At 35.0% G+C, this 72,089-nt stretch overlaps 4 protein-coding genes across 4 annotated transcripts; 3 read left to right on the top strand and 1 right to left on the bottom strand.

Moving 5' to 3' along the window:
* The first annotated feature begins 9,956 nt into the window (after positions 1-9,956).
* Positions 9,957-25,031, top strand: LOC130800636 (actin-related protein 7-like). Its single transcript, XM_057664197.1, has 7 exons — positions 9,957-10,315; positions 15,564-15,779; positions 17,462-17,603; positions 19,014-19,258; positions 22,686-22,869; positions 23,613-23,680; positions 24,550-25,031. The coding sequence occupies exons 1-7, from the start codon at positions 10,241-10,243 to the stop codon at positions 24,700-24,702; spliced, it is 1,083 nt and encodes a 360-aa protein (XP_057520180.1). The 5' UTR covers positions 9,957-10,240; the 3' UTR covers positions 24,703-25,031.
* A 138-nt stretch (positions 25,032-25,169) lies between these two features.
* LOC130800637 (protein MIZU-KUSSEI 1-like) lies at positions 25,170-26,411 on the top strand. Its single transcript, XM_057664198.1, has one exon. It carries the CDS (start codon positions 25,695-25,697, stop codon positions 26,409-26,411), a length of 717 nt encoding a protein of 238 aa, XP_057520181.1. The 5' UTR covers positions 25,170-25,694.
* An 8,903-nt stretch (positions 26,412-35,314) lies between these two features.
* LOC130801016 (uncharacterized) lies at positions 35,315-39,249 on the top strand. The gene is made up of 3 exons (XM_057664769.1): positions 35,315-35,462; positions 35,571-35,778; positions 39,180-39,249. Exons 1-3 carry the CDS (start codon positions 35,315-35,317, stop codon positions 39,247-39,249), a joined length of 426 nt encoding a protein of 141 aa, XP_057520752.1.
* Positions 39,250-39,640: 391 nt separating this feature from the next.
* Positions 39,641-44,567, bottom strand: LOC130800635 (porphobilinogen deaminase, chloroplastic-like). The gene is made up of 5 exons (XM_057664196.1): positions 44,231-44,567; positions 42,961-43,366; positions 41,312-41,518; positions 40,364-40,541; positions 39,641-40,012 (listed from the first exon to the last, which is right to left on the bottom strand). The coding sequence occupies exons 1-5, from the start codon at positions 44,401-44,403 to the stop codon at positions 39,897-39,899; spliced, it is 1,080 nt and encodes a 359-aa protein (XP_057520179.1). The 5' UTR covers positions 44,404-44,567; the 3' UTR covers positions 39,641-39,896.
* Positions 44,568-72,089: the final 27,522 nt, after the last annotated feature.

Raw genomic sequence — 72,089 nt, 5'->3', positions numbered from 1 at the left:
CTCCCAAGATCCACCAAAATCCATAACACATGCTCTTAACAAATCCTCAAGAGTCTGAATCGTTCTCTCTGTTTGACCATCTGTGGCTGGATGAAATGCAGTACTGAACTTTAGTATCGTGCCCACTGCTTCTTGTAGCATCTTCCAAAATTTGGACAGAAATCTCGAATCTCTATCCGATACAATTTCCTTAGGCAAACCATGCAATCTCACTACCTCTTAAAAATACGCGTCTGCCATTTGTTGCATTGTCCAAGTATTCTTCATAGCTATAAACCTTGCTGTTTTTGTTAATCGATCCACTATCACCCAAATGGCATTCTTCACTGTTTTTGACTTTGGCAATCCTACTACAAAGTCTATTGAAATCAACTCCCATTTCCGTACAGGTACTTCTAACGGTTGCAATTTTCCCCCCGGCTTCATATGTTGAATTTTCACCTTCTGACATGTTAGACACTTCGCCACAAAGTCTGCAACTTCACGCTTCATGTTGGACCACCAAAAGTTCTTCTTAAGATCCTTGTACATCTTATCACCACCAGGATGTATTGAGTATGGGGAATTATGGGCTTCAGTAATAATCTTAGTCTTAAGCTCCTCGTCATGCGGTATGCACCATCTTCCTTTATACTTCATTACGCCATTTTCATCACTTTCGAACTCAGGTGCTTGACCCTCCTTCAACTTCTTCAATTTAGTTAACCAGTTATCCGTAACTTGCTTCACTCTAATTTCCTCAAAAATATCGGATTCAATCGTCATTTCGTTCAATTGAGTACCCACATATCCATACTCTACCACTTCTAAGTTTATCCTACGAATCTCTTCACACAACTCATCTGCTAAAATTAATGCATTTATTGTATGACTGGACTTCCTACTCAGAGCATCAGCTACTTTGTTTGCCTTTCCTTCACAATACTTCAAATCCAGATCATAATCCTTAATGAGTTCTAACCATCGTCTTTGTCTCATATTCAACTCCTTTTGAGTATACAAGAACCTCAAACTCTTGTGATCAGTATAAATCTTGCACTTTACTCCGAATAAATAATGTCTCCAAATTTTCAATGCAAAAAACTACAGCTCCCAATTCTAAGTCATGTGTGGGGTAATTCTTCTCATTCGGCTTAAGTTGTCGTGAAGCATATGCTACGAATTTCCCATCTTGCATCAACACACAACCTAGTCCATTCTTAGATGCATCTGTATAAACCTCATATTCTCCACTCTCATTCGGTAAGGTCAGCATAGGAGCAGAGGTAAGCCTTGATTTCAACTCTTGAAATGTCGTTTCACACTTCTCATCCCATTGAAACTTAGTGGTCTTTTTCATCAAATTAGTGATAGGTTGAGCGATTCTCGAGAAAATTTTCACAAATCTCCTATAGTATCCGGCTAGCCCTAAGAAACTTCTCACTTCTGTCACATTAGTGGGTGTAGGCCAGTCTATTACTTCTTGAACTTTCGAGGGATCTACCATTACTCCATCCTTTGTAATTACATGCCCAAAAAATGCTACCTTTTCCAACCAGAATTCACATTTTAAAAACTTGGCATACAACTTATTCTCTCTTAAAATCTCTAAAACTTTCCTCAAATAAGCCTCATGCTCTTCTCGATTCATAGAGTACACTAAGATATCGTCAATAAAAACAACTACAAACTTATCAAAATAAGGCTGAAAAGTCCTATTCATAAGGTCCATAAAGACAGCAGGCGCATTAGTGAGTCCAAAGATCATGACTGTGAACTCATAATGGCCATACCTCGTTCGAAAAGCTATTTTGGCTGTATCCTCTTCTGCAATTCGTAATTGATGATAACCTGATCTCAAATCAATCTTTGAAAATACTCCTGCACCCCTAAGTTGATCGAATAGATCCTCAATTCTAGGAAGTGGATACTTATTCTTCACCGTCACACTATTTAAATCCCTATAATCAATACATAGTCTCAATGTTCCATCTTTCTTCTTAACAAATAGTACTAGGGCTCCCCAAGGTGATACACTTGGTTTTATATATCCTTTATCCAACAAATCCTCAAATTGTACCTTCAACTCTTGTAACTCGGCAGGTGCCATCCTATAAGGTGCCTTTGAAATGGGTCCTGTTCCCGAAACTAAATCAATCTTGAAGTCTAACTCTCTCACAGGTGGCATCTCTGGAATCTCATCTGGGAACACATCAACAAACTTCTTAACTACAGGTATCTCTCCTATCTCGTCCTCTTTTATGCTCGTGTCCTTTACATGGCACAAATGTACGGGGTAGCCTTTCCTAAGATGGGTCTGGAGATTTAAGGCGGAGATAAGCTTGGTCTTTGATGGTTCGGAAGTAGTTTCTTGGTAGGTTAGTTAATTTCCCTTAGGGCCTCTAAAGGTAATTCTCTGTTAATCACAAAGGATTTTAGCCTGATACTTCTTTAACCAATCCATCCCCAAAAACGAAATCGAGGCAACAAACAAAAAAACGAAAGACAACGAAAATATAATTGAAAGAAATAACACACTACTACTAAGTACTTAAAAGTACTTCAAAACAATAAACCCATTTGTCCCCACTCTCATAATTTATTTTTATTTGTAACTTACTTAGATTATTTAAAATAATTTTACCTTATACCATTTAACCTATTTTTAATTTAAGCCTTTTTAAACTTTAAATCCTAAACGACCCTAAGATTTGACCAAAACAAACCTAAGCTACTAATACCACTATGTAACACCCTCAGAATAGGTCGGACTTTTGAAAATACCTTTAATGAAAAACATGAGCCAAAACCTACTCATGGGAGTGTTACCGCCACATCTAATTCTAATAAAATAAATGTAAGGCTTAACGACTAAGAAATAATTTAATAACTTTAAATCCAACAAAGGGTCTTACAACATAAGAAAAGACTGAAACGCAATCTATGTCCATATAAAATCCAAACAACTTAAGGTAAAATTTAAACTGAAATACGACTCTAACAAAAGCTATGTTTCTAGGTGATCCTCACTCCATGATTCCCACGCAATCAATAATCTGCAACATAAGAATGCAAGAAAAACAAAGGAAAAACTCTCAAAATCAAAAAACTGAGTAATTCCAACTCCATCCCGTAAAACGATTAAGTTTGAAAATAGTTTAAGAAAATAAAATATAATTAAATTGAAAATAATATTATAAAATAATTAATAGTTGAGTTTAAAAGAAAAAAAATTTGAGAAAACAATATATATAATATCACATAAACCAATTTATTGATTTGATATTTAATAATGACTAACACATCATCAAATTTTTTAATTTGAGGGAACAAGAACGCCAGTAGGCCGAGGCTTTACCCCTATACCTACTTCTACTTGGATCACAACAAATAGAAGGAAGACTAAACATCGTTTCAAGTATCATAAATAATAATACCTGTCGACAGCTATACTAACCAAACAGGACAACATGTTCATCACCCTTATACTTGGATCAAAACAAATATAAGAGCTTCATTTCCCTCGTGTTACACTTTACGTGATTTAATAGATTTTAATAATTAGTTGCAAGCACACAAACATATAATCAAACATACATTATACATTTTATTTTATGATCATAAATTTTTCCCAATAAATATATATCTCAGAAATATCCAACTGAAATCTCATTTTTTAAATCACCATTCTAACTTCAGTTGGTGGCAATAAGAATTAATATCATAAATATTTCTCGTTCAAATAAATCATATCAAATTTCGATATTAAAATAATAATATAAATTTTATCAAAATAATAATTATAAATACAAGTTTGACAAAAAAAATAGTAATTATAAATTGAGAATATATATAACATAACATCATATAAAATAATGTCATATAAAATCATGCATTTTATTTAAACACATTAATTATCACTTTGCACATAATACTAACGGGATAGTCCTAATTTGATGGACATTGAGAATTACCTTGTCACGCAATCCTATACAATGTACGCTCTTAATAATCTCTATCTACGAATTCGTTGTCTACACGATAAAATAAGATATATCAATTTAATACCCCGATCAACCCATTGAAATAAATAAATTAAAAGACTCTTTTTTTTATATATATAATTTATTCAAAAAGGTAGTTTAAAAATTTTGTTATAAATATTAAGAGTGTTATAAATGATTTTTTAAAAAAAAGAACAAAAGTTAACATAATAAAATTAAAAGAAAAAGAAAATAGATAATATTTTATAATAAGTATAATAAGGTAATAGGAATAAAAAAAAGAGAAATAAAGTAGGTATAGAAACCCACTGTACCACGCAGAAAGAAAGAAGAGGGAGAGAAGAAGAGAGAGGGGGAGAAAGGGAGAAGGAAGAAGGTGAAGGTGCGGCCGGCTGTGGCTCTGGTGGCCGCTGTCGCACGCCGGTGGTATCCCGGTTACCGCTGTATTGCCGGAAAACTAAGGTTAGAAAAAATAAAAATTTTCAAATACAAAATTTGTAATTTGGATTGAAATTGGTAGAACAATAATATAATAAGATAAAATTACTTACCTTTAATATCAAAATCTTGCCTTTTCTTTGCTTAAATTTTAAGCACTTGGAGGATGGAGGAAGTGTTTGTAGGAGAAAAAGGAAGTGTGAGTAATAATGTGAATGAATTAAGGGTAATTGGTTTAATTTATAATAGGTAAGTGAGGTTATTTATAAGATTTAGAGGGAGAAGTGGGACGTTATTTGTTAATGGGGATTTTTTTTTATTATTATTTTTAAAATTTTTGAAATTTATTTATTTATTTATTTATTAGTTTTTTTTTTCTATAAAAAAAAAGGATGTTACATAATTTGTAACACCTAACACCCCGGCCCCTCGGACCGCTGGTGACTACTCATGGAGACTGTAGACTGGCCCCACAAACCAACACAAGTCTTTCCAGCGAACTTTGGCCTCACTCGTGCGAACCCGGGAACACTTCCCAAGAGGTCACCCATCCTAAGATTGCTCCCCACCAAGCACGCTTAACTGTGGAGTTCTTAGCAAATGGGCTCCCTAGAAAAGAAAATGCACCTTGTTGATATGAGTAGTCTATCAATCCTTTTTCAAGCTAAATTTAGAGTATTTCACTCACCCTTACTTAATAATACAACGTCCTCGTTGGACGGTAACTTCAGGATCTTTTTGCCCGCTAGGTGCACTGAACACACTATCAGCCACGGTCGCAGAGTTGCTCTGATACCATTTGTAACACCTAACACCCCGGTTACTCGGACCGCTGGTGACTACTCATGGAGACTGTAGACTGGCCCCACAAACCAACACAAGTCTTTCCAGCGCACTTTGGCCTCACTCGTGCGCACCCGAGAACACTTTCTAGGAGGTCACTCATCCTAAGATTGCTCCCCACCAAGCACGCTTAACTATGGAGTTCTTAGCAAATGGGCTCCCTAGAAAAGAAGATGCACCTTGTTGATATGAGTAGTCTATCAATCCTTTTTCAAGCTAAATTTGGAGTATTTCACTCACCCCTACTTAAAAATACAACGTCCTCGTTGGACGGTAACTTCAGGATCTTTTTCCCGGCTAGGTGCACTAAATACTATCATCCACGGTCGTAGAGTTGCTCTGATACCTTTTGTAACACCTAACACCCCGGCCCCTCGGACCACTGGTGACTACTCATAGAGACTGTAGACTGGCCCCACAAACCAACACAAGTCTTTCCAGCGAACTTTAGCCTCACTCGTGCGCACCCGGGAACACTTTCCAAGAGGTCACCCATCCTAAAATTGCTCCCCACCAAGCACGCTTAACTGTAGAGTTCTTAGAAAATGGGCTCTCTAGAAAAGAAGATGCACCTTGTTGATGTGAGTAGTATATCAATCATTTTTAAAGCTAAATTTGGAGTATTTCACTCACCCCTACTTAAAAATACAACGTCCTCGTTGGACGGTAACTTTAGGATCTTTTTCCCTGCTAGGTGCACTGAAAACTATTAGCCACGGTCGCAGAGTTGCTCTGATACCATTTGTAACACCTAACACCCCGACCCCTCGGACCGCTGGTGACTACTCATGGAGACTGTAGACTGGCCCCACAAACCAACACAAGTCTTTCCAGCGCACTTTGGCCTCACTCGTGCGCACCCGGGAACACTTCCTAGGAGGTCACCCATCCTAAGATTGCTCCCCACCAAGCATGCTTAACTGTGGAGTTCTTAGCAAATGAGCTCCCTAAAAAAGAAGATGCACCTTGTTGATATGAGTAGTCTATCAATCCTTTTTCAAGCTAAATCTGGGGTATTTCACTGATACCCTGAGAGTATTTCGGACTAAGACCCAAAGCCGAAAAAAAGAGCTCCTTCCACAAATGGTCCAAAGTCACCGCAGAGTTCCTCAGACCCAAAATTGGTTTGAAGCCTCCTAACTCTACAAATTTTGCTGCATGTTCTATTATCAAAAATTCGTCTAGGTTGCCTTAGAGAACATTGTTGTTGAATTGGAAATTCGGATTTTCATTATGACTCATCTTGATAGGCTAAGGATCGACACGATATAAGAAAACAAAGTCATTTGCTTCATATTATCCTTCAACCCCTTAACTATCAAAAATTCACCTCCTATGCTGGAACTGGAAGTTTACCTAGCCTAAACCCTTAATGGTTGTACATTTTCTAAGTCTAAATATATTCCTAAACGTCGTTAAGGTTTTCTCTATTCCTAAAGCTATACAAACTATGATGAAGCCTAGTATACAACCCCACCCATTAGGGTATCACTCGGACACCGTTATGTTGTAGGCGGGATGTAGCCTACGGGAACGTGCTTTATGTTGTCCTTTTTTTTGGGGTTTACTATAGAATATTCATTAGGTAAAACTCAGTGCCATTCTTGCTGGTTGATGTGAGTGCCATTCGGAAACATGCTTTATGGGTGCCATTTTTTTTGGGGTTTACTATAGAATATTGTGGTCCTTCATAGACGGGATTCTGACCCAAATCTACTTCCTTGCTGGTTGATGTGGATGTCATTCTCTTTACTGCTCTAGGTAACGGCCTGTACCAGGTGGAAACTGCCATTACTCCTTTTAGAATAGATGGTTCAATCTCACATTGACCAGTGAAAAACGCTACCATTTATTCTTAAGGAGTAGGGTGAAAGGTCTCCGGATAGAAAATCGACGAGTCCATGCAAGACTAATTTACGTCATTTTCAATGGTGAAATAATAAGTTGCCAAGAAATCAGTGTTTATGTCATTTTCATCATATTTATATGTGAAAAAAGAAGTATTTTCGGCCATTATTTTTGTACAAGGCCAGGAAGAAGAACATACCTTTGAAAAAAGTTTGAAGTCTTGCAAATTAAAAGGAGGCTTGAGCAAAGATTCTTGAGGTTTTCTTAAAAATGCGTTGGAAATCATATGAGTGAATAAAGCAAATGAGCACCAGTTCCCACACTTATTGGCAAAAACAAATGAATATTAACTTTTGGCACACCTCCCAAGTCACAACACCTTGACACCACAATTACATTAACTTGAGCCTCTTCAATTCCTAATAACCATCTAGCAAATTCAGTACCCTATGATCATTCTCAATTGGAGGGGGTTAGACTTCAAACTTTAAAGATTGAGCTCATTAGCCCAAGTGCTTTTAACCTGGGGCTTATTAGCCCTAATATATTAGTCGGACTCTCTGATATTCGGCACTCAATGCCTCAACATATTCGGCATATGCCTATTATAATTCGCCTCACCTCTTGGATGGACTCCTAAGGGGGTTAGAGTCCAAACTTCAAGATGGGGCTCATGTGCCTATTATAATTCAACAACCCTTTGGATGGACTCCTAAGGGGGTTAGACTCAAACTTTAAGATGGGGCTCATTAGCCCATGTGTTTTCAAATTTGGGCTTATTAGCCCTAATATATTAGTCAGACTCTATAGGTGGATGCTAGAGAAGCTCTATAATATTCGACACCCAATGCCTCTACATATTCGATATGTGCCTATTATAATTCAGCCGCTTCTTGGATGGACTCCTAAGGGGGTCAGACTTCAAACTTCAAGAATGGGGTTATTAGTCCAAGTGCTTTCAACTTAAGGCTTATTAGGCCTAATATATTAGTTGGACTCTTTGGGTGGATTCTTTATACTTTTTAATATCTTTTTTTTGGAATGATCGATCCACATGGTCTTTTATACCATATTCTATCTTTTCATCTCATTTTCTAATATATTTTCTCTTTTCATTTTATGCACACACTTGTTTTTTCTCATCATCTCATACACTTATTTAAGAGTATTATCTTTTATAAAAAAAATTAATAAAACAACCACATTTCTCATAGTTAGATCAAAGAGACAAAGACAAAAATCACACCAAGTCCAAAAATAAAAATTATAGCAATTTCAGAAGCACTATCTCTTAAAGAGGATTAAACACAGAATTTTTGTTCAAGATAATGCTCAAATTAATAAAATGTTTATTTTTTCGAGTCATTAGGGTTTTATTTTTCTTTTGTGATTATAGTCTAGTGGACAAAAATAGAGAAAAAGAATAATTTTTATTTGTATTAAAAAAGTTTTGTATTGAAAAGTTAGTTTTTCAACAAGAACAATTATAACCATCGAAATTGTCACTAATTATATGAAAAATATTAAAATTTTAATATAAAACCATGACAATGTGAGTGGTTTTAATTGTCATACAAAACCTCACCCATATAAAAAAAATTGAATCAATGACATTGCTGAAAATTAAGTTTTGCCTCAATTGAAGTGAATGATCAACAACATTGTTAGGAGTGAAGATAAGTTTATGTTCAAATGAAGTTTAAGAGCATTAGAAATGGTTCCTATCTATATATTTGCCTTAATGAAATAGGGAGGAATTATGGTTTTGAATGTAATTCAATTATGCTCCTAAAAATTAGGGTCCCAATTAAAATGATTCAGATATCAAATGAAAAAGAACAATTGGCGTCTCATGCTTTCAAACGGACAACTACAATTGAAAGATGAAAAAAAAACCTTCTTCAATCAATTACATTTCACCACTTGTTAACGCCATACAAATCTTCACTTTTTCAAAATTTCAAAACATTATAATTTAGTATTTTTGCAGTTTTTTTATAAAATTCAAATCAAAAAATAAATACTATACCAACGGTCATATTTTTTAATTATCTTATTTTCTGCCAAAAATATTATTTCTACAGTACAATCTTGTCTTCAGCAATGAATCTTATCTCTACAACACAATCTTAATAATAGAACATACCAAGTTCGATCGAGTAAATATAATAATTTGACGTTAAAGCAATATATACATAGAAGAGACTTGATAGAGCATTGCAAAGACTTGATAGAGCATATATATGAGAACATAATCAAGAATGGTATAATGATGCTTGAAAAAAAAATTATGTATAGTGCAAATATTATGTGTACTATTTTTCATTCAAGGTACGAATTTTCATTTTAACATTTAATTATTAGTTGTGCAAAATTGTAGTCTTTAATTAATATTTTATGAAATCAATACTTAAATTTTTTTAACTAAAAACTTAATCGTTAACTAAAGAAATATTTAATTAAAAAAATAGTAATTTTTTAAGAAATTACCACATTAATTAATGAAATTAAATTATTTATTCGCTAATTTAATTAAATAATTTATTTAAATTTTAATTACGTGTAATTAATCGTTAATTAAAATATTTTAATTTCATTTTTACATAAAAAATAAATAATGATATACATGTAGGAGTGAGAAAGTAAAGAAAAACTGAGTGAAATAGAGTTTGGGGAGGTGATTGCGGAGCTAATTAATACCGGAAAATTATTAGAATTTGTAAAAGTACATGAAAAAAGTTAATGAAAAATTAATTCAAAAAAAAATTTAATAAAAATTGATATAGCAAAATATAAAAATGAGAGACTTTTTAAGAAGGTAAATTAAGCTTATATGGGGAGCCCTCCCATTGCTCATGCACTCTAAGTAAACTAAGCTTACATAGGACAGTATGATGAAAAATATAAAATAAATTTGCCCTAGAGTTGTAATTTGGGTTTGTTTGAGGTTTGAGCAAAAAATCTTTTAACAAGCGAATACATAATTAAATTGAAATAATTGGTCATGCTTGGATGGTTTTTAACTATCAACAAAACAAAAGCCAGTCAGGATTTCTGGTGAGTGGTGAGTGGTGAGTGGTGAGTGGTATAGTATTAGCCAGGAGAGTAGAGGAGAATCAAACCCAAAAATGGAGGTAGTGGTGGATGCGGGTTCCAAGCTTCTCAAAGCTGGTTTTGCTGTTCCTGATCAGACCCCACCTTTAGTATTTTCTCTTCCTCCTCTTATCTTCTTCTTCATTAGTCTCAAAAGCCCATTATTTATTTTCTGTTTTTATTTTGTGTTTTCATAAATTTTTTTGTTTATGCTATCCTTTTCTTTTGTGGGTTATTTTTTGGGTCCTGGCGGAAGTTTAATTTTCATCTTCTGTTGTTGATTTATGGATTTGCATGTTGAAAATTCTGCTACAATAATTCTGTTTTAGTTAACTTTTGTTACTTTGTTTTTGTTTTTGTATATTTGGTTAATTCTGCTTGAACAATTTTCAAGATTTTTTTGTGTTCTGTGCATAATTGGGTGAATTTACTTTCCATGTTTAGTGAGTGCTTAAAAAAGAAGCTAAATAACAGAATAAGATAGCAAATTTGTTATGCTTTCCATAAGTTTTGGATATTGGTGGTTAATGGCGTTGTGGATTATAATAGACACAGTGAAAGTTAAGTTTCTTTCTGGATTCTGATGAAATTGGAATGATTCATTTTGCTTGGATGCTGGATAGAGGATGTGACACATAGTTTATAGTCATGGCGTAGCTTCTTTGATTAGATTAATACTTTGACATTGTTGCTGTTGCCAATAGTAAGAAGTCTGCTATTCTTTGATAATTGGTTTATGGCAACTCTAGGTTTTCCGCACTTCAAATGTTTCGTGGACCATGCTCCGTTGTCCTTAGAGATTCGTACGAATACCTTTTGTATTTGGGAGCTTTTTGGGTCAGTTGTAGTAGAGAGAGAGTCTTTGTAGGCATGGGGTTTTGAATCCCCATGCTTCTGGTACAAGAGCTTGATACTCGATTTTATGTTGGGTTTCTTGTTCCTAACCCTTAAAGATATTGACGTTGGAACAACATAAAAAAAGTTAATGCAACAGGCTTTGGTCATGGAAGCATTCATGCAGACTCAATAGGAAAACTTTAGGTTTGGTGGCATAGACGCATGGCCAAGGTGTGGGTGTAATCTACCAATTTTGGAAGGATCATACTTATGTGTTGCTTTGGTGTCTCCACTGAAAGAGATGCTGGCACTATCAAAGAGGAAGAAAACTTTTGATCATTGCCAGAGTTGAAATGATTGTTAATAAGTGAGAGATTATAACGTCTAATTATGGGAACAAATTACATGTTGTTGATTTATTTTTCCTTAAACGCATTAGTGGATTATTCCTATGGTCAGATTGGGGATTATAAATTTTGATTTGAGGGTTTATTGTCATGGATTTCCAAAGACCAAAATGTTGAATAGGAATCTTGTCAATTCAAATCGACTTGTATAGAAAAGTAATCTACATTATCGATTAAAGTTTGCACATGATATTTCTTCCTAATTTAAAAGAAAATTATGTTGTCCTCTTAGAGAGGATTTCATAGCTCGTGGCTTGTGAGTTTAGCTCAAAAAGGAGATATATCTTGGTATAGGAAAAGTTGTGTGCGGGTGATAACTTTGAATCAACCATAATGTTGCTGTTGCTTGTGAAATTATACAAAACCCATGGTACTTGTATGTCTCTGTACCTTATTACAAAATAAGACTGAATCACATCGCATTGACTGCGTTGTAAAGGTTTTGTAAAAAATCCGATATTTTTTATGTTATAAAAGTGAAAACAATTCACGTTTTTTTTGCTGTTTCAGGGAGCATCTCATGCTCTCAACCAATATATGGGATATAATAATCACATCACTCTGATCAACGCATCATCATCTCATTACTATATTTTGTCACTATGCTTTGTACAACATTTTGCTATACAAGCAATGCTTCCGTATCTTCAAAAGTTTGTATCAAGCTGTTTCTTTTGAAGAGATTGAGGATGAATGAGTGATGTAAGGAAGCACTCATGATGATCTCAAGGTGGATATTTTGTTTAAATGGAGATATCTCATGTTAGCCTTAATGAAAGTGAAAACAAAATTTTGTACCTTGTGAAAAGCATAACTAAAAGTGAACAGATTTCCTTGAATCTAGGCCATCATATAATTAAAAGCACTAGCCGCACTAGCCCATGAAGAAGCTAAAATATCAACTCCATTCCATCTATCCCAATGTGCATTGCATGAAAGAGTGTGAGTAAATGTTTTACAAAAGGCCTACAAAAGGCGATAAAGTGATCTACCCTAATAAATTCTTTCAAACTCATCCAATCACTCGCTCCCAAGAAGATGGAGTAAGGATTACCTCACAAAAGAAATTCGAAAGGAGTGATCATTGTTAAATTTGACACCTTCACTATGTAGCTATTGAGAAACCAGTAAAATCTGCTTAAAAGTATGATGAAAATCAATCACTACAGTCTTTGGAACTGTCAGTCGGTCAATCCTCATCCATGCACCATGACAATATCTCAAAGATATTCAGGTTTGTTATTATAAGTGCCAAAACACTTAATAATGATGATGAATTTAGCCACTTAATCGAACATGCCTTAGCTTGTACTGTGGAGAGGAACAATGAGGATGTGTCGAGTGTAAGTGAATTAAGGTTTGGAACGATCAATGAGGTGCTTGATGTGAGGCAAATGAGGCATCACTAAAGGGTGGACCATGCCTTGAACAAGGCAAGGCATGGTATGAAGGTTGCTCGAACAAGGCAACATGAAAACTAAGTCAAAAGTAGACTGGAGAGGTGTGCTCATTCAAGGCACATTGTGTAGGTGGGTTCTGAACTAAGTGCTCGTTCGAGCACTGTGCCTCGGATTCCTTTTTAGTCAGTTTGCCCACTTGAAAGGCATTGAAAGGTTGTGTAACTCCTTGTTTAATGCTTGTTTATTGTGATGTTTATTGTCAGACTTTATTGGTATTTTAATTGTGTGATGTAATTGTGATTTATGGTCCATTGAAGTGTGACTCTAAGAATGATACTCTTCTTTCTCTATAAAAGGGAGTATCATTCATTGAGCAAAGGGCACCACGAACACATATTGAGAGAAAGCTATTACTTTGATTGAAACTTGAGAGTGTTCATCATTGTTTTAGCATTTTGTGATCTTGAGAGAATTGTTCTCAAGATAAGAGGGGTTTATTATACTTGTAATTATTAAATTCAATATAATAAACTACATTTGAGGGGGAGGTATCCAAGATACCTCATAAACACTTGTGTTCATCTTTTGCTTTCATTTTCATTTTGTTTTTCATTGCTGAACCTCTTTGAGGCTTTCATTTCAAAGTCGGTGGATGGTGAGGATTCTTTTAGTGTTGTATAGATCAGATTGGCCAAAAGCATAATATGTCATCAACATGCATGCTATAGATTCATGAACATTCTTTATGTGAATCCGAAGCCCACCAATTATCGTTTCCGTAACGTGCAAGCCTTTTCAAAAAAACTTACTTCTTATTGCATGTTAGCCAATGTAGCAAGTGACAGAAGTCCAAGGTGAATATCACATTTAATGCATTCAACAAAATGAGCCAGTATAAGGAAGAGCATAAAAACTTGCATGTAAAAAATCTCTTATCTAAAGGTTTTTCTGGATGTCAATTACCATATTTAGAAAAATCTAGCGTATTCTTTCTATTGCCTTCATGATATCTAACATCACCATAATGCCCTAGAACCCTTCACTATTGGAAATATCACTTATAAAAGATGGATCAACTACCATTTTCATGCAGAAGTTGCACATTAATTTTATTGAGATAATAGTCATAATGACTTGTGGTTTTCTCCTTAATTATGAGGATAATATTTCCTTGTTGCATTTATGGCATAGCCGGATAGCCCATAGTTGGTCTGTTTGTTGCTTGTTTATTTTATATTGGTCTATGCTTTCATCTTCCAACAAGTACAAAACATAATTAAAGTGCTTGTTTTATGCTGGTGTATGGTTTTATTTGCAATAAGACTATTGTTTAGATATCTCTCTTTATTCTTGTACTATTCTTATTTTACCCTGTTTTCTGACACTTGATAATCATAATATCAGAAAAATCATATTTATTTTTCCATTATTCATAATTTATGCTAGAGTGTTGTTGGAAGTCATATGTCACTAGTTCTCAAGAGTTGTAGTGCCCAACATCTTTTTGTGTTGTTTCATCTGTGAGGAGTTCCATTCTTCAAATAGTATCTTATTGAGTTCTACCTTCCCCCTTTGCCAGAAACAAATAGTGGTTTCATCCTTTTATTCTTTCGACTTCATGGCATATTGTTCCATGGAATAAAAAAACTCTCTGTTACACCTGCTTAGGAGTTTTCGCTACATTACTCCCATTATATAATGGTGCATGAATTTTTTCGGTCAAAGCACCGCACTAACCGTTACATAAACTTTTAACTCTTACAACGATATTTCACCGTTACAACTTTTTTATCTTCCTATTAAAATTTCGTTAATACTAATTAACTTTAAATTATTAAGATCACTTAAATTATTGTTAGTTTGTTAATCATGATTTAGTTGTCAAATAAAATAATTAACTTATAAGTTAATTAATTATACACTAAAAGTACCTCATATAGTGCAATTATAATAGCCATGGGCGTATTATTGCATTATAATTAAAGCTCAACAACGAAAATGCAATTATAAGTTCATAACTCCCCTAATGTTATTTTTTCAAAAATTCAGACCGCATCGGACGTGATAAACATTATTACTCAGTTATAGCCATTTTCGGCGACACTGCGATCATTTCCCCAAACGCATCCGTGATTGTGGTTATTTTTCCATGGATCTTTTGGTTTGTTGCCAGCTATTTTTGTAATTAATGTGTCAACTTCCCCTTGTAGCTTGTCAAAACAAGGTTTTAACATTTACTCTAATTTTTTACTATTATACATTAAGGCAAAATCTTGTTAAATTGTTTGAGGCATATTTTTAATCTATTAGTTTAATTATAGTAGCTTGAAAATGTAATGTTTTTTTAGCAATCAAAGCTACAAGATGCACCAAAATATTAATGCTGATACTTTTTCTTTTGATATTTTTTTATATATAGCAGTATGTAATAAAGATAGTATAGTAGTATATACTAGTATAGTTTTTTCTATTGTCTACTAGTGGAATTCGTTTAATGAAATGTGTTTAAATTCATATTTTTTCTTCTATTTCAATGACTGAGGCTATTGTAATAACTAATGGACCTTTGTGAGGCCATAAGGTCGAAATTTTCACAAACAGGCACAATAACATGATTTCCTTTTTTTCATGATAACAAATGTTTAACATTATATTCCTCATGAGTTTCATTTTATCTGCAGAAAAAACCTTATCTTTTGCATTATTGTTTACAGATAATTCCTACCCAAATGAAAAGAGTCTTGGATGACGGTTCAACTGTGAATGCTTCATCGATTGAGGATATTACAATTGAACCCATAACACGTGGCTTTATTAGAGATTGGGATGCCATGGAAGATTTGCTACATCATGTTCTTTATACTGGACTGGGATGGGAAATCGGGAATGAAGGGCAAATTTTATTTACAGATCCCCTTTCAACTCCAAAGGTTAAAGCTTCTCTCTCTTGCTCTCATTTGATTTTTGTATACTATTGTTTCTGATGCAAAGTAGTAGCAAATTGGAAATAAATTAATGTCAACTGACTCAAGTTTGCCTCTGGATATGCGTCTTTCTAACTTAACATTTTGGGAAAGTAGTATGAGTAAATTATTAATGTTTGACACTGGAATTGTATTACATACTGAAAGATAGTTCCTTTGTCATAACTATAATGGTTGTGGAGTGGCAAAAGTGACAACGCACAAGTTTAGCATCTCACACTTGGGTGTGAATTATGTGGAAATCCATTGTAACTCAAAATTTTGAGGATATGATTTTTATATTACACGTAGAATTACTTATTTTATCATCTTATCGTGTGCTTTGTGAAGAAATTCAAGGTAAAGATTCAAAGAGAGTGAAGGTTTATTTTATTTTTTCGCATGAGCATGTCAATGCTCAATAGTGTGAACACATGTTTCCTTTTAATAACATATTAAAAAGTAGTCCAAAAATGCTTTTTGGTCAAGGTTGTAACAACGGCCGAAAAACAGTTTTCACATTCAATGGGAGTGGTTTCGCGATGTCTTGGCCGGTATTTCGAATGCGGTGAACTCAAGAACCTTTACGATACGGTCGTGATATGATCATAAGGGCAATATTTTGCACTATAAGGCCGATGAAGTAACGTCATGATCTACAACATCCCACATATGCCACGTCGTCATTAGTAACATTTGTTCGAATTTCTTTTTGCTTGCTAGCTAGTGGAGGCAAAAAAAGACGAGAAAGTTTACAATATGCACTTGCACCAATTCCATGGACCAAACTGAAGTTTATTTTGCATATGCACGTTACCATATGACATGTTCCCTAGCACATCTAAATTTATATATCAGGCAGATGTGTCGGCATAGTCTTTTTTGAAGTAGAGAACACTGATAAAGGTGCAAAGCAAACTTCTTTGCAATTGTAAAATTTGAATTTGGGACGCAATTTTATGCCAAACATTTTTGGGAATTCACTCTTGGGCTCAATTTTAGAAGGAGCAGGTTCATTGACATCTTTATACCAGTTCAGATTAGGTAGTATGTCAATCTGTCATTCTTATTAAAGCGCCTAAAAGTTTCTCAGTGAAGTCTTCATTTCATTGTTGTTTGAATTAACAATTAAGTTTATTTATTTACTTAAGAATGCTGAGAATAATTTGGATAAGATGTCTAGAAAGTTTGTTACAGAACTATTTGATCGAATGAATAAGGTTCCAATTCAAGATCTGGAAAATTTTTGAATCAACATCTTCATTCCCTTGACATTGGGATGCAAAATCAATACTTCTCATCTCATCCATTTCAACAAGCAACAAAAATCCTGTGGTGATGTGCATATTTTAATGAATTATGCCTGTTCACCCGAATAAGTAAGAGACCGTAGTTGGAGTACGCTCTTGCAATACGTATCTCAAGTGTGAAATTATGTTGATGTAAATCATTGCGTTAATTACTTTGCTTGCTTGTATTATGCATCGACCAGGGAACATAAGCTAATATATTGTCTTTCTAGTAGATGTGTGATTTTTCTCTTTGGCAAGCATGTTGATATCAAACCCTGAGGCTTGAGCATATAAATTACTAATCTTGTGGTAGATTATCAAGCTTGGAGTACTGATTTATACTCTTCAAAATTGCAGTCCATACGAGAAAAACTGGTCCAATTGCTGTTTGAAACTTTCAATGTCTCAGGATTTTATGCTGCGGAGCAAGGAGTACTATCACTATATGCAGTAGGTCGTATTTCCGGCTGCACAGTTGATATTGGTCATGGGAAGATAGGTATGTGGACACAGAATGAGGAATTAAGATTATAAGTAATCCATAATTCTAAGCTGAAAATACTTGCGGAAATTTTTTTTGTCTGAATTTCTTTATGAATGCTGAAACTTACCAATATTATTATTGCTCTTTCTTAATTGCAATGTTTCTCCCTATAAGCTCTCACAATAAATGGAGAAATGTTCTAATAGAAAAAAAAGAATAGAGGTATGTCTTTGTTGTACTTGTACTAGAAGCAAAAAGTAAATTGTTGCACCAAAAAGACTGGTGTTTCTTCATAAATCAATCAAAATTTGAAGCTTATATTGAGACTTGGTAGTCTATATTGGCTTAAGGATGTGAGTAATGTATGCTTGGGTAAAGATATGAGCTTTGTTTGCAAAGTGTCAAGCACTAGAATTTTATCATACTTGACTTTAAAAAAGGATTCAGCAAACATTGCTCATTATTATTACTCTTGTCATGATAGAAACAACAAAAAAAACAATTACTAAGATTCTGCCATTGACTGGTTCTGGGACTGGGACTCTTTCCCAATATTGTGATTGCTATACTGAATTTGGAACTACCTGCTTTCATCAAACCTATTGTTTGGGAGTTTTAAAAAAACATCTTCATTGCTTCTCTGCTTTCTCTGTGTCCCTAAAAAGGAATCCAAGTCTTTGTTGGCAAATTTATGTTTTCTTACTTCTGGATAAAATGTGGTGGTCCAATTATTCTCAAAATTCAGCTGTGTTCGATAGATTGACCTCTTCGATGTGCAATTAGTGCACCTGCTTTGATCTTCTCTTTGTTTAGCTGGATTTGGGATATGGTTTATTAGCCTAATTACATGGGTCCATTCTCTATTGTTTTGAAGACTTCTAGCTCTTTGGTTTCTAGTTGTAATGGATTACAGTAATATGTCTCATTATATCATGTGCAATTTTATAAATGTAAATTGAATATGTCATTTTTATAAAGGGTCAGTCACTTTGTCGACAAGGGTAAGAATGTGTACTTTGACCCCCAAACCAATGAAACAAATCTTATATTATAACTATTGTGCTGACTTAGAGGATGGGTTGTTGGACTGGAAGCTTTTGGGTTATTGGGTAATACAAAGCAATATGTGATGGATACGGTCATTTTAGTTCCCCAATTTAATTCTTTAAGATACATTATGGAGTTAAATCTTATCAAATTACTTATTTTGAGATAATTCCCGTTATGGGAGTCAAAAATCTGTTGCCATTCCTTCGCTTATTTAGACTGATAATTTTCATTTTGGGTTTAAATGGAATTGTGTTATGGGGTTATCTCAATATTTTTCTTGGAGTATAATATCTTGTGGAGATCAAGCTCTTTCAACGAAATCAAGTGTACTTTTAAACTAATATGCTATATTCACTTTTTTTTAATCACTTGCAGACATAGCACCAGTCATTGAAGGAGCAGTTCATCACATTGCCTCGAGGAGATTTGAGATAGGAGGTCTTGATTTGACAAAATTACTTGCTCAGGAACTTGGAAAATCAAATCCAGATGTGACTCTTAGGATGTCTGATGTTGAGAGATTGAAAGAGAGGTATTCTTGTTGTGCTGAGGATGAACTGGCTTATGAGAAGCTATTGCACAACTGTCAGAAAGAACAGCATACACTTCCCGATGGACAGGTAATTTATTGATTTATCACATGTAGTATATCGTTCAATTTTCGATTTAAAATCTTCTATGTGAAGGTTAGCCGTATAAATTTTCGATTTATCACATATTCAAATATCGTTCAATTTGTTTGTAGTATAATGATTATTAAGCTAATTATCTGTTTAAAATTGAGGTTGCAATCAAAATTCTACCCCTGATTAGATAATAAGCTAAATTATTTGGCGGAGAAAGATTTTGACCAACTTGGGGACGAAAAGATTAATATCAACAACTTAAAAGTAGTTCTCCTGAAAAGAAGTAATTTTTTATTAAAAAGTTAAGGCTTTGGAGAAATCACTACTCGGGCATTGCCTATGTAACGATGAGTTAGGTTTTCACTTTATTATTTCATTTACTTTTCCTAAATGAGTTTTAGACGCTGGTCTTACTTCTAGCTCAATTTTTGTCTTCTTAGTTTTTGACATCCCAGCTTATCCAAAACAGTTTGAAACCATCATATTGCTGTTTTCTTCTTGCATTCAGAGCTATGTCTATAAACTTTTAAGTAGGTTCAGTGGGCTTGGACATGGTGCAGATCTGGTGCTCCTTATCTATCTTCCTTTTAATGAGTCTTTGGCTGCATTGCCTGCACACTTATACTATTATCTTATAGATTATTGATCAAGTTATTGGAAGAGTTAACTTTCTTGGTAGGCAATGATGAGAGTTTGGATGAGAGTGTATTAATAGGCGTGGGGCTGATGTGACATCCGGCCTAATATTTTACCCAATCAGGCCAAGGCGCTACAATCCAGATCTTCCATAACTAGTAATTACAGCCCAAAAATACGAACAGTATTAAACCTCAACAATAATAGTCCAATAAATAGAATCTTATAAATAAATTTCCATAAATAATCTCCAAAATATAACAACTACGAATAATATAACTTTAGACTGCTACATCCAAAGTCAAGAAAGTTAATTCCAAGCGTACAACTCAAAGTCACGAACAGAGACCACTCTAGTCATCCGGTTCTATCAAAATTCCAATACTAAAATGTAAGATGTCGCTCTGTAGTAACCATCTGCAACAATCATCAACATTTGTATTTTTGGTCTAAAACCAAAACAAAAAGTGTCAATCCCAAAGGGCTGAGCAAGTAGATTCAATGCATGTAAAACAATTATTTTGAACTTAAAACATGCTTTCATGAGCAGAGAGAAGAGAATAACACATAATACTTTGAAACCAAATCCTAGAACTTCGTGAATCTAGTTGAGAGGATGCTTCATAGCTTTAGGGTTATGTCTCTTTCGGGGGAAGCTAGCCAATACCTTAACGGCAACTTGCCTCAAAACATTGCAGAGATCCAAGTACCTCCTGCTCTCAATATATTATCATGGAGGAATAGACTTATGGTCTTTTAAATATTAATCCACATCACAATCAAATCATCCAAACCAATTTGTCGTATCAGTTTTCTCAAAAATATTTAATTAGTATTAAATCACACACATAAGAAAATGTAGTTTGGCCATGCCATCTTTTAGAGGGGGACCACAATCTATTCACCTCGATACCTCAGGTCTCAATAACCAATAATTAACCAATCTACCTAGTAAGACTCCTCTAAGAAATCAGACCTTGGTCATAAGTAAATAGGTGTCATTTACCCACTAAAATTGGTTCAATGTAATCTACTTGGTTTGTACTCTGCCTTTATCGTATTGCATCTTTTTCTAATAATAAATTTAAGAAATAATGATATTTTAATCTCTAACTATTCATATTACCCTTATAATCACAATTCAAAAACTTGCAATATTTTTATCTGATTACCTAATTCACCATTTTGATCACAAACATAACGTAACACGCTACTAATCAAATCATTTCCTCAACGCTGATAGTCATACCCATGATTATTATGATTTTTTATTATATTAATGTTATAGCAAACAAATGCTCCGAAAGAATAATAAATGCTTGGTTGAAGGAATTTCAAATGCTTGTAATAACCAAACAAGTAAAAGAACAATACTTAATTAAGAAATTTTCCTATTCCATGCAAGAAGGTTAGAAAAGGAAGAGGTGATGTGTTTTGTTCCACGACACTACCACAATTCAGAGGAAACGGACACACGCGTCTCCCTCAATCTAATAATCAATGAAAAGGAAATGAGCATCTGCTATTTGAGATCTTGATATTCGGTTAATGCTCCATGACTCCACATGAATGAGTCCATAACTTAGCCAAGCTAATCTTGGGTTAACTAGAGTCACTAAACATTATTATTAATTATTTGGTGCATTTATGTAAAATGCTGGAGTTTGTACTTCCTGTCATGGTAAATTCGATTCTGTATAACATACTCATCATAGAACAATTAATATTTTTTTTTCGAAGACTGTGCTTTACCAGGATGTGTGCTCTTGACTTGACTCCGGGGTCATAGATGCGTTAGTGCAGCATGTGTGTAATTTACCTTCAAAACAACCTAAGCTCCCAATCAAAGCTACCATCATTTTCTAGAAGGTTCTTCCCCTTATATATGTAGAGATTTAGAAGAAGATAGTACTAGGATTCTTAAATAACGAGGCACCTCGTTGCTTCTGAAAACAATTTAAGCTAGCTGCTTATTTAAAGAAATGAATGCTTTATTACTTTCCCTTACCTGTTTGTGTTGGGAGTCCATGGAATAAAAACTCGCTCATTACATAATGTGTCGGCCCTATAATGTGTTTAATAGTTGTCGTGACGGTAAATCCTGTTATATAACGGCACATGATTTCTTACAGTCAAAACGCGGCGTTAAATGTTATCTAACATGTAACGTTCGATATTTCACCATTACATCGTAAATGTTGACAAGACTCAAGAGGTTATACAAAATTTTCTTCTAACATCTCCTAAATTGTAGAATTTCTTCTAGCATCTTCCCGTTAAAATTTTGTTACTACCCATTACCTTTGTTTATTACAGATCGCTTAAATTTTAATCATACAAAATAATTAATCCACTGAAAGTACCTCATTTAGTGAAATTATCATGAGCATATTATTGCATAATAATAGTAGTTCACCAACAAGAAGGCATATGCAATTATGAGCTAAAAACTCCCCTTATGTGAATTTTAAAAAACGTTCACATTGCCTCGGCCGTGATTTGCGTTATTACTATGTTATAGTCATTCTTCGCGACACCACACCAGCAAACACATCCATGACCACATTTGTTTCCACGGTTTGGACATTCGAGAAAAAGTAGTTTCTGTGGCCCTTAGTTTACTTTAGCTACGACTCTTAAGACATCAAATCAGAGTTAGCCAACTATTACAACCAAATTCCTGAAGTCTTTCTAATGGTTGGTGCAGCTTCTATGTATAATAGCGTTGAATTGCATGTTACTAAAATGCATTATAAACCGAACTTTTTTGTATGTAATGGTTCAGGTCATTACAATTGGAAGAGAGAGATACATTATTGGTGAGGCATTATTTCAGCCTTCTCTCTTGGGTTTGGAAGCTCTTGGAATTGTTGAGCAGCTGGTACATAGTATCTCTTCTGTGTCATCTGAAAATCATCGTCAGCTTTTGGAGAACACAGTGCTCTGTGGGGGCACATCATGTATGAAAGGTGAGTCAACACCTAGACTTTTCCAACTTATGCTCGTTGCTAGAGTGTTTGATTGCAAATGGCACTGTTTACCTATGAAATACTTGAGATTGAAATTATTTTGTAAAAAATACTCAAGTTTATGTTAGTTTTCCTTGTTTGTTTGTTGTGGTCTGTTCTAATTGCCAGAGTGTTGTTCAGAATCCAACACATGTACTTGAGCTGCAATGAAAGGTCCGATGGGAGTGGCATCGATGTTTGTCTTCTAGTGACAAAATATGTGCATCGATGTAAAAGCTTTTAACATGTCGACCGAATTCATGAACATCAGCCAAACTAAGTATATCTCTTCCTAATATACACATTTAGTGCGATGCGAGTGGTTCATGGATTTATTATTTAGATACATAATCCGAGTGCAACAACATTTGGTACATCATCCTTGATCCAAAAAATGGAGTGGGAGACTTGACTATATTTTCTTACCCTGATATTGCTGGACTTTGTTCGGATTTTTCAAAACAGTTAAGTAACTTTCCTTTGGTCTTAGCTAGGTCTCTAGTTTGACATTTTGGGGAAATAAGAAATGATTTATCTATTGGGTGTTGTACTCTTTTTTACTGTCTCTATGTGAAAGGATATGACGCAGCAGTAAGTAGTTTTTGTTATTTAAGTGAATGGAAGTTGGAAGGATGTGACCGTTATTCTGTGTTAAATCCTTAGTATCAAGTTTCATTGATCTTGAATTTTATTTTAAACTGCAGGTTTTGAAGACAGATTCCAGAAAGAGTCGAGCTTGAGTAACTCAGCTATCCGTCCCTCTCTGGTTAAGGTAACAATCATGTTTGACTGTGTGACTGATACGGTTTGTTCTTCTGTCTTCGGTAGAACTTTCCGGTGCTGCAAGCTTTAAGGTTGCCTATAAGATACATAACGATCAGATTAGAGAAAACCTTTTTTCATTAAATTCATCATTGCTTTGAGCGTTAAGTTTGTATATATGGTATATTGTTGCTTTTATAGATTGGAGAAAATCATTGTAGTTGAGTTCTAACCTATTAAAAGGCTTCTCAAGCCCTGCACTACACAAGCCTTTGAAATTCAACCTTTTAATCTTTGTTATTACCATCCTGTATGTTATGATCATCCTGTATGTAGCCAACTCCATATGTTGAGATTACAACTTTGGCATTATTGTTTTGTTGGCGTCCCCTGATTGTGTAGGGCTAAAGACTCATAGCTCCTCCGTTTTGGATTATGATAGCCTTCATTAAAAATGACTTATTACATCATGTTCACTTCTTAATTATGTGAAGTTGCGGATGATGTTTCATAACAAGGGTTATTCAGAAACAACCTCTCTCTTATTACTAATAAGGGTATGGTTGCGTACATTCGACCCCCTCCCCGAATTCCCCATTGGTGGGAGTCATATAGTGGCATTGTTGTTTTGTTGTTGCACATTTATTTCCTATTTATCTTTTATGTTATCCGTTTTTGTCAAAGGGGGCGTTTGGCAATTAGCAATTAGCTAGTTCAACGCAGTTTTTGGCTGTTTGACCACGCAAAAAATCCAAAAGCCAATCAAAAAGCTAGCGAAAGAGTCAATTTTGCCAAAGAAACCCAAAACCGATACTCTTGTCAAGTGTAAACTTATCCACTGGTCTGATTCTGTGTTTTCCTGACGTCCTTGATTTACAGCCACCGGAATATATGCCTGAAAACATAGCCAAGTATTCAGCCTGGATTGGTGGCGCGATTCTTGCCAAAGTAGTATTTCCTCAAAATCAGCATGTAACCAAGGCAGATTACGACGAAACAGGTCCTTCAATAGTTCACAAGAAGTGCTTCTAAAACGTCCTGCAAGCTGGAGTTTCACCTGTACAATATGTAACATACCTGTATAGGTATAAGTATTTGCTTTTGTAGAGATCCTATGCTCATCGATATCAAACTATCGCATTCTTTTGTGACTTATAAGGTCGATGTTATTGTATATCTTAGAATGTGTATCGTTATTGATCTTAATGCTAGGACTTTTTCTGAGTTTGCTGTAAGTTTATGTTTAGCCTTAAATTTTAGTGCAGAAATAAAACCATAAAAAAGAGTCTAATTATAATGTTTTGGTTATAAACTCTATTTGAGGAGCTGCCTCGCCTTAGCAAGAAGATATTTTTTGCCAATTTTCTGACTGCTAAGCACGTCTAGATTTTAATTTTCTGGTGTTCCACTCAAATGTGTCTCATTATGAAAAGTACTATGAGCAATCGCTGAGGGCCCTACCACATAAAAAGTTTTACTAAAGAAATATTTATATGCTGAGTTTTATTGTAACATTATATACTTTAAATTTTGTTTAGATTTCTATCTTCTCGATGGAATTTGCACATGATATTTACTGACATAGGTCGATCAAGAACAATTTCTTTTATCACTAACCCTTCAGAATGATGTCTTAGGTAGGAGCCACTTAATGATATTAGAGCAATAAAATATTAAGGCGTAAGGTAATTTTGCTTAGGGTCACAAAAATGTTTGAGAAGCTTCTACTTTGACTTTGCTTTTCAGATTTTATTTATTTGTTTTTTGTACATTATTTCTTTTGATTTCCATATTGGTTGTCTGATCTTGTATCTTAAGAGTTTGGTAAAATAAAAAGGTGTAACAAAGCCATTAAAGGACGGCCAGCATGAACATAACATTTTGACTCTAAATTTTGAGCACAGCCCTGCCAAACGTGCAATCCACAAAACTGTCTGAACTCTCATATATCCTTTCATTTGTCTATTGTATCCCTTACTGTCTTTGACATCCTCCTAAAACCCACAAAACATTTTCCTAATATAATGCCCGAACCCCTTCGACAGTCTCCGGCCTCACCTCAATGGTCTCCACCACCTCAGCCGGGATCAATAACAGCAGCAAACACCAGCTCATTATCCCCAACACCTTCCAAATCCAATCGAGTCCTACGAAGGGTACGTTCTGTTTTCAACTCATTCCCTAATGTAACCCCTGTGTGCAGGATACCGATCTTGATCAGGCTCAACGACGGACATACCCATGGTGGGACCCGGATAACTGGCACGCTCTTTGGCTATCGAAAAGCGAGGGTAAACTTAGCAATCCAAGACAATCCTAGGTGCCTTCCCATGTTATTGCTAGAACTAGCCATACCCACAGGGAAGCTATTGCAAGATATGGGGTTGGGTATTGTGAGGATTGCCCTAGAGTCTGAGAAGCACCCTTCACATAAAACTAAGCTGATTGAAGAACCCATTTGGACAATGTATTGTAATGGAAGGAAAACTGGTTATGGAATTAAAAGGGAACCAACTGATGATGACTTAACTGTGATACAAATGTTGCAAGCTGTGTCAATGGGTGCTGGTGTTCTGCCTACTACTGATGGGATTGAGACGTCTAGTCCAGATGGTGAGCTGACCTACATGCGTGCCTCGTTTCAGCGGGTTGTTGGATCGAAGGATTCGGAGACTTACTATATGATGAACCCTGATAGAAGTAGTGGCCCTGAATTAAGCATTTTCTTTGTTAGGGTTTAGGTCATGAAATTGTATCAAATGATTCCCTTTTTCTTTGCAGTGTACTTTGGGGATTCAAGGGCATTAATCCATTTTACAACATTCTATTATATAATTTTAGTGTCATTAAATTGATCTCACCCATGCAGAGCTTTAAGGGTTGGATACATGGTTATTAAAATTACGATTCTGATATGCGATTCTACGATTTTACGATTCAAAAACAAGGAGCGATTTGAATCGTAGGTAAATTTTGTAAGTTGATAGAATTTTACGATTCTAATTAAAATAATATTTGTAGAGGTAGAATCATAACATGATTCTACGATCTTACGATTTAGCGATGCGATTCTACAAATTTATTCTTAATTTTTATGGATTTTTCTTATGTATCATCTTTTATTAATTTTTCTTTCGACTCAACGACCCAACATCATAATTTTTAAGAAATAAAATTTCTTCATGGGTATGAAGAATCAAAATAGTTATTAATTGTTTTTCCATTTCATTCTTAAAAATGAATTCAATGCAACTTTAATTCATAAACTTAAACTTTTGAGATGAAAGTATTATGACTCAATAGCAAATTTAGGATTATTGTAGAATCATACCTATGATTCGATTCTACCGATTCGATTCTACCTCTCTGAACGATTCTAATTAGAATCCCGATTTTAACAACTTTGGTTGGATATGCTTTTAACCGATGATTGAATAATTAATATTAAATGGTGGTATTAAGAATGAATCAGGGCCAGTTCTTAGCCCATTTGGGTAGTCGATCGCCTAGGGTCTTTGAAAATAAGAGGCATAAATATTAAATAGAAACTCTTCACGTCCGGTTCTAATCAACATTTTTCAATTGATTTGTTGGTAAAGCTTTTTTATATTTGAAGTAATTTTAGAATATAATGTTATAATACATTTTGTCTTGAATTATTTCTCTTGAAATGGAAAGAATTTTATCTTTTGATATAATAAAGGACCTCATTTTGAAAGACACTGTAAAAATAAATAAGGCATCCAAAATCTTTGTTCTGCCCTTGGAATGAATTTTAGTGTTTTTTTTCATAAAACGTATAATGTTATTATCATAGTGATGAAGCTTTTATCTTCGTGTTTTTCTTTAAAATTTTCTATTATCATCATCTAATACTCCCTCCTATTCACTTTAAATGTCTCATTTCTTTTCGGCGCATTTGCCATGCATGTTTTCAATCTTAAATATCTCTAATTATGCTTGAGTAGAAATTATAAAAAGTTGTTATTGATAAAATTTACAATAAGAAGAATCCAACAAGATTACACTTGACTATGTTTTAACTTATAGATTAAAACAAAACACTAATAAGAGTGAATGATGAATAGTATTGTAAAACCAAATGGGACATTTAATGTGTATAGGAGTATTACATTTTTATCTTTACAATTCTTGTTCCGCCCCTGAAAATGAACTTCGTGAAGAAAACGAGTGATTTGAGTAGGTCAAACATGCTCTTAAAACTTGTCAAAGAATTTTTCTAAGATAAGTACACTAAATTTTTGATCACTATTTTCAGCATTTAATAACATTAACCAAACGAGCCGTTAACAGAGCATAACGTGTAGCCATTTTGTATTCTTCAATCGATAATAACATGTGAAGATATCTAAATACAAGTATGGTTAAAAGTAGAATGTATATTATTAAAGTAACATTTAATTGTTTATTTATTTAATAATTATCATTGTGGAACTATCTAAAATACCCCGTTGACTTTATAGTTGACCTTGACTTTTACACCTTTTACCTGCCTTGCTTGATCACCAAGTAACCAACTTCCAAAACCCTAAAATAACTACCCACTCATTATATTAACCAACCATGTCTTACCCTCACTTTCCATGATACCTATAAAGTCCCACCTTTTTTCTAAGATAACTCCTTCTTTATCCTTATAAATAGAGGTTGTCATCACCATTTTTCAGAAGAGACTCATAGATATTATACCAAAACGTTGCCCGAATCTCTACTCATTATCATCTTTATCAACATACCAAATCATATTCAACCAACATCCTGGTTCATACAGTCTTGCATTCAATCTATTATCGTCATTCATTAATCTCTCCTCTCCTATCTGACTTGAGTGTCCGAGGAGTTTTTCGGGAGATCACCCCCCGAGCAAGCTGGCTAATATGCTGTGTTGCAGGACATCAGGTCACTTCCGCGGAAGAGCCACACCTCACTTCTGGTTCGTTAACCGTTGACTTTGATAACACTTCCACGTCAGGTATCTCAAGTGTCTCATACACTTCCTTGTTTCATCACCGAAACAGTTTGGCGCCGTCTGTGGGGACCCATGTTTTAAGCACTTGAACAAAAATCCTTGGCTCCCAAGAAGAATTCTACACAAACCGCTACTGTGCACAGCACAGATACAGACACTTTTGCGGGTCAGGTTAACAATCAAGCCGTGACTCGCCATGCTCTAGACATGTTGGCACAAAATCTCACTACTGCTTTCGCTGAGCAACTTCGTGCCATTGTCAGCGCTAATGCCGTTACCCCCCATCAGCAGGTGTTGGCTGACATGGTGAATTAGATCAAGAAACTCAAGGAAAGGATTGAACCCACCAACTCGAGTTCCCAAAAATCGGATGACTGGGACACACAAATATTGCGGTCAAGCAGAAGTAACAAAAAGAAAAGCGAAAGATCCAAACTCCAAAAGAGTTTTAGCAAAGGAAAGGAAGAAAGGGAATCTAAGCATGAAATTCAAGATGTTAGAAGCTACTTAAACGAAAAGAGGGCTCAACAGTCGCATAGTATCCAATCATTCGTGGATAAAAAGCGGGAAGAGAGGAAGATGCCGCGGCTTTCTAAACCCTAGTTGCCCGATTAGCCCCATCAGGCCCCTACAAGATGATTTCAACCAAGGAGGACCTCAAGAGGCCCTTGTGTTGCTGAACTCCCCCTTATCCGCCGAAATTATAGTGATTCCTAATCTTGTCAAGATTAAGATCCCCAACATGAATCCCTTCGACGGGACAAAATGTCCCGAAGAACACGTTGTGATGTACAAGAATTTGATGCTGCTATACACCACAAACCAGGCCTTGTTTTGCAAATTTTTCCCTACCACTCTGAGTGATGTCGCTTTGAATTGGTACACATCGCTACCAGTTGGGAGCATCTATACCTTTGCCCAACAAGAAGCCAAGTTTGTAAGCCATTTTTTGGCTTCCAAACAGCAGGAGAAGTCCAATTTCCACTTGATAAGCATCATACAACAAGAGAGAGAATCCGTAGCCACCTAACTAAAAAAGTTTCAAGAGGCCGTTTTGGAAGTCACTGACTTGGAAGATTCAGTTACTCTTAACTCCCTGATAAATGGAATGCAGACTCCGAAATTGAAATTCTAGCTCATAGAGAATCAAGTGAAGACATATGCGGAGGCCATGAGACAATGTCAAAGTTACGTCACTGCTTCTGAAATATGTCACGCACATGATTTCAAGAAGCAAAAGCATGATAAAAAGGAGCAAGGACCAAACCATTCATAAAGGATCCACAAAGAGGAACCCTAATTAAGAAGAGACAGAGGCTATCCCCTCGTCACCAAGGTCCTCCTTCTGAGATGGGGCCCCCTAGATCCAGACATGTCTATGTTACAGATGAAGGACCCCGATTTAAGAACCTAAGGGAGGGGGAGAGGATACTCGTTTTAATAGAAATAGGAGAGACATCTTCTATGCCATCCAAGATGCACTCTTGGGACCTCCATCGACCACTACACCATCGGATCGCTTAACTATAACTTCTAGTGTGATTACCACCAGGAATATGGACACACTCTCTAACACAATGCAGAGAGCTTAAACGTATTTTGCATCAAATGGAAAACTGGGGAGGTTTCTGAATTAGAAGGAATATAACTCTCGTATTGACAGCAAAAGGTCATACTGTCCAAGGCACAAACCTCCGAAGGATGAAGAAAGGAAAGACGTCTCTAGTGATACACGTGGGGTCATCAACATTATCGTAGGTGGTTTTTCTAAAGAATACCCCACCCTTAGAGTAGCAAGAAATAGTGTCCACATTCTGATGAAAGGACCCCTTAAAGCAATCACAGGAGGCCTAGTAATGAAATTTGACGCAACTATCTCACAACCGCTGCAGCAACCTCACACAGATCCATTAGTAGTCACAATCAAGATTGACCAGATGAAGGTGAAGCGAGTACTGATAGATACGGGAAGTACAGCGGATTTGATCACAATGAATTGCCTCAAACAGATGAAATTCGACGAAAAGCACTTGCAACCTGTTGATAAACCTTTCATTGGTTTTGGAGGTAATCGAGTCTTACTCTTTGGGACTATTTTACTTCCAGTGCGTGTTGGGGAGAGGAACAATTGCAAAAGAATGCCTATCCGTTTTACTGTGGTAGATTTAAACTCCCCCTACAATGCCATCGTGAGGTTCCCCCTCATCAACAAGCTTAAAGCTGTAATTTCACCACATCAATTATTGTTGCAATTCGAACAAGATGATGGTAAGGTCGGAATCCTCAAAGGGATCAAAAGGCAGGCTGTTAATGTCTCATCAATGCTTTGAAGCACGACGGTGCTCCTGGAGAATCTTCCAATAGGAAGAGAGAAGAAAGAAATCAATCCATTATGAGTGTCTATTTAGACACCTTGAACGTGCAAGAAAGACCACAACCCACGGAACAACATGAAGAGGTGGAAGTTTTTGAGGGAAAGAATATCAAAGTGGGTAAAAACCTCACAGAAGCAGTGAGACGCGATGTTTTTGCTACCATAGACGAATTCCGTGATATCTTTGCTTTCTCTGTCGAGGAAATGCCCGGAATTCGAACTAACATCATGTACCACAAGTTGGATATTAAACCCGGATACAAACCCGTCAGAAAAAGTTACGACATCAAGGGAAAGAAAGAATAGAGGCAGCAAAAGAAGAAGTTAACAAGTTGCTTAAATCTGTTTTCATCCAGGAATGCCAATATTCTGAGTGGCTCTCCAACGTAGTGTTGGTCAAGAAACTCAATGGGAAATTAACTTAATTACAATCTGCTTTCTGCATTCTTTTTGGGTATAATTCTTTGACCAAATCACTGTTATTTGTTTAAATTACAATTTATGTCTTATTTGTTGTAAATGTTTTGTGAATAAGATTTCAATTTGCTTTGGTCTTTGGGTATAATTCTATGATAAATTAACTTTGATTTGGGTTTAATTTAATTTGTTTTTAATAAGGATAAACTTAATTTTATTTGGGTATGATTTGGGTATTATTTGTTGTATTTGTTTATGAATTAGAATTTCACTTTGCTTTAAATTATGATATTTTAAATTTTATTTGCTTTCAATTACTCCCTCCGTTCTTTTAAGTTCTTCCACCTTACTATAACGGGTAGTTTCATAAATTCTTCCACTTTAGAATACCTTCTATTTTTGAAAAGTTTTTATCCCATTTTTATCCCTTAAAACCCCCCTTTTTCTTTTATTGTACCCTTTTTCTTTTATTTATAATTATTTTCTCTCTCATACTTTCAATATAATCATTACTTCACACTACTATTTAATTAAAATAATACCCACTACAATCAAAGATTCTCTTTTTCTTAATATGTGTGAAAAACCTAAAGTGGAAAAATTTAAAAGAACGGAAGGAGTATGATTTATGATAATTCAATTTAAAATTAGACTTTGTATTTGTGTTTGTTTATGATTTTATTGATTGTTATTCATTAATAAATACAAGGAAAAATTATTGTGAATAATCCAACATATTTTTCATTACCCGTCAATAATCTCACCTTTTGAAATTTTTTTAATAATTCAACCTTTGCTTTCAGTTTGTTGTCAATGGACCCTTCAAAAAAATGACCTGCTATATCAGGTTACCTTTCATATTTTTCCTTCTTTATAATAATCCAATCTATTTTTCCATTACTGGTCAATAATCCCACCTTTAAAATTTTTTGTAATAATTAAACCTTTACTTTTTCTTTGTTGCCAATAAACCTTTCAAGAAGCTAAATGAAATTGCTATTATTTTCCCAAGCTTATGAAGTTGATTATTGCATAAATAATAATAATTGTCTTTACATACATATCCCAACAACTAGGAGTGTTCAAAATATTCGACCCGCTTGACTCGACTCGCCGTTTTGCTTCACCCGACCCGCTGACCTACATCCTAAATGGTGGATCAATTTTTTAAAAAATAATATAATTTGGATCGGGTACCCAACCCGCCTTAGCCGGGTTGGGTCATGGGCCACAAAATACATTGAAACGGGTACCCACCGACCAGTTATGTATCATCTTTATCAAGTTGAAATTTACACGTTAAAATTTTATAATCAATATAACTATAAAAAATCAATAATAGTCGTAATTTTTTCACATCCCTTCAAAGTATAGTACCCCTTTAAATCAATGACAAAGAGAAATTGAGTATTTTAAAAATTGTAATTTGTTTGATAATAATTGAAGAGAAAATGTGTTAAAGAAATTAAGAGACTTAACATGTATGAATGTGATATGTTGGATTATTATAATTTATAAACTAGTGGTAAAGAGAAATTGAGTATTTAGCTTCTTAAAAGATCCGTTGGTAAAAAAATGAAAACAAAAGTTGAATTATTTAAAAAAATTCAAAAGATGGGATTATTGATAGGTAATAGAAAATAGGTTGGATTATTATAAAGAAGGAGAAGATGAGAGGTAACTTGATATAGTAGGTCATTTTCTAAAGGGTCTATTGGCAACAAACTAAAAGCAAAGGTTATATTTTAAAAGAATTTTCAAATGTGGGATTATTTGCAATTTTTGGAAAATAGGTTGGATTATTCACAACAAATAAATTTTTCTAAAATTGATGAGTATTATTCTAATTATACCTTAAATTAAGTTATAAAGTATCAAGTTTATTTTATAATTTAGTTGTATTGATTTTAGGATGAAGTCATTAAAAGATTCAGCTATTACAAATTTTTGTTCAAAGCGAAAGCGTAAAGAATCTACAAAAACTCCTTCTCATACACCAAATTCATATCAAGAACCTATTCCAACTTATACCCCAATTCTCACACCAAATAAAAAACCAACATTTACACCAATTTCTTGGTCATTTAAGAGACTAAGTTAAAGTGATATTCCACGATCCAGTATTGAGAAGACGAATTTCTGATTTTCATGTACATGATAGGGAGAGTGATTTGTGAGTATATTCGAAGAGGTCATGTCAACCAAAGATCATAATTTCCCATACACATACTATGAAAAGACACAACGAAGGTTTGTTCCTAATTGGTTTGATAAGTTTGTACATTGGCTTGAATATAGTAAATCAAAGGATGCGGCATTTTTTTTCCTTGTTATTTTTTTAGAAATGACGGTGTTTATTGTGAGGGAGATGCTTTTGTTAGTGATGGATTTAAACTTGGTGTAAAGGGGATGCATTTCAAAAACATGTTGGTGGTCATTTGAGTGCTCATAACAATGCATTAAAGTCTCTAATGGATTTTCAGAATAAAAAGAGCTCGATTATAAATATCTTAAAAAAGAAATCAATTCAAGATGAAAATTACTATGATACTAGATTAGAGGCTCTTATAGAAGTTGTTTTGCTTCAAGGATTGGCTTTTCGTGGTTATGATGAATCTTAATAATCTATGAAGAAAGAAAATTATATCCAGCTTCTAAAATTGATAGCAAAGAGGGACTCTGATGCAAGTATAGTTATGTTGGAAAATTCTCCAAACTATTGTTAATTGGCATCTCTAAAATACAAGAAGACATTATTAATGCTTGTGCAACAGAGACGACAAAAAAGATCATTGAGGAACTTAATTATGGTAGTTTTTTTTTTCTATTCTTGCTTATGAATCTGGTAATATTAGTGATAAAGATCAGCTAAATGTTTTTATGAGATATGTTGATCAGAAAGGAATGGTGAAAGAACGATTACTTGGTTTGGCACATGTGGGTACACTACTTCTTTAACTCTTACGTGTGCTATTGAACTTTGCTTATGAAACACTCTTTGACTTTGTTATTGGTTCGAGGGCAAGGTTATGATGGTGCAAGTAATATGCGAGGTGCAATTAATGGTCTAAGAACTTTAATTTTGACTGAATCTCTTTGCGCATATTAAATTCATTGTTTTGCTCACCAAATTCAACTAACACTCGTTGCTGTTGCTACTAAGAATGATGATTGTGCTTGGCTTTTTGTAACACTTGGTAATTTGTTGAATTTCGTGGGGGCTTCTTGTAAGCGTAAGGAACTTCTTCGAGATAAACAAGCCTAACATATATTAGAAGCATTAAATGATGGTGAAATTGTGCCTAGAACATGATTGAATCAAGAGTGTAGCTTAAGTAGGCCTTCTACCATTAGATGGTGTACTTATTTCAAGACAATTTTGAGTTTGTTTCATTTATATCTTGCAATTCTTGATGTGCTTGATTCTATCAAAGAAGATACTAATAGTATTGAAAGGTTGAAAGTGGAGTCCATTGCATTTGGATTTACGAGGTTTGATTTTATTTTTGTTGCACAATTGTTATTGAAAATTTTTGGGTTTACGAATCAATTAAATTTGTCATTACAAAGAAAGGAGCAAGATATTGTGAATGCCATGAGACCTATTAATGTAACTATAGAACAGTTGCAGAATCTTAGAGATGAAGGATGGTATAGTCACTTGGAAAAAGTCACCTCATTTAGTAATAAGTATGATATTTTTGTTCCTAAGATGGATGACATATATGTTCTTACTAGACGATATAGATGTGGCCAAGTGCAAAAAACTAACGACCAACACTTTCGAGTAGGAGTGTTTCTTAACTTGATTGATCAAATTATGTTGGAATCAGATGATTGATTTGATGAGATAACTTGTTTTCATGTCATGCTTTCACCTAAAAAACAAATTTGTTGCTTTTGATTCCAAGAAATTGTGGCGACTTGCTCAGTTTTATCCTAATGAATTTTCAAGTAGGGATTTATTGTACTTTGAGTATCAACTTGAAATTTTCATTTATGATGTTCGGAGTGATGAAAGATTTTAGGGCATAAAGAATTCGAATGAACTTTCTATAAAACTTGTTGTATTGAGGAAGCATTTGATACATGCGAAGGTGTATTTCCTTTTGAAATTAGTGTTGACTCTCTCAATGGTGACAACATCAGTTGAAAGATCTTTTCCTGCGATGACATTTATCAGGAATAAACTCCGTAATAGCATGGGTGATGAGTTTCTAAATGACAATTTAGTCACTTATTTGGAGCGGGACTTATTTGAAAATGTTCATAATATAGTTATTGCTAGACAATTTAAACATATGAAACGTCGTCGAAATGGCCCTATGTAAATGTAAATATTAAGTTTGAATGACTAAAGTTTTTTGTGACATATTTGTGCACTATATATATCTTTTACCTTACTTTTTATGATGATTGTTTTTTTTTTCTTAATGAAGATGAACACTACACATCAACTGATGAGCAAATATTGCGCACTTGAGGGCTAGTTGATCAAGAAATGCTCAGTTTGTTATTGTAGTGGGTTAGTTGAGTTATATCTTCGTTTTACTTTATTGATATTATAGTCTTTCAAGTTATGTTTTACTTGTTAATGAGAATCAAGATGCTTTTATTAGACTCGCAACCCCATGTTTCAAATCCTAGGTCCACCACTGATACACACATAACAAAACATCTATAACAACCTACATTTAATATAAAGTAATATATACCTACAATATATATACATACACTCTATATATCATATGATAAAAACCTACGTTTTATATCATACAAACCTACATTTTACATGATAAAATATTGGAAATATAATGCAAATACAAATAAACAAACCGATTTATATTTCCCTTGTGTGGATGGCAATGGAACTCCTTACTTTGTAAATCACCAAATGGACACCATGAAGATAAGGTTGCGACAATCAGAGAAGTCGCTCGAAAACTTGATATGAGTAGAAGGCGTTCATGCACTTTCCTATTGTGATATTTCTCCCACAAAAGTTGCTTGGGATGATAAAATAAAATTCACAATGAAATACAATCTACACAACAAAATCCTAGCACAAGGAAATTGCAATAGTAAATACAAGTGTTAGTTGTAGTGAATTATGAACTTTGATGGTATTAAGAGTTAATTACTCTCTCAATATTATCTCATGAAAGGAAGAACAAGAATAAGAGTATTCTTAAGAGAGAAATCATAAATGATATGAAATTGGGATGTAATGTCCATTGGCATGCAACCTCTATTTATAGAGCTATGCATTCAAAAACAATACCTCATTTTGAAACAAAAGTGTTTCACCAAGCAAAGCTTATGAATCAAAGTAATATTTCACCGAGCAAAGCTTACGAACCAAAGTAATTATGTTTCACCAAGTAAAGCTTATGAATCAAAGTAATGATTCATCAAACAAAACTTATGAATCAAAGTAATGATTCATCAAATTCTTTGAGGCACTTAATTGGACTTATAATATATTTATTTAGTCCCACTATTATACTAAGTATGTAGTTTATACAAATCTAGGTCTATATACTCTAAATGTTCAACATAAAATCCTACATTTCATAATGATAAAAATCTACATTTCATATGATAAAAACATACTAATGGGTCGGCCTATTTTAGAGACCGTCTTTCAAACAATTAGTAAAATTAAATTAGTGCAATGTCGTGCTGTAGATATTTTGTGCCATAAATTGCATGAGAACTAATCTATAGCAACAAAGATGTATATTTGAAAAAAAGAAGATAATGAAGAAAATTTGGCTTATGATCAATTTGCTACTTTTTATGTATGTCTCATCAAATTTGTTCCATAAACTATGAAAAGTGGATTAATTGATATTTTATAAAGAAGTGATAGAAATGTGTGAAATAATGCAAATGTAACTTAAATACACAGAAGAAAATTAAAGGAATTTGTGGCATAGCTTAAACTAGAAGTAATGCAAATTTTGTGGGACAGATTAAAATGTAAAGTGAAAAAATTAGACAAAAGAAGTATTTGAATTTTATTCATGAACTTAAGTTTTTAACATATTAAAAATACATATTTAGAATTTTGGGCGGGCAGGCTTGCTCACATCTATTTTTCTTGCCGCTCAGCACATTAATTTTGAATGATGGCTTTTACCTGTCCAAAATTTGGTTTTATAAGAAAATATTGTACATATCCGCCCATTTGATAGGACAACTGGACCGGGCCTAACTAGCAACCTGTTTAAACATAACTCTAACTCAAAATCCAACCGAAAATTAGTGATTCATAAATCGAAAATTTAGAGTCATAACCTGAAAATAACCCAACTTGAAAAATTCACCATAGAGGTGTTCATTCGGTTGATCGGGTCGGTTTCGGACGGGTGTTATTCGGTTCGGTTGCATTTCAGATCGGTTATTTTTCGGCTATGTGTTACAACGGGTCACACTCGGGTCGAGTCGGTTAGTCATGGTTCGGTTAGAGATCGGTTATTCAAGCTATCGGGTTAGCATCAGTTCAGTGTTGGTTGAAGTTCGTGTCGAGTGTCAATCGGTCTCGGGTTGTCATCGATTACTAATTGGTTAGGTTTTTTCGGGTACAGATCGGGTTCGAGCTTTATTTTTCGATTAGTTATCGGTTACGGATAACTATTGATTGGGTCAATATCGAAATAAGTTAATAGTCAGGTTTTTAATTGATGTATGCTCATTTACTTACAAAAAATAATTACCGATTGTTTTATCAGATATAACAGTCATATTCTGTATGCAATCTTTTTTCTGTATAGAACTTGTGTTCTTCCTTTTTCCGTATTATTAGAAAACTGAAATTGGACTTAATTTGCTAAAATTAGGTGAAAATTTGATTCGGATTTATAACAGTTCGATTTACAATCGGTTCGGGTTTGTATCAGTTCGGGTTAAAAACAGTTCGATTAATAATCGATCGGGTTTGTATCAGTTCGGGTTAAAAACAGTTCGATCTTAATCGGTTTTAGTCAGGTTACATTCGGTTACGTGCATAATTCGGGTCGGATTTGACTCGGGTCGATCACTGTTCAGTTCGGGTAACATCGGTTAAGGTTTATATGTCGGTTATAAAATTCGGTTGCAGTTCGAGTTCAATTTTGTCCTTTTCGGTTATCAAACGGTTCGAGTGAAGTTTCGGTTCGGGTAATTGCGGTTCGGTAAACCTAAAAAACTTACATTTTTCGGGTAGGATAATTTTCGATTCCGGGTCGGATTTTCAGTTCGGGTTTGTTTTGAACAGCTCTAATCCACCATAACATAAATCCCAATGTTTTGCCTCAATAGTTTTGTATTCTTTTCATTTTTACGTCATTATTTTTAGTAAAAAAAAATAAACACATTAAGTCGATCTGAAAAACAATTCTATATAATACCACATGGGATAAATTTTCATATTGAATCAAATGTTGTTTAATAAAATTTCTGATTTTATTTTTGAAAAAGTTCAAAAAATATTATTCACTTCATATTCAATTTCTTCAATTTATTTAAAATTATTTTTTTGAATTGAATCTATTACTTATAATTATTCAATCCCTAAAACAAGTAAAAATAAGATTCACTAAAAAGTCTTTATCTTGTGATTTTCATGCAACAACAAAAAAGGTAGAAGTCAACCTATCTAAAGCTAAGAGATATTATAAAATATTGGAGAGGCATAACACCAACTTCCCCCTGCGTTGCTGGCTCAAACATGCTTGTTATGTTCAGCTCAACCAGGGATCGAAACTGGTATGATGGTGATGGTGATGATGATGATGTGATTATGTTAACACATTGAGGTATTTTAAAATACCTCCCTTTTTTACAAATACTTCAATTTTATTTTTTGAAAAATGAGAATTTTTTTTAGCAAAAGAGATGTAAAATCCTAAAGGGTTATATATTAAAAAAAACATAAACTAAAAATACTAAAATTGAATAAGTAGATAAATCATCCATTTATACGCAAAAATCAAGAAAGGGAGAGGGATTGATCTTCCTATACGTACATAACAGAAATTGCAATCAATTTTTAAAATTTTCAACTTAATACTATTAAAATTTTATTAAATTCTTATTTGCATATTATTTGAGGATACAAGTACATAGCTTGAGATCAGTTCTGATTTTTCAAAATAAACTCATTTGAATTCATCAAATTAATCAATAAATTCAAAAATTTTAAAAAAAAAAAAAAAAAAAACTTGCAGGGTATATAGGATTTTCTTGTACATGGAGAAAATATGAATACATATTTGAGTTATTACTAATATCCTTAAAAGTCCTTAGATTGAAGGACACAAATCCTCATTCTACTGAAGCCTAAAACAAATTACCATTACGATACATACTAATGCTACAAACAGAATCAATGGGAAATCTCACCAAAAACAACATAAAGCCAGCTATTGCTACAACTAGATTTCCTTACTGAACAAGTTCATATCATCTCGGATCAAAAAAGCCAGGACCAGCACGTGAAAGAAGCTCCTTTCCAGCATCTCTTCCCATCGATACCATATCGTCAAATGCATATGCACCCTTTCGAGATGTCTCGATCACTGCAACAAATCATCATGACATTCAAATCGATGAACAGAATGCAAGGAAACATGTATCATAAATCATTTTGAACAATCCTAAATCATAATTCATACAGCCCGTCTTGTATGAGACCATCTCCTGACCTCGAAACAAGAAGCCTATTAGCTAAACGTTTCTTATTGGGCTATTAAATGCAAGTATAAGAATTTGTGTAATTCCTAACCTACCCACCAGAGATATCGAAAATGCGTACATAACCACAAGATCTTAGCAAAAAGCACTGAACAGAGCTTCAAGACTGAGAAAATTTAGTACAAGATTCAAAACCTTTTGATGAATCTAATTGGACTATCAGAGAGTTAGTGTACCTTGCTTTCCGTCTGTAGAAGCCACAAGCCCTCTAAAAAAGCAGTCCCCATTTTCATCTCTGCAAGCATAACCAGCAATAGGGGTACGACAAGACCCATCCAAAGTCTCGAGAAAAGCTCTCTCACAAGCAACTGCTAATCGAGTTTCTTCGTGATTTAACAAGGCTAGGTAGTTTGCCTGAAAAAATAGGTTCAGAAACATGAGACTTTTTCTTCGGTAAATGAAAATTTTATTATCAAGAGAGCCAAACATAAGAGAATTCAGAAACCATGTCAAACATTTTTTCAAATTAACCCGAAAAATTTAATACTCTGCTCCAGACATGGGACAAATACACTGCAGCATATCAACAATACGATATCAAATCATGCAAACCAAATCGAACTAGTTAGCATCTTCTAAACTTAATAGAATGTAAATGTGTTTGATCCAATGTTTTTACGCTTGGAAGCCTGAAGAACATAATTTAGGGAATGTTGCAGAAACAAATACTGGATTCATTCAAGTGTTCTTGCTATTTGTATTACTGCTGCACCGTATTCATACACTCTACTTGCTCCTAAATAATTCAACCTGGGTAAGATAATTAATGGATAATCCATAAACCAAAATAATATTCTCCATTTTCTATTAGTTGCAACATTCGATTTTTTGGGGATCAAACTTCAAAAACTTGAACCGTTGGATTTGTCTCAATGTAACACTTTAAAATAACAACTTTTGTAACTTCAAAAATACATAAATAAGAAATTCATTGTCAAAACTGTGCATTAAAGACCATAAACAAATATGTGACCAAGAAAATAAAGAATTAATGTGGAAAAGCATTAGGACTTAGATGCATAAATTGTGAGCTTAAACAGCGAAAACAAATGTTTTGCCCCAGCTCATCAAAGTTTATATATAAATATAAAAGCTAAGGAATAATATGGTACAATCAAACATACCATCTTATCATCATTTTGTAGACAAGCGATTCCAATGGCCCCTTGAGCAACAGCTGGAAGCATATCATCAATTGAAAGAACAGAAGATACGTTTTCTGTCATATTTAAACGCTTTAGGCCAGCCAAGGCCAATAGAGTTGCTTGAACCAACCCTTCATTTAGTTTTCTCAACCGTGTTTGTACGTTGCCACGAAAGTTATCTAGTACCTGCAGATATGTGAGCCAAGACAGAATTACTTCACAAATTTTATTCCCACAGTACTTCAAATACTATTTAAACAAACAACACAAATGCCCGCATGGAATATGCTAAGGCAACCACAAAGGAGTACAATATCAAAAAGGTTCAGAGTAGACGACAAATGTAGTCCAATCTTGTTCCAGGCAATCGACACAAAACAGAGACTTCTCAAGTTTTTAAAAAATTAAGGTTATGCAAGGCTCATTAAATCATTTGCACTTCTAATAAATGTTTTATTACAAAATATGCTCACAATCAATAGTCAATTGAAAGAAACTTCTTTGTTATTACAAGGGTACGGTTGCACACATAGACTCTCCTAAACCCTGCAGTGGAAGCCATTTGGTATTGAGAAAATGCCATGTAGTATGTTGTAGAGAATAGCCATGTGTTACTTCCACTTTATACAAAAGCCATCACCACATTTTTACCTTACAATTAAAGTATCTACAAAATTGTTTTCTCAAAGGCTTAAACCCTCAACCTCATGTATAGGAATTAGGATGCAAGTTATTTATCGGTTGTTTAGAGAAATTTATGAATTATTTAATCAAAAGAAAAAAGCATATCAATCATCATCGAACATGTATTTTATTTTATTTCTTGAATTCGTCATTAATCATGCATTAATTAACCCAATACATCTATTTTGGAAAGAAAGAAAAATTAAAGAAAAGAGTAAACAAAGAATCTTATTACAATGAAGTTGACTTGAACTCCAAACCACATGTAACAGTAACAATAGGTTATAGGTACCACACTTCGTCAACTGTAACAATATTTCAAAGATGTTTATAAGTGCCGCATATCTAAAGCATATTTACTCTTTTAACAAAATGTAAACATAAACAAAGTGTCATCTACACCTGTAAATAAAAGTATTTTCTAAAAAAAAATTGAGGACACTTAGAAAAATAAAGAAGAAAAAGAATATCCACTAGTACTACAAAATGTGAAGCGATTACATCAAAAAACGTCTAACAAACTGAAGGGCCAGACACACAGCATACAAAATGATCATAGTTGATGCAATTAAGAAAGGATACAGAATTTAAATTAATGCAAATAGCACAGTTTGTCTTGGTTATATCAACCCAGACGTTCAGTGTATTTATTCAGGCAGATCTGATTTTTGTTACTTTATGATTGTCAGAAAACTCATCCTACAAGCATAGTAACTCCATTTATAAACACCCACAAGATTAAAGACCCCTTCTGTGCTGATCCTTCTTTTCCGAGTGATATGCTTATATGTGAGTTTATAATGGAAAACAAAACGCCTAATTTCTGGACTAGTACATTAGAATTTATTACTCAAATATAGTAAATGAGAAGCATTCATTACTGACAGTTTACAAGTCTCCCTTAAAAAATGATAGAGGAAAAATATGGCTGAACTTAATCTTACTTCAAGAGATGGATATCTATGTAGTAATTGAGACTTCCTTCGTAGTGATGCAGTCCCAACAACACTGCCAGCTGGAAGGTCAGCTAGAGAGCTTGCAGTAGTGGAAATAAAGGCATCACGAACATCTTCACGCTCAAGGTTGCAAGGTAGGATTATCTTATCTGGTAAATACGTGGGGACATCCTTCATGGAATGAACAGCAATATCGATCTCATTATTTAAGAGGGCCTCATCTATTTCCTTCGTAAACAAGCCCTTCCCACCAATGTCTGCCAGTGGCTGTGTTAGTATTTTGTCACCAGTCGTTTTTATAATCACAATTTCAATGGCTCCCTCCTCTGCCAGTTCCTCATGAGCTGCAATGAGCTTGGCCCGTGTTTCGTAAGCTTGAGCAAGTGCTAACGGACTGTCCTACACAAGCAAAGAATACATATAAATCCAGTTGAAATATTCATCAAGGAGTACAACACAATCAAGATAGAAAATTTGAACTTTCAATCAAAAGGATAGAACATGAGCATTATATATATAGGAAGAAGTTCAAGTGAGAACCGTGAGAACCAATATTGGCGTGGTTGTTGGCCAACAAAATGTCTATTAAGTGAACATTAATACTCAAAAGCATCTAGGAGTAATTAAACTCTTCCAATCATCCTTCATTACCAAATTCGTAATCAATGATGGCATGATAAAGAAAGCATCAAATAATTAAAGATCATTAACATGATATAGAAAACATCCAATAATTCTAAATGTCATTGATGTATTCATCATATAATATCAACATGGAATGCAAAGTGGTCACCCATATCACATATCTTCATACAACAACTTCAACCAAAAAAGTCAAAACAATGTGCAGGCTACTAAACATTGCTAATCATGAAATACATAAACTAGAGTACTTCAAATCCATTTCATTACCCTAATGCTGGCCCCCAGCTAAGGGTGATTTGGAAGGGTCGGAATCCAAATGTAAGCAACCTTACCCTTGTTAATTTTCAGTAATAAATGGAGGTTCTTTCCAATAAACTCTTGCTATCAAACATCATATCAACTTCATTGTCATTGAGTCATTTTAATATAGTACAATATACTCTAATCTGAAACCAACTTCAAACCCACAATCAATGCAGGAAAATACAATTAGCCAATTAGATTTAAAGTGAATTTCAAGATTCAAAATGGCACATTTTTACAAAAAAACTAAACCCAGATATGAAGAATCAAAATAAGATAAAAAATCAAAACAAAACAAAAAGATGGGTACCTTCCTCGAGTGCCAATTCTAATAAGGGCAACTTTGGTTTGAGGGTTTTTTTGCTCGACAGCAATGGAAGCTCTAGTGACCATTAATCGTTGTTTTCTGATATGAAGATGATGATTCAAAGCTGGAGCTTTTATACATGGGAAACAAAATCTTGATCCCGCCAAAGCTTCCATTTTTATACTGCAAGAATTGAACGTTTGTTGATGTTGTTAAAGGAATGTGAGAATTGAATTTAAGTAAAGAAAAGAGGAATTGAGATAGGAAGATGGAGAGAAGTGGGCAACTGGATTTGGTTTTTATCTATATAGATATTTGAAGATAAGAGAATACTTCAACTCATTTAGTCATCAGCAGGGTAGTTTTGTCATTTGGTGAGCTTTATTCAATAAAAAAAGTTAGGTAGAGTCGGCTTCGATCACTTGTCCAGGCCAGTTAGGGCATGTATTCTGCAGCAAAAATTGATAATATAATCCGACTCCAAATCTTAGTCGTGTTGGAGGTGAATCTCAAAAAAAGATTGATAATCCGACTCGAATTCAACTTCGATCCTACTCCGACTCTAATTCCACCAATGTCAAACTCTAACTCCGACTTTGTGCCAACTTTAAGTGTATAATTTATTTTTGAAGAATTTAGCCCCCACTATCCAAGGAACAGAGGTTTAAGTCTCAAGAATTGACTTACAAAAACACAACCCAAAATCAGAATTTGTTGCAACACATTCAAGAAGATGAAATCCAAGCAATCAAAGCACAAACAAAGCCAACACAAAGATTTACGTGGTTCAACTCTAATTGGGCTACGTCCATGGCCTAGCCTAGATGTCTTACTGCTTCTTCAAGAATCACCAATGGAGTTACAAAGATGATGATGATCACAATTAAGAGAATTAAAGAATAAGGAGAGAAGAGAGTAATTTGTACAGAGAGAGGTTAAGAAAGCATTCATCTAATTCTATGTAATTACGCCCATTTACAGTTTATAGGTCCTAATTACTTAAATGTAAAAGTCTAAGGAAATGAAGGAACAAAAAAAACGAAATAGAGTTGTTTCAGCACATAACGCCGAGTCGGCTTTCCCTTGGCCAAGGGAAAAGCCTACTCAGCTTTTACTTCTTTCCTAAAGGTCAATTCTTTTTTTCAATCCTTTTTCATCGTGTATCACTTTTACTCCTTTTTACCTCTTTTCACCACAAAACATTTAACAAAGGATTAAGGACTAAAGTCACACCTTAATCACACTTAAAACATCACAATCTCCACCTTGACTTGAGTCCGCAAGCCAAACATCCCAAACATGCTAACCAGCATCATAAACATATAAACAATCTAAAGACATCATCGAAAGCTGGAATAATATGTAAATCATATACACCATTCTAGGTGAGGAAATCACATCCTCATTTATATGCAAATCACATATTTCCTATGGATTCCACCTTAACCCTAACACTAACAACTCATATGTCAAATGGAGCAAGCCCAATCAAGTCCACACATAAACTAACTTGCCATAAGGTAACGGTTTAGTCATCATATCCGCCGGGTTGTCTTCCATTGCAATCTTAATCAATGTTATACTCTTCGTTTCAATTTAATCACGAACGAAGTTATACTTGATATCAATATGTTTGGTTCTTTTATGAAATGTAATCTGATTTTAGCCAAATGTAGTGCACTTTGGCTATCACAATGCACATAAACAAAAATCACCTTTGGACACAACTCCCCCATGAGACTCTTAAACAATTTCGCCTCTTTAAATGATTCCGTTGCCACTATAAACTCCGCTCACCATGTTCATGGCTTGAGCTATGTTGGAACGACTACATACCATAGCATACATGATACTACCCACGACATTTGTGTATGTAATACCACGCATGTCTTCTTCTTCTTGCTTGGTCCGAGAGCAACTTTCTTTAGAGAATAAGAAATGAGAACCAAACGGAGTAGAATCAACTTTCGCGATGTCTATGAAGAATCTCTTTAACACCTTTTTAATATATCTTCTTTGACTAAGATATAAGAACCCATTGGTTCTATCCCTAAAAATCTCCATCCCTAAGATCTTCCTAGCTTCCCCTAAATCCTTCATGTCAAACTCCTTTGAGAATTGCTCCTTTAGCTTCTCCACCTCAAGCATTGTTTTACAAGAAATCAAACTTCCTATACCGTTGCCTTGGAGATTTTTTCAAGCCATATAACGATCTCTCTTATCTACACACATAATCCTCCTTACTGATAACCTCAAACCCCTCAGGTTGGTTCATGTATATCTCCTCATCAAGCTCACCGTGGACAAATGTCATCTTTACATCCATTGATGAAACTTCATGTATTCCATCACCACCAAAGCTAGCAGGGCTCTAATAGAAGAATGTTTCACCACCGGAGAAAATATCCCATGGAAATCAATGCCTTCGACATGAGAATAACGTTTTGCAACTACTCTTGCTTTGTAGATGGGGCCACTATAGCTAGATGATCCTTTTTTCTTCTTGAAAACCCACTTGCGTCCCACTATCCTCATGTTTTTGGAGCCTTCATAATAGAAAAAGTGTCATTCTTCTCACGAGACTTCATCTCTTGTCTCATGGCTCTAAGCCACTTACTTGCATCTACCATACCCATGACCTCCTTGTAAGAACCCAGATAATCTCCACCTTCTACCTTACTTGCAACCGTGAGAGCATAGGCTACATAATTACACTCCTTGATGTATCTTCTTGTTGGCTTTACATGCCTCTTTGACCGTTGTACCTTATGAGACGTTGATTGCATCGATTGATACATGTCATTCTCCCCTTGTTGCTCTCGTACTCATAAGAGGCTCTACCTCCTCACGACCATCATGTGTTGTACCTACATTGTTAGTGACAACAATATCTCAAGGGCAAGCAAATATCGACGACTCATAGAACTTGACATATTTAGAATTTATTACCATTCTAGATTTCTCACATCAAACTCTATAACCCTTGATACCCAACCCATGGCCAACAAATATACATTTCTTAGCTCTAGGTTTAAGTTTCCCCTTATTAGCATGTATATATGCATTACATCTAAAAATTTTAAGATTTGAATAATCGATTAGAGAAGAATACCATACCTCTTGGGGACACTTGAAATCAAGAGTGGTGTGTGGAGAAAAATTGATCAAGTAGCACACCGTTGACACCGCTTCGGCCCAAACTTCCTTACCAAACTTTGCTTCACTCAACATACATACAACGTCTTGTTCATCCTCTCGGACAACTCGTTTTGTTGAGGCCTGCCTACACATGTGCGATGCGTTGTGATACCCTCTTTAGCGCAAAATTTGAGAAACTCTTTCTCAACGAACTCATGCCCATTGTCGGTCCCTAATTTCTTGATCCTAGGCTCCATCTTCTTCTCTATCATTGTCTTTTAATTAATGAAGACATCTATTACTTTATCTTTAGTCTTGATAAAGAAACACCAAACCTTCCTTGAGTAATCTTCAATGAACATAAAAAGGTAGTTGCGTTCACCTAAAGAAACCTTTCTTGAAGGACCCCAAAGATCCGAGTGAATGTAATCAAGAATACCCTTGGTATTATGGACAGTGGGTTTGAAGCTAACACGCTTATGCTTCCCATATACACAATCTTCACAAAAGGGCAACACCCTAGGCTTCTCCCACCAAAGACACTCTTCTTGCTCAACACATTCATCCCTTGCTCACACATAGGCCAAGTCTCATGTGCCATAGCTTGGTCTCTTGCTCACTCATAGTAGAAGTGGTGATGTTCACCGACCCGACAACCAAAGAACCTTATAGAACATACATGCGCCCAATCATGCTACCCTTCACCAAAATCAATGAACCCTTTGTTATCTTCATCACACCACCTTCACAAGAACATCTACATACTAAAACTTCCAATGTACCTAGAGATATGAGATTCTTTTTCAACCCTAGTACATGCCTAATATCATTTAGCATCCTAATCATCCCATCATGCATCTTGATAACCACATAATCAATGCCTACCACCTTGCAAGTATCATCATTACCCAAGGTTACATTTCCACCATCCACCTTCTCATAAGGGGAAAATAAATCTCTATTGGGAGTCAAATCTCTATTGGGAGTCATATGAAAAGAACACTTGGAATTAAGAATCCATTCTTTATCTCCCTTGTAATCATGTTTAACCACTAAGGCTCCACCATCATCGCTATCAAACACGTAGTTAGCATCTCCGGATGTAGAATCTTTAGAATCACTCTCCTTTTACGTTCTCTTCCACTTCCAACAATTTTTCTTTATATACCCCTTCAACTATGCTATGATTTGTTAGATGCTCTAGACTTGGATCTACCCTTATTCATCCCACTATAACTACCATTATTGGTTCTACCCCTTATAAACAACACTTCATTAGACACATTCTGCTTTTGGGGTAATTGCTTCTTAATAAGGTCTCTTGAAATTAAAGCATTCTTCACATCATTAATACAAAGATCCTCCCTACCATAAGCAATGTTTCCCTAAGCACCTCTTTTGAAAGACATAATTGGATTGCACTTAAAGCTTTTAAGTCAATCTCTTCCCATTTTTCCAAAGTCACCCCTTAAGGCATTTTGTCCACCATCCAATTCCTTTTGCACGTTGCACCAGGATGACCTTCATCTTCACTTGCAATAACCAAAAATTCTGATTTCTTTCAAATTTCTCAATGTCCAACTTCATGGATGCCATATTTACTTCAAAGTCAATCAATAAACCACCAAACAACCTCTAATAACTTATTCTTTGATAATGATTGAAGAATTTAGCCCCCACTACCTAAGGAACAAAAGTTTAAATCTGAAGAATTGACTTACACAAACGCACCCCAAATTAGAATTTGTTGTAACAGAATCAAGAAGATAAAATCTAAGCAATCAAAGTACAAACAAAGTCAACACTAAGATTTACGTGCTTCACCCCTAATTAGACTACATCCATGGATTAGACTAGATGTTTATTGCTTCTTCAAGAATCTCCAATGGATTCAAATGATGATGATGATCATAATTTAGAAAATTAGAGAATAAGGAGAGAAGAGAGTAATTTATAGAGAGAGAATTGGTCCTAATTACTTGCATGTAAAAGCTTAAGGAAAGGAAGGCATGAAAAGAACAAAATACAATTGTTCCAGTACATAACGCCGAGTCGGCTTTCCCTTGCGAGGGGAAAAGTCGACTCGGCTTTTACTTTTGTCTCCAAAGACCAATTCTTCTTTTGAAGCCTTTTTCACCTTATATTACCTTTACCCCTTTTTACTTCTTTTCAAGTCGAGTAGTCTTTCCCATGGCGAGGGTAATAAATATATTCATGAAGTAATATGTCGCTTCATGAAGTCGCATACTGTGAGGTATGTTGCGAGCCATGACCTGTGCAGTTCCAAAATAGAAACTTTTCTTTAATCTTGGCATATTCCAATTTATTATTTATTTAATGAATTTATTTGATGTAATTAATATATTATTTTCGATAACAGATATACACTCTGAATGACAACATTTTGAGAGTTAGAATTTTATATTTTTGGTTAGTTAATGTTTTTCATGTTGCTTTTGATTGTTTTTTTTTGTTTTATTTATGTGTTTTAGTTATTTTTGGGTTTTACACTTTTTTATTCCAAATTTTTTAAGTTGTTCAAATTTTGACTTTTTTTTTTCAATTTTTTGGTTTTATTCTTGTTGTTAGGTTACATATTATTCTTCTTTGACTTTATTTGTTTTACTTATGTTTGTTATCTCGTTTTTGGGTGCTTTTTAATTATTGTTTTTTGTATTTTGAATTTTACTGATATTTTGGGATAAGAATGGAATGAAATAAGTTAAGACTTCTTTTGCAAGTTTAAAATTTTTTGAATTCTTCAATCGATAAACGAAATTTATCAAAACAAAATTGATTATTTGCGTAATTATATCAAATTGTTGTGAATTTAGAACATATAGGGTGGCAATACTTTTAAACGAGGATTTCAAATGACAATTTTCATGAGAAATTTGTCGACCATGGACAAGATGATTAAAATGTTGATCATAAAATGGATCGTTGGTCAAGTAGTGATAGCGATAAAGATAGTGGTGATCCTGACCTATGGAAGCACTTGCGTTGGCTGAATGAAAAAACCACATTAGTAATTTACTTATTTATTTGATTTATTATATAATTAAGTAACTTTATTTTTATCTGCATTGAAGTTTGAAGAGAGTTTGCAGTATAATTGGTATATTTTATTTACATCATTTTATTTTATATTTTAAATTTATTTTTCACTAACATCTTCTGCATTAAATATAATCCATAATGACTACATTTAAGATCAGTGGATCAAAAAGACTGAATTTTGATATGCTAATATGAGTTATATATATATATATATATATATATATATATATATATATATATATATATATATATATATATATATATATATATATATATATATAGATATATAGATATATATATATATATATATATATATATATATATATATATATATAGATATATATATATATATATATATATATATATATATATATATATATATATATATATATATATATATATATATATATTCCGACAAGCTTTAGAAAGGAATCGTTATTATATTCTCTTATCTATTGATATCAACTCATGGTCGGTACGAAAAGATGCATTGTAAAGTTCTAAATTTGAGGCAACGAGTCCAAGAAGCTCTTAAACCTAGTGAAGAGAAAAAGACAAAACAATTTTGCATTGACCATGTGGAAGATGTTAAGTGTTGTGCGTACATCAATTCGTGAGCCGCGACTGGTCTATACTAAAAAAAAACAGTAGCTTTTGTTCTTCCGCTCGCGGGTTGTGCACTTCTTCGGGAGCCTCGATGTCCTTGATCTTGAGTTCAAGGCATACTAACAACAATCTCCACCTTGACGAGAACTCGTAGTCAGCAAACGATCTCATCAATACATAGTGAACATATCTCAAGCCAACACCCGATGTATGACTCATGCATTAGTCATACATCCCGATAAGTCTTCAAAAAGACCCATCCCGATAAATCTTCAACCAAGACTCATTCATACTCGTCACCAAGTATAACAACTCATAATGTTTCACCTGCCTCATAAGCCCAGGGCAAGCTCCACCTTAAGGCCAACATGCCTACAACAGGGGCTCCCCAACACTGCCCCTAAGGGCCCACTGCATCACATAGTAATCAATATTTAGCAAGTCTAAGCAATGTTTAAACTTACTAAATGGAATAGACTTAGTAAAGAAATCAGCTGGGTTGTCAGCGGTCCCGATCTTCTTTACCTTTACCCTCTTGTCAGTACGTAAGAATTGATACCTGACATCAATGTGCTTGGTCCGATCATGGTGTACTTGGTCTTTAGCTAAGCAAATGGCGCTTAGAATATCACAATACACCGTAGCAAAATCATGTTCTATACCTAGTGCACCTACAAGGCCTTTGAGCCATATAGATTCCGTAGCTGCAGAAGTTAAAGCCATGTACTCAGCTTCAGTAATAGACAACATAACCGAAGACTGCAACGTAGACTTCCAACTAACCACAGAACCACCCAAAGTAAACACATACTTGGTCACCGACCTCCTGGTATCCACATCAGCTGCATCATTAAAATCACTATACCCAGTTACCAAACACTCCTTACCATTCCCATACGCAAGACCAATATCAGTTGTCCCTCTCAAATAGCAAAAAATCCTTTTCACCCCCTGCCAGTGCTCTCTCCCAGGTCGAGCCATGAACCTATTTACAACACTAACAGCATGCACAATATCCGGCCTAGTACAAACCATAGCATACAGCAAACAATCAACTGCGTTGGCATAAGGGACCCTAGACATATACGCCAACTCCTCCTCAGTTTGAGGTGACATAGACAGAGACAATTTGCAGCTCACAGATGTTGGTGTACTCATAGGCTTCGATTTCTCTATCCCAAAACGAGACAAAATCTGGACTCACTACAACTAATTGCTTGTTTATACGTGGCAGGTTCATATGACTCTACATCATCAGCTAAACTCAATGCATAACCTGTCAAATTCTCAACAAACCAATTTCTTCCTTCCATCTCTTCAACAAACCAATTCTCAAGAATAGTGTCAGATTGACTAGATGATCCCTGATTAGACTGCTCCACCTCCTCCCCAGAGTTATGAGAAGATGGAACAACCTCAGGTTTAGGAGTACTCGGCACTGGAACCTCAGCATCATCATCAATAAATTACACTCGAGGTAAATCATCAATGGATGACTGATGTACCTCAAGTACTCCATCTGTCTGCAACAAGTTCTCCCCTTCCTTTCTCAAATTAGAAGACTCCGAGCTCTTCTTGGAATACATGGTGCTCTCAACAAAAGTGACATCCCTACTAAGAATGACTCGACCCTCCAAAGGTGAATAGATCCTAAACCCCTTCACACCATCACCGTACCCAACAAAACACCCCGTCTTGGCACGTAGATCCAGATTACCCTCACTAACATGATAATAAGCAACAAAGCCAAAAATCTTCAAATTAGAGAAACTAGGTAACTTACCACTCCAGATCTCAAACGAGATTTTGAAGACAATTCCCGAATGAGGACCCTTATTAATGATATAACAAGCTGTCATCACAACTTCACTTCAATACCTCCTCCCAAGCCTTGCATTAGAGAGCATGCATCGAACTCTCTCAAGTAGTGTCTGATTAACCCGCTCTGCAACGTCGTTCTGTTGTGCTGTCATCCTGACGGTATGATGCCAACCAATACCCTCATCTGCATTGAACTGATTAAACTCCTTTTTGCAAAACTCTAGCCCATTGTCTGTTTGTTGCTTCTTGATCTTCCTACCCCGTCGATTCTCCACCAAAGCTTTCCATTGCTTGAAAGCTTTAAAGGCCTCATCCTTTGACTTAAGCAACCTAACCCATGTGTATCGGGACTTGTCATCTACAAATGACACAAAATAGCGGAAACCTCCTATACCTTCAACCCTAGATGAACCCCAGCAATCTGAATGGATATAATCAAGTACATCATCAATTACGTTAGCACCCTTGCTGTACTTTGACCTGTGTTTCTTCCCAAACACACAATGCTCACAAAATTCAAGGTTGGCAACCTTGATTCCGGATAGTAGATACCTCATAGACAATAGCTACATCCCTTCTCCCCCATATGACCAAGCCTCAGGTCCCAATACCCGTAACCTTACAAAGTGCGTTGCGTTGTTACCTACAATAACATTACCCCCATTGCAAGACTCATACGTGTCAAACCAGTCTCGACGCGGACTCATATGGAATGAACACCCTGAATCTAGAACCCAATCATTAGAAAGATCCCCAGACTTAACAGAACTTACTAATGCCAAGTCTTCCTCCGAATTATAGTTCTTCTTTGGTTTTTCCTCAATTACAGGAGCTTGGGACTTGCCCTTCCTCACCGGACAATTAGCCCTAAAGTGACCTAGTTCCTTATAGTAATAACAGGTCTTCCCTGCAGTCCTAGCAGATCCCTCATTGCCGTTTCCAGCATCCAACCCAGTATTGTTGCCCTTGTTAACCCCCTTCTTCTTTTTAGATTTTCCGAACTTAACAAACAACCCACTGCCACTCTCCCCATTACTACCTATAGCTTTCTAACGAAGTTCCCTAGTATGAAGTGTTGCCTTCACTTCTTCTAAGGTCAGTGAGTCTTTACCAACAACAAAAGACTCAACAAAATTCTCACAGCTAGACGGTAGAGACACAAGTAAAATCAACGCAGCATCTTCATCATCTATTTTAACATCTAAGTTGCGCAAATCTAGTAGAAATAGAGTTAAGTTTATCAAGATGTTCCCGTAAGGGAGTACCTGACTGCATTTGAAGGCTGAACAGCCGCAGCTTCAGTAATAATTTGTTGGTCAGCGACTTAGTCATATACAATGACTCCAATTTTATCTATATTCCGCCGCTGTAGCTTGATTAGCGACCTTCGTGATGATATGATCATCCAAACTTAGTAAAATGGTAGAATGAGCCTTTTCCTCCATTACTGCTAATTACCCGTCAGTTAATTCGTGTTCCGACCCAGCAGTAGTACTCTTTGGAGCCAACGAACGCTAGATTTTCTGCTGTTTTAATAGAGCCATCATCTTTATTTGCCATAGCCCAAAGCTATTTTTCCTGGTAAATTTCTCGATTCTTATTGTAGAATTTCCTGCCATTGTCTCACTCAAAAAATCTCCAAGGACTTAAACTTGAGCTCTTGATGCCAATTGTTGTGCGACAGCGGAAGCAAGTTCGATGAAACAATAAGAAATTCAATGCAAACAATAAGAAAATGACACAAGAGATTTAACGTGGTTCACTATCAATGTGATAGCTACGTCCACCGGCACCGAGATCAAATATTTTCACTATGATCGCAAAGAATTTACAAGATGAATCTCAATCACACTCACAAATTTATTGGCTGACTTGTGATTTCTCTCAATTTGCGAATCATTAAACCCTAGTACTAACAAGAGGGGGTATATATAATAAAACCATCTTAAAAGACAAATTGGGGTCTAAGTATCCACAAATAACCAACCACAAATAAAGATAACAGTTAAGAAAATCACGTAAAACAAAAAAAATCGCAAATTTCGCCAGTTGAGGTCGCGGGCCGTACATCAATTCTCGTGCTGCGACTGGTTTATACAAAAAAAAACAGTAGCTTTTGTTCTTCCACTCGCGGGTTGTGCACTTCTTCGCGAGCCGTGATGTCCTTGATCCCGAGTTTGAGGCATACTAATAACAGTAAGTTATATATAATTGTAAGTTTAATCTTATATTTGATTGTTAAGTTTCCTAAAAGTTTCTTTAACCAGAAATGTGAAAGCGGCGTCAACCCCTATCTCATAAGATCTTTGCAAACACTCAAAGTTTGGTTGATGATGAAACGAGCACCACTAAATTGACTAAAGAAAAGGAAAAAGGTATTCATGTAATGGAAATTTGAAATTTAAATTATTTACAATATTATTGTTTCGGTTAAGAAACGAAGAAGTGCAAGAGACACTTGAAATACCTGAAGTGGAAGCGTTATCAAGGTTAACGATCAACGAATTGTAAGTGTGATGTAATTCTTTCGTGGATGTAACCTAGAGTCCTGCAACACAACACATAGCCTTGCCCGGGGATGATTCCCAGAATATCCCTCTGATGCTCAAGTCAAATAGGTGATGAGATCAATGAAAGAACGATATGAACTTGCATGCAAGATTGTATATATTGGGATGTAGGTTGATTGTATTTTGGTGTGCTGATATTGAGTAAAGATTTGGGCAGAGTTTTTGGTATCGAATTTATGAACATGGGAGGCAAATGATGCTGGCAGCCTTCTATTTATAAGGGTAAAAAAGAAGTTATCCCAGGAGAAAGTAGTACATTATGGGTATGATGAAGGGTAGTGTTAGATTATGATGAGTAGTATAAGTAATGAGTAGTTATTTTAGGGTTATGGAAGTTACTTACTTGGTGACCAAGCTAGACAGTTGAAAAGGTCATAAAAGACCTTTGACTAAGAGTCAAGGTCAATGTAAAGTCAAGGGGTATCAAGGTAAAATTATAATTAATAAAAAATTAATTAAATAAATTTAAATGTTACCATAACATTTTGCCCCACGCATGAAGAATGATGTGAAAAGAGAGCCCTAGTGAAATAAAACATCTTTCTTTATGCGGAAACTATGTTTATCATGAACTAAAATATGCTTTAATCTTATAAAAGCTCACTCAAATGCTCATGGAGATCAATTCAATTATTTCTTTGGTAAATCTTCTGATGAAAAATAATCATTGGGCTCATAAGCTTCGAATCGGCTGTTCATATGTCGAATTTCGAGTTGTAACGAAAAAGTTATGACATATTTGAGATAGTTAATGAGACACACCGGGCCTAAATAGAAGGCAAACAAGGAAATTGATTCCGCTGATAATAGGGTGTCCGAACCCCATAAATAACGTACACAAAGATTCAGAATATCAATTTCGCGACCCTGGATCCTTAACAGGAGTGCTATGACCATCTGAAATAACCCCGGGATTGTAATGACACTTCACATAGATTCTTTATAATGTACATTCTAAGTCACATTAATATACAGATGTCACGGAGCTTCCATGACTTAGAAAAATTTTAGTATTTGGTTGCCATAAATTGAGTTTGACTTGTCTACTTCACGAATAAAGTGAGGTGATTTTGATTCTTATATTTATTAGTTATTATTTTATACTTGACTCTTCTTATTATGTGTTGCGGACCAAAATGAAAATATAATGCTGCGGAAAAAACATGACCCCCATACTTTGATGACATATCATTTGGGCAAGTGATGACGCGGCTTCAAATGATGACGGGACTTTTGAAGTTTACTTGTAACTTCGTATTGGAAGGGACCAATATGGGAGTCCGACTCCTACGTCACGGAATGTTCATACACTTGGAATAATGTCTTCTAGGACAGTAAGCCCCCAACACTTTTAGCTCTTTAGTAGGCATCCACAAGTCCCTACTACTTCCCTCCATACTTTGCAATTTTCCTCTGATTTTTGCTTAATGCGGGGGTCCGACTTATCGAGGAGGCGAATGAACAAAGACACAAGTAGCTTCAATAGTTAGAATATTTTGCGTTTACCTTTTGAGATCATTTGGGAGTCCGACTTATCGATGATGCGGACATTTCCCCAAATGATAGTACGACTATGGTGCACCAATATAGGGTCCTATGGACTCTCAATGTTGCACACAATCAGTCCTCTCAATTAGAGGCAGATTGCTTGACTCTTAAACACACTCTTCGTACACCAAACAACCCAAGAAACCAATTCTTGGTTTTCAGGCCAGCCTTTGGGTTTCCCTCTTCTGGCTTAACTCACCACTTAAGACGATTCCTACGCCTTTCCTCTAAGTTCCACTCACTTGATGGAAAGGTTACGCTCTAGACTGTTACACAATCTAGAGTTCAGAAGTGTTCTGCACTCTTTTTGTTTTGGCCGGTTGAAGATACACACACAATCACACAAGGAAAAGGAGGAGAGGAATTTCAGCACTTGCACTCAGATTTTGAGAATGAAAACTGAATTAATCAATGAGGAATGAATCTACACAAACATTAGAGTTCTATATATAGCTTTCTATATTCTAACGGCTAGTTATATCACGTGCCTAGCAACATTCTATTTTAAAACAGAAAAACAGAAAATAAGCCTAAGTCACAAACAGGCTGTTCGTATCAGGCAGTTGACTGGGGCACCTTGAGCTGGGTTCTCAGAGGTCTGTGAGTATCATCAGAAGGGTTCTGGGCCCTTGATGGCTAGGTCTGTGTGCAAAGATGTCATTTCTGGCTTGGCTTATCTCTAGACACGTATGATTAGGCTTCAGGCAAGGGTGCAAGGTGGCCTGGTCGTCAAAATGTGGTCCATCAGTAGCTTTGTTGTTCTGAGGGCTGCTTGAGTGCTCTGATGGGTTATCGTGCTCCTTCTGGGCTGTTGTTTAGGCCTTGCTTGTTCTATTCTTGTTCTCCTCACGCTCTTGTGTCGGATGCTTAATATGGGCTGAGCTATACCTTTGATTCTGAGTTGGATCAGATTGAATATCACTTGGCTTGATCCATGGTTTGAGTAAGGTATACATGGTTCAACTCCTCCTTCTTGGGGAAGAATTAAACTCAATTCTTGATCCTCCTTGTACAGCTGCAAGTCCCCTATGTTGAAGGTGTTTGTGATGTTGTACTCTGCTAGAAGTTCCACCTTGTATGCATTGCCACCAAACTTGGCAATGATGGGAAAAGGGCCTGCTGCTCTTGGCATCAGCTTATTCTTCCTCAACTGTGGGAATCTTTCTTTCCTTAGGTGTACCCAAACCAAATCTCAAATTTCCAAGGGTTCTCAGATCTTGTTCTTCTCATCTGCCTTATGTTTGTATTTTTCATTTGCCTTACTGATATTCTCCCTGATCACCTTGTGCAGTTTCATTAAATCCTCTGCTTGCTCAACTACATCTCTTTGTTTCTTATCATTCAGATTAGCATATGTTAGGTTTATTAGCAGCAGGGGACATTGAAAAGGTGAGTGTTTAATTGCATAGCTAGGACTTCTATTGTAGGCAAACTCTGCTTAACACAACTTAAGATCCCAGTCCCTAAGTTTCTTGTTTACTAGTGTCCTTAAGATGGATCCTAATGTCTTGTTTGTAACTTCAGTTTGGCCATCTGTTTGTGGGTAATGGGCTGTACTGAATAACAAGGTGGTGCCTAGCAGTCTCCATAGGGTTCTCCAAAAATGACTGAGAAACTTACTATCCCTGTTAGACACAATAGTTTTTTGTACCCCATGCAGCCTTACAATCTCTGCAAAGTATAACCGAGCTATGTGTTTAGCATCATCAACCTTAGTACAAGCAATGAAATGTGCCATCTTGGAAAACCTATCAACTACTACCATGATAGAATCTTTCCGCCTTTGTGTCCTAGGTAAGGCCATGACAAAATCCATGCTTAAATGTTCCCAAGGTTTACTAGCCACAAGTAATGATATGTATTCACCTTTGTGGAAGGTGATTTTTCCCTTTATGCATGCTTCACTTCTTAATATGTATATCCCTACAGTCCCCAACATTTTGGGCCAATAAAAATTTTCACGTAACATGTCTAAGGTCTTTTCAATGCCAAAGTGTCCACCTAGACTGCCCTCATGCACTTCCTTGACTAATAGAGCCTTAGGGAGGTCTTAGGTATGCATAGTCTGTTGCCCTTAAACAAGAATCCCAATTGTATGTGAAATGTTCCTTGAGGTTCCTTTAAACAGGCTGTTTACAGGTCATTGAAGTCAGGATCACCTACATATTGTTCTTTAATCATCTCAAACCCAATCATCCTGGTCTCAAGTATAGCTAATAGGTTATGTCTTCTACTTAATGCATCAGCTATCACATTAGTTTTACCTGTTTTGTATTTAGCTGTAAAATTAAATGTCTGAAAGACATCAACCCATCTAGCATGTCTAGGACTAAGCTTTTTCTGTCCATGAATGTTTTTCAGAGACTCATGATCAGTGTATAATATGAAAGGCTGCATTTTCAAATAGTGAGACCAGTTTTCTAAAGCCCTAATCATAGCATAAAACTCCTTGTCATATGTAGAATAGTTGAGCCTAGATTTGTTTAACTTCTCACTAAAGAAGGCTACTGGTCTCCCTTCCTGAATCAAGATAGCACCTATCCCAGTCCCACATGCATCACATTCAACTTCAAAAGGTTTAGAAAAATCAGGCAACTTCAAAACAGGGGCCCTGCACATGATGTCTTTGATTAGCTCAAAGGCTTGCTGAGCTTCCAAGGTCCAACTAAAGGTGCCTTTCTTTGTGCACTCTGTGATGGGGGCCATGATAGCACTAAAATTCTTTATGAACATTCTATTAAAGGATGCAAGACCATGAAAGGACCTGACTTGTGTGACAGTGGTGCGTGTAGGCCAACTCTTAATAGCTTCTACCTTGGATGGATCTACCTTCACTCCATCCTTGCCTATGATTGTTGGACCTCTTGAGTTTTGATGATGACTACACTTAAGCAAATATGTGTTAAGAGATTGTGTACAGGTCGATATCCGATTAATTGTGATCGTTGATAGTACCTATGGCTTAGTTCATGGGAATGCACGTGTCAAAAGGATTCAAGGGATGTTAGAAGAAGTATATCGCTTGGGATGTAAAATGGAGACAGCAGATCTACTGTTCCTAAGTTGGATGTTCTAGCAAAACTGGATTCTGGAAACAGCGCACTGTTCCTGAACTGGAGTCAGCCTACGTTAACTGGAAATTCTGGTTATTTATTTATAATTATTATTTTTAGTTAATGTATTAAATAAAGTTAATTTGTTGCATTTATTAATTATTATGATTAATTGGCAAAAAGTTTTCTTAAAATTACTTTACGTATGAGCCTCTAAATAAAGATCCTTTATTTTAGGATCTATTTTTAGTAAATATTGGATTTGCTAAAAATAGAAATAGTGGTTGTTGAATGGGTCTTAGCTATCATTCTTAACCGGTCTTTATACCTATAAGTTAGCAAATAACCATTCCTATTAAGTATAACCGTTTCTATAAATAGCAAAAACGTTCCAGCAGTTAGTACTAGAACAGGAACTGCTGTTTGTGAAACTGCTGCTTAAAGGGAACAGAACCTATTATTAGGGAACAGCGGTTATTACTAAATAACCGTGGGCTTGAATTGGTCAACTTTAAATGCCTATTTTAAGATTAACCGTAGGAAGACTTGGTTATTAAAATCCACATTATTCCCATGATCATTTTGGATAAGGAATAATGGATTGGAATATTCCTTTTATTAGGGATTTTAGCTCTATAAATAGTGGGCTCGGTTATTCTTCAAAACTCGCCTTAGTATGAGCCATTAAATCATACGTAATTTTGGGAGAATTTTTACAAGAAAAATTTGTTTTAAAAATGCCAATTAATTTATAATATTTTCTTGTGCAACTTATTGATTTTATTTTTAGAGAATTTTTATCCTTTTGTAAGGGTTTTTGAGAGAATCTTTGTAATTAGACTCGGGTGAGTCTAAGGGGGAATTAGAATGCTTCTAGTGAAGCTAGAGAAGATGATAGCTTTGAGTGAAGCTATTGAGGAGTTTAGCTTTTAGTGAAGCTAAGTTTGTTGCTTTGAGTGAAGCAATTTGAGAGAGAAGAGTTGGCCTAGTTGATTCGCTTCGAGTAAAGTAAGATTTTTATTGTAATTGTAACGAGTTGCCTTGAACATAGTGGAGAATTTAGAAATCCCGAGGGGTCGTGGTTTTTCCTTCTATTTAGGCCTAGAAGGTTTTCACGTAAAAATCGTTTGTCTCTTTTAATTATTTCTCTCTCAGTTTAAGCTTTATTTATTTTATTCAATTCCGCAAAAACAGGCCAAAAACGCTTAAACTAGTAACAACAACAATTCACCCCCCCTCTTGTTGCTGTTCCCGTTCCTAATTGAGTCTGCAATTGGTATCAGAGCCCTGTTCCCAGTAGATTAGGAAACCCTGAGGGCAGAATCCTGGTGTTCCCGAAAATGTCAATTATGAACGAGCGAATGGAAGAAGGGTATTCTACTCAAAGACCACCCATGTTTGATAGAAAATTCTATACTTAATGGAAGAATAGGATGGAGATCTTCATCAAAGCGGAAAATTATCAAGTTTGGAGAGTCATCGAAATTGGAAATTTTGAGGTAACCATTACTAACTCCAATCATGAAATTTCTCCCAAACCCAAACCGTATTTGAAAAAGAAGACTTTCAAAAGATAGAAATTAATGCCTTTGCCATAAAGCAGGTATGTTCTTCTAACTCATTTTCTATCTATCCATCCAAATTGATTAAAAATAAATTAATAGAGTTGCTAAAGGAGACACAAATTAAACTTGAAAATGGTAATGATAAGTGTCTCCAATTGGAAAAGGAGCTCAAAGTAAGTAAAGACCATGTCTCCTATATAAACACCTTTAGATCCGATGTCCAAAACATATTTTTCGGTTTGTTGGACCAAAACATAATTCTAAAAGAAAATATGGAGAGAATTAAAAAGGAAAATGTTATTCTTAATATTGAGTTGTCGCAATACAAATTATTAGGCTTGAATAAAGAATTGAATGATGCATCTACTAAAGATTTGTGCAATGATTTTCAAAATTTAAAGTTTAATCTAGAATCCAACTGTAACAATGATGATAAGCTTGAATTAAATTTAAGAGAAAAAGGGAAAATAAAAATTACTCCCAAATGGATTCAAGATGCCAAAAGTAAAAATTCAAAAGGCCTAAATTACTTTAAAGAATAACAAGAAGAAAAAGGCTTACGTTGATCTCCCTAGAGACAGAATCTGTTCCCTCTGTGGAGGAACTGGCCATCTGAAAGACCAGTGCACCAAAAGGGAACAGTACACTGTCTCCAACAGAAATTATGTCGATAACGTTTGGACGAAGAAAACAGATTCTTGTAAAATCGACAAGGAACCCAAGACAGCATGGGTTCCCGTAACTAACCATTAATTTTTTACAGGTCCAAGTGAGGGGGAACAGCTCATGGTATCTCGACAGTGGGTGTTCCAAGCACATGACGGGTGACAAATCTAAATTTCTCTCACTTGAAGCCTATGATGGGGGAACAGTAACCTTCGGTGACAATATGATGGGTGAGATAATCGCCAAAGGAAAGGTTGGAAGGTCATGTTCCCATGCTATTGATAATGTATTTTTAGTCGAGATTTTGAAACATAACTTACTTAGCATTTCTCAATTTTGCGATAAAGGTAACTCTGTGAACTTTACTTCTGAAAGATGCATTATTTCTAAACAGGAGACACAGTTCTCGAAGGGAATCAGAAAAGGGAACACTTATGTAGTGAACCTGGACACTGTTCCCAAAACCAGTCTAACGTGTCTAAGCGTTATAGAAGACGACCCACTTCTTTGGCATAAGCATCTAGGTCATGCTAGTTATACATTGATTAATACATTAAGATAAAAAAACCTAGTTAGAGGACTACCAGCTATAAAATTCCTTAAGGATGAAATTTGTGATCCTTGTGCCAAAGGAAAACAAGTGATGTCATCTTTTAAATCAAAGAATATTGTGACCACCACTAAACCACTTGAATTATTACATATGGATCTATGTGGACCTATGAGAACACAAAGCCGTAGTGGCAAAAGATATGTGTTTGTTATTGTTGATAATTATAGTAGATTTACTTAGATTTTATTTTTAGTTAGTAAAGATGAAGTCTTTAATGAGTTTGTTTCTTTCGCTAACAAAATACAAAAATCTACCAATAATCAAATTATTCACATAAGGTCAGATCATGGAAGAGAATTCGAAAATTCAAGTTTCATGAATAATTGCAATGAGCATGGATTAAGTCATAATTTTTCAGCACCACGAACACCACAACAAAATGATGTAGTAGAAAGGAAAAATAGAACTTTAGAGGAAATGGCTAGAACCATGTTAATTGCTAGTGGTCTACCTAGAAATTTTTGGGCCGAAGCTGTTAATACTACATGTTATTTTTTGAATCGTGTATTAATAAGACCAATCACTTCAAAGACACCCTATGAATTGCTTAAAGGTGTTAAACCAAATATTTCCTATTTTCGTGTGTTTGGATGCAAATGTTTTGTTCATGTGAATGGAAAATGAAATATAGGGAAGTTTGATGAAAGAAGTGATGAAGCAGTATTTCTTGGCTATTCATCACAAAGCAAGGCATATAGAGTTTATAACAAAAGAACAATGAGTGTGGAAGAATCCGTTCACATAATTTTCGATGAAACTAAATTTTTGTCAAGTGAACAGGATACAAATAATTTTAAGATAGGTCTTGCAAATCTTGAGAATGATGAAGAAGAAATGAAAATGCAAGATCAAGAAACAGCAGGTGAACAGCTGATCCCAGAAGAAGCAGAAAGGAACGATCTTGATCAGGAACAGCCGGTACTTCAGAACCAACAGACTGTTCCCAATACAGCTGTTCCCACAGAAGAGCAAAATGATCCAGTAGCTGAACAAAATGCCAATCAAGATGTTGAGCCAGAACATGCTACTGTTCCCTCAAGAGAATTTGTGCCCAAACCTTGAAAATATCAAAGTTACCATCCTCTTGACCTGATTATAAGTGATATGAATAAGGGAACACAAACCAGATCCCAACTGAGAAACTTTTTTGCTCATTTTGCGTTTCTATCATCACTTGAACCCAAAAATCACGAAGAAGCTCTAAAGGATTCCGAATGGATAATAGCCATGCAAGATGAATTAAATGAATTTGAAAGAAATAAGGTATGGCACTTGGAACCCAAACCAAAACACAAGAAGGTAATTGGTCTGAAATGGGTATTTCGAAATAAGCTAGATAAGCATGGAATAATTGTAAGAAACAAAGCAAGACTCGTGGTCAAAGGGTACAATCAACAAGAAGGTATTGATTATACTGAGACATTTGCTCCGGTAGCAAGGTTAGAGGCCATTAGAATTTTAATTTCTTTTGCTGCATTTATGAATTTTAAACTATATCAAATGGATGTGAAATGTGCTTTCTTAAATGGATTTCTTGATGAAGAAGTGTTTGTTGAACAACCTCCAGGTTTTGAGAATACCTCTTGTCCTGATCATGTCTATAAGCTTGATAAAGCTCTATATGGCTTAAAGCAAGCTCCTAGGCAATGGTATGAAAGACTGTCAAAGTTTTTGATACAAAATAACTTTGTTAGAGGAAAAATCGACAAAACCTTGTTCTTTAAGAATAAAGGTTCTCATATTTTGGTTGTTCAAATTTATGTTGATGATATTATTTTTGGTGCTACTAATGATTTATTATGTAAGGAATTTGCTAACCTAATGGGCACAGAATTTGAAATGAGCATGATGGGAGAACTAAATTTCTTCCTTGGTTTACAAATTAAACAAACTGAAAATGGTATTTTTATTCATCAACAAAAATACATAAAAGAACTTCTTAAGAAGTATGGGCTAAACAACGCTAAAACCAACCATACACCCATGGCTACAAATGTTAGATTAGATGAAGACCTAAAAGGAACTAACGTAGATCAAACAATGTATCGAGGCATGATAGGTTCCTTATTATATCTAACTGCAAGTAGACCCGATATTTCATTTAGTGTTGGTTTATGTGCTAGATTTCAGTCCAACCCCAAAGAATCACATCTCACTGCAGTAAAACGGATTTTGAGATATTTGAAGGGAACAGACGACTTGTCCCTATTTTATCCTAAAAGTGATGTTTATGATTTAAAAGGTTTTAGTGATGCAGATTATGCAGGTGATCTAGTTAATAGAAAAAGTACATCAGGTATGGTACAATTTCTTGGCTCATGTTTAGTTTCATGGAGTTCCAAGAAACAAAACACTGTTGCATTATCCACTGCCGAAGCTGAATACGTAGCAGCAGCAGCTTGCTGTTCCCAAATGCTATGGATAAAGCAGCAGCTAAGAGATTTTGGTATAAAGTTTGAATGTGTTCCTATTTATTGTGATAATACCAGTGCCATATGCATATCTAAAGATCCAGTGCATCATTCAAGAGTAAAACACATACACATTAGGCATCATTTTCTTAAGGATAATTTTGAAAATAAAAATTTATTTTAAAGCATGTAAACACAAACGAGCAAATAGCAGATATCATGACTAAACCGCTTCCAAGAGAACAACATGAAAAAATGAGATTGGAACTTGGCATGATCAAGCTGCATTGAAGTGAGTGACATATGTGATCCTTAAAGTCAGAATGAAAATTGAAAAGGTCGATCAACCACAAAATCTTGATTGAAAAATCGATTATCGAAAGGATCAGGTACGCACTATTTAAAAGTATATACTGTGAATGCTCATATGATTGCTTGTTTGATTTGTTCAGATTATAGTAGCATAAAACTTTCCATTTATTTTTCATCTTCATAAAAATTTCATAATATTTAATATATATATATATATATATATATATATATATATATATATATATATATATATATATATATATATATATATATATATATATATATATATATATATATATATATATATATATATATTTACCCAGCAATTTCCATTAAGATAGCGGGAGTTAAATCATCATAGTTCTTCACTAAACTCGTCTGTTTCCATTTCACTTTCTGTGTTCATATACATAAATAAGGACAATGAAGCACCAAATTCATTAAAAAAAAATAACCGTCACCTCACACTTATTAAAGCCACTCTTTCACGTCAAATCCATCATTTCATCTTCAATTTCACTCTCAAAACCGTCTTCAACTCACTGCATTTCAAAACCGCCTTCAATTGCATTTCATTACTTCATTCTTGCTTTTTCCTTTTCTTAATTCTTCAAACCACCATGAAAACCAAGAACCAAACACCAAAAATGAAGCAACCCAAACCTCTACAAATCATCCATCCAACACCTCTCATTACCGAAACTGAGTCCTCATCAAGAAAGCAACAGGAAACCCCGGTTGCCTCTGGAGTGCATGAAACCAAAAAGAGAGAGAGGGACTCTACAGTAAAGAAATCATCTTCAAAAAGGGCAAAAGTTGATGTTCAAGTAAGTGCTGAAGAGCTATCTAAAGAGATGATTGTTGGTTTCGGTCTTGATAAACAATGGTATGAATCCAATTTCTTTCCTCAATTTCACGCCATTTTGCAAAATCAATTTTGGGAATCATTAATGACTGAACACTGCTGTAATCCAATGTATCCCAACTTGATGCGCGAGTTTATTTTAAAATTTTCTTTTGACCATGGCGTTTGTACTAGTGTTGTTAAGGGGATTAAAATTGAATTTAATAGTTTGATTTTAGGAGGATGGTTAGGTGTCCCCTCCACTGGATTTGATATATATGTTGTTGGATCAAAAATCATTTTTTCTGGGATAAATGAGAAGGTAGTTTGGAAGTTTCTAGGGATAAAAGAGAAAAGAGGAAAGGTTAGTCACAATGTGCTGTCACCAATGCACAAGCTGTTATACAATATAGCAAGACGATTTATTCTGCCTCGCACATCTAAAAGAAGTGAGGTTAGTTTAAGGGATGCTACGTTAATATATTGTATGGCTAATAACATCAAGATTAATTTTCCCTCTTTGATTATTTGTCACTTGAATGATTGTATTTTTAAGCGTAATGTGTTAGGATATGGTGGATTGTTAACATGGATATTTATGAAGTTGGGTGTTCCTCTTGATGGCCCAAATTATCCCATGGGTCCAAATAACAAAGTAGGTGTTAAGTGTTTGAACAACTTGCATCTTAGATTAAATGCAAAAGGGACCATTGAAAATATCTCTGAACAATCTGAGGGCACAAATGAAGAAGAAAATGAAGAAAATGTTAAGGAGGAGGAAGTAAATAAGGAGGAACAGGAGCCTGTTCCCTGTGCCACTGAGAAGGCAGAGGAGCATTCTGAGGAGGAACAGGAGGAAAATTCATGTAAGGGGGAAGTTGAGAAGGAACCTGTGAAGGATGCTGTGGAGGAAGAAGAAGAGAAAGATGAGGAGAGTTCTTTGCCTGGTTCAACCCCTAGGAAGAGTCGTAGGCTAGCTTCCAAAGGAAAGAAACCTGTTGTTATTATTGATGATGACTCTACCTCATACACAACAGCTGAACCAAGCCATCCTTCCTCACCTAAACCTATCACACAGTCACCAATACAACCATCTTCACCACCACAGTCACCAATACAACCATCTTCACCACCACAGTCACCTATACCATCATCACCACCACCTGTTCACACATCTCCACACCAAGGCTTTGACCAGAAAACAGTTCCTACAGCTCCTTTATACTCCATTCTCCTAAAACTTGATGAATTGCAGGATAGCTTCCTTTTTTTTAAGGATGAAATTCGTGTCTCCATAGCCTCACTATCTGCTCAAATGGACCAAATGGAAGCACGTTTGGGGGCCAAGCTCGACACAGTAGAGGTGGAAACAGAATACATAGATGATGAAGCTCCTGCATCTTAATTTCCCCTGATAATCATCATATTTTTTTGGTTGCAACCATCACTATTATCAAACAATCTTTTCTTGCTTTTGATTTGTACCAGCTGGGGTACTGTTTGTATTAATTCATACTATGACCTACATTTTCCTTTATGCTACTAACTATCTGTGACGATTGATCATAGCTGATCTTGTTTGCATTCATTGTTACTGCTTTTTACTTTGTGCATCCTTATTCTCTCTTTGACTATGTCTATATGCGTAGTGCTGTGGTTTGATTGCTCCAATTCTTTTTGAATGATGTCAAAAGGGGGAATATTTGACACAAACTTAAATAATGCTTGAGTATGCTTAGCTCTGATAATATCTATTATGTTGGACTTTAGGATTAAGGTTATGATTCATGATCTAAGGCTGTTTGGCTGTGTGCTGCTGATGATTGTTTATTGCTTGTTTATTGCTTGCTAATTTTGCTGTGATTGTCAAAGTATAGTTAATCTATTGTCAGTATATAGTTAACACCTTTTGTTAATGCTTAATGCTCTGATACTTATGATCAAGATTGATTTATATTGCTCTGATAATAGAAGTTATTTGATGAAATGTTGCTCTGATGACTCTGATGATGAATTGTTCTAATAATTGTTTTGAATGTTCTGTTGATAGGAGTATAAGATATATGCTCTGATTATATGATTAATTGTTTTGATTTCAAAGTTATTACATTTGAAATACTTAGTGATTTATGTTAACTATTTTTGGAAACTATTTAAAAACATATATTTTATATTGTGTTTTTATACTATATGGAGTAAACTGTGTTGCTATGATTACTTGGTAAATTATATTGTAACGAGTTAATTTACTAAGTTATGTAGAGTTGTTTTAATCTCTGACATGCTCTATAATATTGATTTTACTCTAATTTATTTTAAGTTTGTTTAAAAGTTTGTCATCATCAAAAAGGGGGAATTTGTTGGACCTCTTGAGTTTTGATGATGACTATACTTAAGCAAATATGTGTTTAGAGATTGTGTGCAGGTCGATATCCGATTAATTGTGATCGTTGATAGTACCTATGGCTTAGTTCATGGGAATGCACGTGTCAAAAGGATTCAAGGGATGTTAGAAGAAGTATATCGCTTGGGATGTAAAATGGAGACAGCAGGTCTACTGTTCCTAAGTTGGATGTTCTAGCAAAACTGGATTCTGAAAACAGCGCACTGTTCCTGAACTGGAGTCAGCCTACGTTAACTGGAAATTCTAGTTATTTATTTATAATTATTATTTTTAGTTAATGTATTAAATAAAGTTAATTTGTTGCATTTATTAATTATTATAATTAATTGGCAAAAAGTTTTCTTAAAATTACTTTACGTATGAGCCTCTAAATAAAGATCCTTTATTTTAGGATCTATTTTTAGTAAATATTGGATTTGCTAAAAATAGAAATAGTGGTTGTTGAATGGGTCTTAGCTATCATTCTTAACCGGTCTTTATACCTATAAGTTAGCAAATAACCATTCCTATTAAGTATAACCGTTTCTATAAATAGCAAAAACGTTCCAGGAGTTAGTACTGGAACAGGAACTGCTGTTTGTGAAACTGCTGCTTAAAGGGAACAAAACCTATTATTAGGGAACAGCGGTTATTGCTAAATAACCGTGGGCTTGAATTGGTCAACTTTAAATGCCTATTTTAAGATTAACCGTAGGAAGACTTGGTTATTAAAATCCACATTATTCCCATGATCATTTTGGATAAGGAATAATGGATTGGAATGTTCCTTTTTAATAGGGATTTTAGCTCTATAAATAGTGGGCTCGGTTATTCTTCAAAACTCGCCTTAGTATGAGCCATTAAATCATACGTAATTTTAGGAGAATTTTTACAAGAAAAATTTGTTTTAAAATTGCCAATTGATTTATAATATTTTCTTGTGCAACTTATTGATTTTATTTTTAGAGAATTTTTATCCTTTTGTAAGGGTTTTTGAGAGAATCTTTGTAATTAGACTCGGGTGAGTCTAAGGGGGAATTAGAATGCTTCTAGTGAAGCTAGAGAAGATGATAGCTTTGAGTGAAGCTATTGAGGAGTTTAGCTTTTAGTGAAGCTAAGTTTGTTGCTTTGAGTGAAGCAATTTGAGAGAGAAGAGTTGGCCTAGTTGATTCGCTTCGAGTGAAGTAAGATGTTTATTGTAATTGTAACGAGTTGCCTTAAACATAGTGGAGAATTTAGAAATCCTGAGGGGTCGTGGTTTTTCCTTCTATTTAGGCCTAGAAGGTTTCCACGTAAAAATCGTTTGTCTCTTTTAATTATTTCTCTCTCAGTTTAAGCTTTATTTATTTTATTCAATTTCGCAAAAACAGGGCAAAAACGCTTAAACTAGTAACAACAACAATTCACCCCCCTCTTGTTGCTGTTCCCGTTCCTAATTGATCTTCAGATAGTCCATCATGTCCATAAGTTGGACTAAAAAAAGATGAATAGTTTTCATTACTTACAATTTTCCTTGATTTCTCAAGTTTTGGAATCAATTTTAGAATCCAATTTTTCGATGTGGCGGTAGGAAGGATAATCCAATGATCTCTAACACTTAGAAAAAATTTGCTTCATCATTTTAGCCTATTTTAGAGTCTGACTTGTAGACCCTACGGAAATACCAAGATAGTATGTACATGCACCTTAGAAAAAATACCCTATTTCCAAATCTTGGAGTAATTAAAGAGTCTGACTTATCGACTTCTTGGACTGGAACGTTTTCTGAGATGAATAGTGAATTGGGTAGTTGAGCATTTAATTCTATAATAAATAGCAAAATTTTGCAACTGTTCCTCTCACCTAACTTTTATACATTCTTTTTTTTAGAGAAACAATTCTAGTGAGGGAAAATAGTGAGATACGCTCTAACAATCTTCAACCAATCTTCAAATTTTCTAACAATCCTTCAAGATCTTCTAAGTTTTCTAATATATCTTCAAAGTTTTCTAACAAATCTTCAAGATCTTCAAACAAGGTATTCAAATTTCCTCTATTTCTTCAAATTGTTCTTCTTGTTCTTGAATTTGTTCATCGAGGTTTTGAATTTGTTCATCAAAATGTTTAATTTGTTTATGAAATTAACTTTTATTTTGCACTAGTTTTGTATACTATTACATTCTGACTATGGTGGACATGGATGCCCCAGCTAAGGATGAGACTTTGACTAACATAGACATAAACACCACTAACTTGGCGAATTTCCCTCGCTTAGTTGTATGTACACACAATGACAATAAGGACTTAATGTCAGATCATTTGGATGATATTAGTATAACAATCAGAATTACTCCACATTTTAAATCAATAAAGGCCGGGAAGAATCATCTGTTTCCCCCATATACTTACCGGAGATATACAAACCTGCTCCCTTGGAGAGTGAGCGTTGCTTTCTACCCAAACTACTTGTTGACAAATAAATCCTGACCTTGAAGGGTTATTGTATGTAGATATGGAAAAGATTGAAGAATTAGCCGAGTCTTTAGGAAGAGAAAGTGTGGTTCCGGCGCCTTTTCCATTTAATAAAGCTTAATTATAAGTTTATTAAGCTGATTGAGGTTATTAAGTAAGTTAATTCGAGTAATAATATTATTATATTGATAATATTGACTCAAGTATTTCATTTGTTAACATTTTCAAGAAAGAGGTATATTTTATTTAATGTATAAAATTTATATAAAGAATACTTCGATAAAAGTGTATTTTGATTATATTTTATTAATTGATTACTATCTAATCTTTATAAAAATAAATTTAAATAAAGTATTGAAAAATAAATTCCTAAATGCAATCCTTATTCATACTACCCATTTACTCATTTCATAAATCTTCTATTATACCCTTACAGCATGTCTTATATAAGACTGTCTTACAATGAGACGAGTTTAATAGAATTTAATGGGTCAAAGCCAAAAAAAATGAACCAATTCTTACCTCATTTAAACCGACACACCTCTTCCCTCACATTGAAAACCCACGGTTTTCCGTTCTATCTTCCCTCTTTCTCTCTCTTTTCGCTTCTTCCCCTGTGCGCCGCCCTGGCCTGCTGCTGCCACTAACCGACGCCGAACAACCACACACGCATCCACCGCTGCTGCATCACTGTCTCCACGGTTGTCCCCACCTGTTGCCGTGAGTGCTGCCCCACCAGCAGCTGCGTAACAAGCTGTCTGGCAGCCATTGTTGGGCTGCGTGGCTCCCCCACCACCACAACAACCACCTACAATCTTACC

Source organism: Amaranthus tricolor, chromosome 15, assembly GCF_026212465.1.
Source record: "Amaranthus tricolor cultivar Red isolate AtriRed21 chromosome 15, ASM2621246v1, whole genome shotgun sequence".
NCBI lineage: Eukaryota > Viridiplantae > Streptophyta > Magnoliopsida > Caryophyllales > Amaranthaceae > Amaranthus > Amaranthus tricolor.
This window is presented reverse-complemented; position numbering and strand designations above follow the sequence as displayed.

Excerpts from the sequence above, each read along its gene's own strand:
- LOC130800636 (XM_057664197.1), top strand. The coding sequence starts at position 10,241 with ATGGAGGTAGTGGTGGATGCGGGTTCCAAGCTTCTCAAAGCTGGTTTT. Across the intron at positions 17,604-19,013 it reads TATTGGTCATGGGAAGATAG|ACATAGCACCAGTCATTGAA; the intron begins GTATGTGGACAC and ends AATCACTTGCAG. Across the intron at positions 22,870-23,612 it reads GGGCACATCATGTATGAAAG|GTTTTGAAGACAGATTCCAG; the intron begins GTGAGTCAACAC and ends TTTAAACTGCAG.
- LOC130800635 (XM_057664196.1), bottom strand. The coding sequence starts at position 44,403 with ATGGAAGCTTTGGCGGGATCAAGATTTTGTTTCCCATGTATAAAAGCT. Across the intron at positions 43,367-44,230 it reads AGAATTGGCACTCGAGGAAG|TCCGTTAGCACTTGCTCAAG; the intron begins GTACCCATCTTT and ends TGTGTAGGACAG. Across the intron at positions 40,542-41,311 it reads TACAAAATGATGATAAGATG|GCAAACTACCTAGCCTTGTT; the intron begins GTATGTTTGATT and ends CTATTTTTTCAG.
- LOC130800637 (XM_057664198.1), top strand. The coding sequence starts at position 25,695 with ATGCCCGAACCCCTTCGACAGTCTCCGGCCTCACCTCAATGGTCTCCA.
- LOC130801016 (XM_057664769.1), top strand. The coding sequence starts at position 35,315 with ATGTCATGCTTTCACCTAAAAAACAAATTTGTTGCTTTTGATTCCAAG. Across the intron at positions 35,463-35,570 it reads TTTCATTTATGATGTTCGGA|TGTTGACTCTCTCAATGGTG; the intron begins GTGATGAAAGAT and ends TTTTGAAATTAG. Across the intron at positions 35,779-39,179 it reads CGTCGTCGAAATGGCCCTAT|CTCAACCAGGGATCGAAACT; the intron begins GTAAATGTAAAT and ends TGTTATGTTCAG.